This window comes from Cryptomeria japonica, chromosome 7, assembly GCF_030272615.1.
Source record: "Cryptomeria japonica chromosome 7, Sugi_1.0, whole genome shotgun sequence".
NCBI classification, from domain to species: domain Eukaryota; kingdom Viridiplantae; phylum Streptophyta; class Pinopsida; order Cupressales; family Cupressaceae; genus Cryptomeria; species Cryptomeria japonica.
The window spans coordinates 200,979,013-201,051,101 of record NC_081411.1 but is presented as its reverse complement, the minus strand read 5'-3'; the positions used below and the strand labels follow the sequence as shown (position 1 = coordinate 201,051,101).

The window sequence follows — 72,089 nt, the reverse complement described above, 5'->3', positions numbered from 1 at the left end:
TAAAAGCACACACAAAAACTAATTGGAGTTCGGAACCATTATGTCTTCTAACAAAAATAATATCAATCTCTACAGACTAACTGCCTTTTTAATAATATAAAAATATTAGCGGTTTAAAATGTAGTGATTTTAGAGATGCAGTGAACTCATTCTTTTAGTCCGCATGGTTCTAACTGGATTCACCAAGGTCATACTCTACTTGATCACTGAATAGACAGTTTGCACGATTGTCACCCCCAAAATAAGCAGCGCCAGCACGAAAGAGACAACATACCATGGCTTTGAGCAATTTTCATGCTTGAACTCAGTTATCCACACCTTCCATTGATTGTGATAATGTTTTTCAGCATCTTTCATTACCTTGTCGATTTCGGAGCTTTCAAATTCTAATTTGAGTAGAGTTGTGAGAATAAATAGAGGAATCTGGTTTTCCAATTTTATACAATCATTTAATATAGCAGAATACATTGAATTGACTTTAGGATGAAAAATAAGATTTAAGCAACCTGTATCAATCTTCTGTTTTCTTGGGGCACCGCTTCTTAAGAATTCAAGAATGAAGCGAGCATCCATTGTTAACATCCAAGATAATGTTTCTCCGTCCTACTCAATTGGTTCTGACTAGCACTCTCTTATTTGGCTTTCAAGATTTTGGATCTCTTTAATCAACTAGCTAACATCTATGTTCACTCTTGACAAAAATCTATGGACTGCTTCGAGTCTATATTGATCCGTCATGGAAAATTTATGGAAACTTTATGATTAATCTTTTGATGGCAAGGCCCCAGTGATATGACCAAAGGATCATAAGCTTCCGGATTAGAATCCTTAACACTTCTATCACCCAATAAATACAAACATTTTCTGACACTTGCTACCTTTTATATGAAGGACTGAACGTACTTCTTACTTGGCTAATCCATGATGCATTTGAAGCATTGCATTCTGTTTGCTCTCCGCAACTTACTTCCCGAGTATGAATTTTCTTATCTTTGTCTGGTTGAGCCATCGCTTCTGCACACCAAACACTGCAAGATGATGTAGAGAGAAACGAAAAGTCAGATCTCCAATTTTGAAATCAATGCAGAAAAACAGCAAACAAACCATATGACTTTGCTCGTATTGATTCCTTCGGCTATGTTTGAAAGTGTTATTTTACGAAATGTCTCTCTAGATTTAACATGTAACATTGAATATATTAGATTGGCCCTTAAAATATTTACTAGCATATATACTTTAAATTTTAATTTAATTTAATCTATATAAAATACGTGGAGAGAAATCTTCTCTAGAGGGCACGGCGCAACATGGAAAACATAAAATAAATCAATATATAATTATATAATCTTTTTATTAAAATAAATAATATTATAACATTTTTATATTATTATGTAAAGAAATATGAAATTTAATATATCTATTTAGACTACTTTCAATAATATGTGTTACAAGATCAAACCAAATACTAAAATCTAGATATATTGAACTTTATTTAATGGCAAGTATTATGGTTATGGTTAGTGTTAGGGTTAAGGAGTGTTATGGTAAGAGATAATGTTTACATCATAGTTCGGATTAGAGTTATGATTAGGTTTACTATTATGATAATGGTCAGGGTTTATATCATGATTAGGGTTAGCATCAATGTTAGGGTTTGGTTTTGGTGTAGGATTATGGTTAGTGTTAGGGTTATGATTATAGTTTAATATTAGGGTTATATTTATGATTAGGTTTAGGGTTTAATGTGAGGGTTACAATTATGTTTAGGGTTTACATCAAAGGTAGGGTTAGGATAAGCATAATTAATTGGGGGTATGGTTAGGATTAGGATTTGGTTTATGTTTTGGTTATTGTTAGTGTTTTTATTAATGTTAGGGTTATAATTAGGGTTACAGTTAGAGATTATAATTAGTGATTATAATTAAAATTAGGGATAGGGTTATAATAATAATTAGGGTTGGGGCTAGGGTTAATATTATTATTAGGGTTAGCATTAGGGATAATCAATATATTCAAATAAATATCCATAAAATATAAACATATTCATCTAAACCATCCATCATCTATAATAATTCATTAATAAATAAATAAAATACATTTTCAAATCCATATAATGTTTTATAATTGTTTAAACATTTCTAAAAAAGTAGAACTCGTGTATATTTATTAGACAGAATTATGTTATGAAAAATTCAAATCTATATTCTATACTGAAAAATGAATATGCTAATACATGAAATGCAATACATCAATATACAAAGAGAACATAACTTAAAAATATATATTAAAATAGAGAAAGATGTATTGAAATAGAAGTTCAAATAGTGAATGTAACAACATTTATTATGTCAAATGCTTTGTAGGGATTTTAGTCTATTCTCTTCAGCTTTTTTTCTCGCTACTTGTTTACACTTTTTCATTTTTTCATATCTATCATATGTGAACGGTGACATTATTTGTAGGCCTCCCAATGATTTGACGTGTGATATGGTAACAAATGTAAGACCACTTCTTTCTATGGGACCTAAATCAATAGTGGATTTTTCAAGTGTAAGATCTTGTGACTTGTGTATTGTTAAAGCCCAAGCCAATCTCAATGGTGCTTGCTTTGTTGTACCCCTTTAGATAGGTGGAATTGGAACTCTTTGTGGATGTCGATCATCAAATGAAAATCTTGTGTAGCTCTCAAAATCTAGAAGTACATATAATAGTAGTTGTGGTGGCATTGTTCCAGGTGTGTATACAATACTTCAAACCTAACTGATTGCTCCATTGACAAGACCTGCTTCTATCCATAGGTTTGAAGTTAACATTACCCTTTCATTGTTACTTGTTACTCAATAGCAATTCCATATCGAGCTCATTTTTATCATGTTATTCTATGGACCTAGCTATTGTTTTCACTGCAATGCTTCATGCAACAGAATTTGATAATGAATAAAGTTTTTTTTTCTGTTATGCTTGTGGACATTGTCATTTATTGAGAATAAGTGAACACTATTTTCAAAATCCTCATTTGTTGCAACACTCAATTTGGTGTTTATTCTTGACATGAGTAGCATCCAATCATCTATTGTTGGATTTGCATCCTTTATGTTTGATAATTTAAGACAAAATATTTCTTGTTCGATACTGTGTCCATCTTGTCTAAGAATATGATCTAATTTAACTACTGTTTTGAATTCTTCCCACAAAATCTTTGCACATCTTCCATTTACGTATGCTGGTGTATCTTTCATTGGAGGTAATTATGCCAAATCTCCAACCAATATCATAGAAATTCCTGAAATGAAATTTTAGTATGGTTTTTGAGGTATGTGTATTGTAAAATTTATATTATAATATAATAATAAGTGTATTAAAATGTAAAATTCAAATTTAAGTATTGGCATGTAAATATGAAAGTTACCTCCAAAGTTTTTATGATTTTTCTCACAAAATGCTTGCTGAAGTCGATAGTCTATATTTTCAAGTAACCTCTAGCCCAAGAAGCTCATTTCATCTATTAATATGTATTTAATGCAAGACATTTCTTCTTGGAAATTCGTAAGTCTTGTGCCTTGTAGCTCTGTGAAATCCTTTATTGGTAATCACGGCTTAGAATGAATTATTGATGTTGCAATATTTAATGTGGTAACACCAGTTGGTGCAAGTAGAAGCAGAGGTGATTGTTTTGGAAAGGATGCATTTTCCAAGGATTGTTTGATGGCACCAATTAAATATGACTTACCTGTTCCTGTTGTGCCTTGGATTATCATACGCAATGGCGATGCACTTTGAGATCTTTGATAGTGAGTCATTATGATGTTTACTGCCTTTCTTTGTTTGTCACTGAGGTTTTTATTACCAAAATTTTATTACACTTAAAAATTTTGGTGACCTACAATAGGTCTTATGTATTGCAGAGAAAAGGTACACAATTTTTTTTCCAATTTTACTATCTTTATTAAATAAACACGTATGCCATACAAATATCTCATTCCAATGTGCAGTTTTAGTTAAGAAAGATATACATGAAGAAAATATTTGCATGTAATATAGTTTTATTTATAAAGATCAAATTGTCTACAAGATCCCACACAAGTCATAGGAATAGTTGAGAAAATATCACACTGATCATAGAAATGCGAACACAAAAGGAACAAAAGAATGTAGGAAGAAGGGAAAGAAAGAACCCATCATATTCTAAATAGGTTGATGAGTTCTAAAGAAGGTCTTTTAGTCAACTTCGTTGATCCAAGCATCCCGCTGTCTTCTCCATGAGATGACTTGAAACAATCAAAAAAATGATTTGGTTAGAGCTCCAGGTTATTCCTTTCACTCCTACATACATAAACCTACTCCTACTGTGCATACATTGCTATATCAGATTCAAAACAGAGCAGATTAATGCAGATTGGATACCATGAGATATAAATGAGAACCATGTTTTTATCTAACATTTTTGTTCCATGTGTAGATACAGGTTTTTATTTCATAAATATCATGTATGTGGGTTAAAATGGGATCTCGAAGAGATTGATCTCAACATACATTCCACTACTCACATAGTGACACTAATCAGCTACTAAATAGGAACACAACCATATCCAAAGTCCCATGTAGTATCACTCAATGACAGTAAAAGTTTCCATTGAATGACAACACATACAACAGTGAATATAACTGCATCCCATGCTCAGTAGATGATTAGAGACATCATACGAGTAAAAAAATAATAGTATTAAGGTCTCAAAAAGATTAAGTTCTATGCGTTTATGTTCAGTAGATAGAAAGAATATCACAACAACACTATAAAATGTTTCAGGATAGTGAGATCAAGTGCATGAACATAATTATTCATGGTCTTAAACACATGTGCAAAGGACATTCTACAATCACCAAAATTGAATTCACAATAAGAACATAGAAAAGATAACTAAAAGATAGTCCTATATCAATAGGTATGAAAGTGCAAGATATGCCCAACAAGATCAAATATAGATAAAAATGACTAAGCCCTAAGCAGCAAAACACACATCTCATATCTCAGTGTCATGGTATGTTTTGGAGAAATCAATATAATGGTAGTAAAGAATAGGGTAGTGGTTGGAGAAAGTTCATATCAAGAGAAAATAACCTTTATAATTGCTAAACATTAGAAGATTCATGATAGAATAAAATGAATAATAGAAACATAGCCACAATATACACAGATCAACTATGCAAAGGCCAGTAACAATCTTAATATCCCTATAGGTTGCAAGCCCAAGGCAAAACAAATATGACTCATAATGTGCATTCAACCTTTCATTTAGTCTATCATAACAACCATTGTAATGATTAAGCATGTAAGAGCAGTCACATGTAAAGACTGATGAACAATGAGCTAAGTTTTCAAGGTTGTGATCAAGATTATTAGAGGAAAACATAAAAGTGCATCAATATGATCATGACAAAGGAAAATACTACCTGCTCCAACCTTGAGAACATAATAATCATGTACAGTCACAAGCATATTTTTATTAAAGTTTTTATCAAGGAAAGGACTAATGTGCAATGAATAGTAGACTTAAATGATCACCAAGCACCAAAGTTACAACAGAGAGTAAAATAATAAGTCTGCAGTTATTACAATATAACCATCTTAATGACAGTTACAATAAAGCTTCAAGGTAAATAAAAGTTGGTCACTGATAAATCATAACCAAAATAGATGATTATTGTTGGTATGCAAATCGAGAAAAAAACCACCATATAAAATAAGAGTTAAAATAAAGATTTAGCATTGTAAGGGCACATAGAGCTCCAAGAGGACAATATCACCTGTGCAAATCAAAAAAAAGTTATCTTCACTAAGAAAAGGCAAGAAGAACAAAACAAAAGAACCATTGGATAGCCTTAGACATCATTTAATCTCCTAGTTGACAGTGTGAAAAGAAAAATCCATTCATGAGGATCAAGCCTTAGCAAGCAAGGTGGAGATATTAAGAAAGTTTTGATAGGGGTAAGAGAAGCCATAAGTACAAACAAGAATATATATGATAGTCATAATATGCACAAAGCAGCCCAAGAATAATCTATAACAGTCCCAATATTAAAAGAGGAGGATATATCCCATGAAAGGTTATAAGACAAAGGTTCTGTAGTCTCAGATTTCATAGAGTGAAAGCCAAACTAGATGAAGACTGTTATATTGCTTCAAAATCAGAGAAATCACCAACCAAAGTTCAAGTTGTAGTCATTAATGGAGTAGGAAGCTATTGTGAAATATAGTCAAAAATATTTTAACAATGATCCTAAATTGCCCTTTTCATAGAACAACAAACACATTATGAAGGTATAAGCGCAGTCCAAAGACAATGATAAAAAGAGTATTATGTACTCATTGCCAAAAGCAAAGAGTCAGATAACAGCTTAGAGCATATAGATATGTCAAAGGTATTGATCATAGTCTGAGAGTAAGTATATGACAACAACTACTACAATGGCAAATGCAGTCAATACAACACAATCAAAATGATAGTCAAATTAGAACAATGACAAGTTACCAATAGCCCCAAGTCATTATTCTAGAATGAGATGGTTACCATTTTGTCAAAACAACAGTAGTTAGGCCTTCATTCATAAGATAACATTTGTAACCTTTTGGGTAAATAGTGGTATCTACCAGTCACAGAGACAAAATATAAGGAAAATAACTCCACATAGTGACCAAGGAGGGTAACTAGGAGTGATCAAAGACAAGGAGGCTTGTTGCGGACCAATAAAATAGTGCAAAGACCACCACAAAAGGGGTACTAACAATGAGCAGTGATCAACATGAAATAATAATACAAAAGGGTTTCATGAATCCATTGAGCGGTTCCAACATAATGATCTTTACCAATGTCATAGTTTAGTAATGAATATGGGATAGCACTGTCATAGGGGTATGAACAATACTTTGGCAAGGATATGATGTAGTTAAGAGATGTTTAGAAGCATCTATAGTTAAGGATCTCCAAAAATTGTCACTAAGCATCTCATAACTTCAACACAGTCAAATAATTTACCATAGCAACTATAGAGGATCCTCAATCAAAGGGCTATATAAAAAAATAGAAAGACCAAATAGCAGCTCACAGAGCCTAAAGACTATGAAAGAAGTCCCAATATTGTATATGCAATCATTTTAACAGTAAAAGTAGCATCCCCAATGAATCCATATTCATGATAGAGCTTAATACACACCATACAATGACCAGTCACAACTTTGGGATATACAAAGACAATGAGCCAATCATTCATATAATACTCACAATAGACATGATCATGACATGGAAAAAGGGAACCATAGGAGAAGAAGGATATAATAGTAAACCTAAGAACAATCCATGCCAGATGAGAAGTAGTAATAATAGTGATAAAGATCTCAGTAATCAAATGCATAATACAGTCACATTGATTTTGTTGTTTCTCAAAAACCCAAATGCCGATTTGGTTAATTTGTGCCTAAAAATTATAAAATCAAGAATCGCAAAAACCCATTAAATTTTATGAAAACCCAGTTTGTAGTTTTTCTTTGTCTTCATTAGTTCAAAGCATGACCAACACAGTGAAAGATACAGTGTGACTTAAGACAGTATCAGTGAATTAGAGGGAGTCCATATGAGATAAGGCACAATATCAAAATAGTGATGAGCTACAAAATAGAAATTATTGCTTACGAATAGTAGGTTTTATAACCTTCTCTTGAATAGAGTAAATATGGTTTACAGACTTAGGTTAAGTACATTGGGATCCAAGCACACTGAGAGGGGGGGTGAATCAGTGTTCTGCCGGTAAAATAAGATTTTATCCTTTTATACTATACACATATAAACTGGTAAACAAATAAACATATAACTTGAAGCAAATAAACCATCCACATAAATGAACACCATAACACACAAAATCTCAAAAAGGAAAAACCACGATGGGATTTGTGACCTACAATATCAGTTCACTAGCCATATGAAAGGATATTACAATAAAATGGGGCCCTACACATGTAGGAAGGCACACTGCCTAGAGCATACTTCTCATCACTAAAGAGTCTCACTAACTACAAGCTTCTGCTAAAGTAAAACAATGGAAATGAACTCAAAAATGCATCTGCTATGCCAAATAGAGTTCCGGTTCTAGCTCTACTCTGTACCGGTTCACAAACCCTGAACACTACTACCGGTATCTCTTCTCCTCCAACAATGCTTTCCAAAATATCTATAAATCATTGCATAATATAACATTCTCATACAAATGATCTATATATATATATACTTCACATTATATAGTTCTTCTATATTCTCCTATATCATTCCCTATCTCATCATCTATGTCATCATCTATATCATATTGAAAATGACCTAGCAGACTGACCTATATACCCATTACAAACAATATGCCTTATGTAGGCTTATAATACATTAGAAAAGATATTCAATGTCAGCCTCGACAATAATTACAAAATGATTTTCTAAATAAATCTTAATTGATGTCAGCTTCGTTGAAGTACTTGATGTCGGTGTTGGTGTCTGTGTAATCCTGGATACTCCAATGCTAGTGTCTATCAGTAAATACCTCTTGATGCCGGTATATAGCTTCCATCTAACCTTGTTGTCATCAATCAAAACAAAATGAATCCGATGAGTGTCAATTTCCAACAATCTCCCCTTTGGCATTGATGGCAACACTTATGTGAAAAATGGGTTCCTTGCCGGTTCAACTGAAATATGCTCCCCCTGAGAAATACACTCCTTTTGATATTCTGATCCTTCCTATGTGTTCCTTTCTAATATTTTTATGATATTTTTCACATATATACACTCCCCCTTTGGCATCAATGCCAAAGGCTGGTAAAAGAATTGAAAGATTTCAGAACAAAAGAATGAATAAATACTGTTTGTTTTACTGGAGCTTGACTAACTTCAAAATTTTTGGGTAAGCCTTATCCAACAATTGTAGGTATGTATCCCAGCTGGTTTTGAAAGTTTCAGATATGGATGCTAGTCCACTTAGTAAGTGTGCTAGTGTTTCCTTCTCTTTGATTTCTGTCGATGTGGGTTTAGCAATCAGGTCCATACACTCTCTTTTATGTACACCTAAAGAATCCAATCTGGGACTCACCAATCCTCTAAGACTCTTTGCTCTCCGAATGATTTTATCTCTCTCCTTCTCAAAAGCAAAAAATTGGTTTTCCAAGGACATAATTTGTTCATCAATAGATGTTGTCAGTGAGGTTAATCCATCAAATGAATTAGCAATGCTAGCTATCTTATCATATAATTCCTTTAATTTATTATCTACATTTGTTGTAAGAATTTCTATGTTACAACATACCCTATAGATATTTGTACATTATTTGAAACAATTCTCAATAAGAATGAGTTTAGCTTCAATTTTATTTTTCTTTGATTCAATGATCTGGTAAAAGGTGGCTTTCTTAGCCACAATGAATCTTTCTAATGCCTGCCAGTGTAATATCTGCTGTAGTGATTGAAAATTGTTAGATATGTACTTTATTAGTGTTTTAAGCTTGCCGAAAGGGCTTGCTTCATTCTCAATCTGAAAAATTAGGGATTAATCTATGCAACACTATAACTGATTGATCTACTATTCCCTTATCTTTAGATCCCTCCTTTAATAGTTTCTCAGTAGCCATCATCATTAACTCAGTTGGACTCATCTCAGTGACTGATTTCTTCTCAACTTGAGAAGTGTCAATTTCCAAACTCTTTGCCAGGGAATCAATATGAACTACTGGCATCGACTCAATTCCCTTTACCTTATCTTCTTTAGCACCGGTGGCTTCACCACTTGGTGCAGTGTCAATTACTGCCGGTGGTGTATTATCCATAATATTCATAGTATCTTGTACATTTCCTTGCTCAAAAATATTTTGTGTCGGTATAGACTGTACACTTTCCTTTATTGTCGGTTGTGTCTATATATCTATAGTTACTGTCGGTTTAGTCAAAATTGGAGTTGAACTTCCCAAAATACCTCCCCCTTTTAATTTATCTAGAATGGTGGAAGCTGTTACCTTAAAAAATTCTTCATGTGATGTAATTAAATCTGGATTCTTCTAGAAGAATTTTGTCCAACCCTCATTGGTCTCATTTATCACCTCATTAACACTGCCCATTGTTAGGCTTATTTGTCAAGGTTTACTACTGAAAACTATCCTATTAGAAACATCAATACATATCCTCATTTCATCATTACTAATAGCACCACATAAAGTCAAAAGTTCTACCTCTTTGATCTCCCTATCTCTCTTGACTGCGTCAAGTCTTCTAGCATCTAGTTTATTGTACAATGATAGAGGTGTTTCCTTCAAAATTTCTAGTAATGTTTTCATATAGATATCTATATGAAATAAAATTGCCTCTTCTATCTCATTTTTCTCACTTTCTTCTAAATCCTCATAATACTTAGATACATTTTTGAAAATTCTATCCTTTGTAATTTCATCAATTAATTCAACACGGGTCATTTTGGTCTTACCGGACTTAGTATCATCACTCTGTAGGTCCCAGGGACAACTGAGAGGGGGGGGGGGTGGGTGAATCAATTTTCTAATAAATTCAAACCAAAATCTTATTAACCAGCTTAATGCTTAGTACCGGTAAGATAGTTAAGTATGCTGGTAAACAGTGTTAACAGAAAATTGCTATACCGGTAAGAATTAATGCATGAAACATAAGCACAAAGTCATCCACAACACATGACACAAATATTTGTACGTGGAAACCCTGTAAGGGGAAAAACCATGGTGGGAAACCTTACCCACAATCAGATGATACTACTGCAGATAGTAAGTGTACAAGAGGGGTCTACACATGCAAAAAGGCCAACAGCCTAGAGCTCACTGCTCAAATACAAATGGGAGTCACACTAACTACAGTTGGATGGTTAAATCCAATGAGAATGTACTGCACAAAATAGCATCTTCATATGCTAGATTCAGCACCGGTGTAATGCTGATATGCTTCTACAAAAACCTAACTTCACCTTCAAATGATGTCTTTGTGTATATCTCTACTTGATCTCGCATATACTCTTAAATCTTTTTCGCATTCCACATTTGATCTTGCAAATAAGATCTTACATTTATACCATACCCTAAGACCAATTTTAGTAGGTCAGCTCTACAAGATATTACAATAAAAATATTTTGCAAATAATACAATATCCGATGCAATAATTGATTAAACATGCCGGTTTAATGCATTTACAACAATAATAAATCATCTCCATAGCGTGCCATGCTGATCTGGAAAAGATAAACCTACCGATGTAACCCTAGATAACCTAGACCTATTTGCCGATAAAAGCAAATATGCAAATAAGAATATACCAATGATATTACTTCAAGGAAAAGTGTCCACATGATGTCTTCGACATTACCAAGTGTCTTCTATGTCATTGCGGGTACCGGTGAACATTATATCTTGCCAGTTAACCATATACCGGTGATTGTTTGAATAGTTTACTGATTGCCGGTGAATGTTGCTGGATCTCCAAAGTAGGTGTATTTAGCAGGTGTTGACATCAATGACAAAACCATACCAAAATACCAACACACTCTTCTTCTTTTTTCTTGGGGATGTCGGAGTAGATGTAACTGGTTTTCTCTTTTGTATGGGCTTCCTTACCAGACGTGGTGGTGCAATAGGTTTAGTTGCCTTTCTAACAAGTCTCCTTCTAGGCTCCACCTTCTTTTTCTCTACTGGTGGCTGGTCTACTTTCTTCCTTTGTACCCTTCTAAAAGCTAGAGGTTTGTTGTCCTCAGGGTCAGAATCAAAAGTGATGGTAGAAATGTAAGCTTCAGGATTCTTTACTTCTATAGTACTAGCCACTATCGGTTCTACTGCCGGTTTGGATCCAGAACCCATTTCAGTATCTATTCTGTGATTGACATTCTACACAAATGTAGACATATTTTCTATTTTATTCTCCCTTCTCTTCCTGTTGAAGCTAATTTTGACTTCAGAGGCCTTCTCTTCCGCCATGCCAAAATGCTTTGTTTTGTCATCCAAGAATGTTATCATCCACCTCATATCCAAGTTCTATAACCCATATGGTCCTTGGTTCAACTTCTTCCATGAGGGTTTCATCGGTCTTCGCCATGAAACAGATATCAGTGGAATACTTCTCCACAATGTTATTTGATAACCTCTCCCTTTGCCTTGTGTTTACTTGGAATATTTTGAAATAACCCCAAAGTTTCTCATCTCTACTGGTACCAAGACTGGTGATTTCTTCCTTGATCTACATACCTACTGGTATGTCATGAGCCCAACACTTCCTCCCTAGACCTGGTAGCTTATTCGGGAAGTAAAGCATCAGACAGAAAATCAAATTTCCATATCTAAAAGTTCCTTTCTTAATTCCCTTTATCTTTCCAAGGTTCAACATCAATTCACTTCTCAACCATTCACATAAATCATATTTTCCACCATTCCTCAACATCTTATATGTAGCATGAATGAAAGAACTAGCAAAAAAAATTCAATCGATTAGATTGAGTTACCTTATAACCTATTATCATGCTTGCAAATTTCACATTAGTGTTGGTGATTGTGCTGATCCTCATTGATCTGTTATCAGGAGTTACATTGGTGAGTTTCTCAACCTCAGTGTTGGGAATTTTCTTGCCAGGTTCTTGTCTGACTTTCGGTAAGCCGATGACTACTTGAATAGCTCTTCCTTGGTGATCATGTATAGATGATCCAGTCAGATAAACTCATTGTGAACCCTTCTTAGAACGTATCTGATGACCTCATCTTTGAATTCCAGTATGTACAGAATACTTGCTAACCCTAGATCCTCAATTTCTTTTCATTCCGGAGTCTACCAGTCTCATGGATTGATAGATGCCTTTGATTTCCTATGTGCCTAGATCCTCCAGGGTGCAGCAAATGTATGCCCTCACATATTCAACATATTTCACGCTATCAAGAACCCTAGAAAATGCTCCCACAGAGTCTTCTTTCTTAGCAATCAGGGGAACCTCCTTGAATTCGGGCCTCAACCTATCCTTAACTTCGACAATGGTTGGATTTATAATAAAAGTAGGAGCTGAAGATCCAGATGCTACTTTTGAAGAATACATGAAAGTGAATGTCGGTGGAAGATTGAGTGCTCGAACTGCTCGAAATCCTTTCAGAAAGGCTTTGCTTGCTCTTATTTCACCTGAAATTTTCCTTTGCCTCGCTCTGGATTGCTTGAATACTGGGTGAGTGAAAATGAATTCACTTTCCCCTTTTATCAGTAAGTAAAACCTAATCCTTCTCTGTCATAAATGCTTCACGATCTACCCTATTGAATGTCAATTTCATAGTCCTATGCCAGGTGAGCCTTCAACAATGATGAACTCAACTTTGCAGATCTCTTCTGATCTTCTCCAAGGGAATAAGCAACATTTTCAATTAATTTGCCAACCCTAAGGCCTATGCCTCAGTCACTAGTGGAATTTCCTGTCGGTGTAGGAACACTCTATTCTACCAGTGGAGTTACCAGTGTAGATCCATCTCCACTTGGTTCTTCAGACTTTCTAACCCATCTCTTGGTGTGATGTTTTTTTATTTCATCTACCTTCTGCTTTCCTTTCTCATTATCTTTATCATTGCTAACCAGTTGAGTCTTACTTCTACAATACTTAGCAATATGACCTATTTTGTTGCATGCATAACATGTAACATTGTTCTTTTGAATTGCTTTAACATATTTCATGTCATTCCTTGACCTACAATGATTAGAAAAATGTCCAAACTTTCCACGTGCATGACATTAACCATTGATTCTACAATCTTCTGATCTATGATCATATTTCTTGCAATTTGTGCATTGACCGGGAACAAAATTGTAGCTTTGATTTGCTTTATTTCTACATTGTTTAGCCATATGCCCAAATTTATTGTAAACAAAACATCTACCATTGAATTTATAAGCATTATATTGTCTTACCGGTTTCCTCTATTCTGATGAGTTCTGCACATCGGTTGTCTAATCTTCATTTGCAGTACCGAAGCTTTCACCTGGTACAAATCCAAGTCCTCTAGAATCATCAATCTTCCTTTGTCTTTTCAATAAGTCATCCAACTGTGCAGTACTAATCCTGAATTTTTCTTTATACTCACTTGCATTAGTCAGATCATCTCTTAGAGTAGTTATTTGTCCTTCAAGTTCTTGTTCATTGTTCGGGGAGTGTGCCAAATTAGTTCTCAACAAATTATTCTCATGAGTTAATCTACCACATTCATCAAATTTGTTCTTCAAAGATATAAAAAGATTTTCTTCCTTCTTCTTTCTATCCTCAATATCTTTTGACAACCTCATAGTCAGATCTTGCATTTCATTTTTCATGAGCATGTTTTCTTGACTTAGTTTCTGACATTGTTCCTTAAGTGCATTTTTCTCCTTATCATTCGGGTTTTGCAAAAGTTCCTTTCTTTGGGCTTGAGCTAATGATAACCTTCCTTGCAGGATAAGATTGAATTCATTTGTAGAATTTAATTCATCTTTCAATTTCAAGTTCTTCATCCTTTCAGCATCATAATCCTCAAGAGCCATCTCAAGTTTATTTTCCATAACCATGTTCAAAGATTCCAGTTTCAGGATCTTCCTCAAGCTGTTAAACTTCTTCCAAGGTACCAAGATCTGATACCAATTGTTGGGATCCAAGAACACTAAGAGGGGGGGGGGGTGAATCAATGTTATGCCAGTAAAATAAGATTTTATCCTTTTATACCATACACATATAAACTGGTAAAGAAATAAACATATAACTTGAAGCAAATAAACCATCCACATAAATGAACACCATAACATACAAAATTTATATGTGGAAAACCTCAAAGAGGAAAAACCACAGTGAGATTTGTGACCCACAATATTAGTTCACTGGCCATATGAAAGGATATTACATAAAATGGGGGCCTGCACATGCAGGAAGGCACACCACCTAGAGCATACTGCTAATCACTAAAGAGTCTCATTGACTACAAGTTTTTGCTAAAGTAAAACAATGAAAATGAAGTAAAAAATGCATTTGCTATGCCAAATAGAGTTTCGATTCTAGCTCTGCTCTATACTGGTTCACAAACCCTGAACACTACTACCGGTATATCTTCTCCTCCAATAATGCTTTCCAAACTATCTACAGATCATTGCATAATATAAAATTTTCATACAAATGATCTATATATATATACTTCACATTATACAGTTCTGCTATATCCTCCTATATCATTCCCTATCTCATCATCTATGTCATCATCTATATCATATTCAAAATAACCTAGCAGACTGACCTATATACCCATTACAAACAATATGCATTATGTTGACTTACAATACATTACAAAAGATATTCAATTTCGGCCTTGACAATAATTGCAAAATGATTTTTTAAATAAAAATTCCTTGATGTCAGCTTCCTTGAAGCACTTGATGCTGATGCTAATGCTGGTGCCGGTGTCTGCTGGTAAACGCCTCCTGATGCTGATATATGACTTCCATTTGATCTTGTTGCCATCAATGACAATAAAATGAATCCGATGAGTGTCGATTCCCAGCAAAGTAATCATGATACAAATACTTGTTCTCAAGCACAGTGGGAGCCTTTCATGACAGAGAAACAATGAGGTTACACAATATATAAGAATGATCTTGAGCATAAGAAAAAGTCCTCATCAATAGTTGAGAGTTTTTGACAATCTGAAGAAAGAGTAATAAACGATTAAGTTATATCAGCAAAAACCCTTAAAGTTGTTCACAAACCGCAAGACAGATGGAGCTCTATCAATGTCAAAACATTTGAGATTTTTCCACTATCACTGGACTTTCTTCAAGAAAAGGTTGTTTCAATATTAAAGAAAAATTGAAAGATGTTCTTAACAAGCAGTGACAACCCTTATTCATATACCGTCAATGCATGTATAAATAATATATTCAAAACCCTAAAATGCATGTTTTAAAACAAGCTTTAGCAATGAATCTTTCACAAAAGATAATGGAATGAAGGAGAAAACATGCATACCACAAAGAGGTTCGAGTTAAAGCTACAAATTTCTTGTCAAACCCCAATTGAAGTTCCAAAAATGACTAATTGCATGATGGCAGAGTCTTCTTCAAGAAAAACGCAAAATGAGAAGGGTTTGTATAATTTTAGGGTTGAAGTGTTTTTTTAATTGCATGCCCTAATCTCTTTTGGGATTTTTGGTGGGCTCATTTAATTTAAAAAGATGTTATTTTATTGTCAATTGTGGTTGAGTTCCTAACTCACACTAGAACTAGATGTCCACGTCATGGCAAGTTGTAGGGGGCTTTAAACCCATATTTGAATACTTCTTTATATTTATTATATTCATTTATTAATAATGGTATTAATAAAATGAAGATGCCAAAAACCATTATTAATAAATGAATATAATAAATATTAATTAATTAATTTATATATATAGAAGCACATTTTAAATAAAATTATTTCAATAAAATGCTTCTATTTATCTAGATAAATTAATTAATGAATGCATTAAAAGATCTCTTTCTATTCCATGCATTTCAGCATAACTGAAGGATTTGTAAAATAAATATTTAAGTGATGATCTTATAAATCACTTTTATTACATATGCATAATGGAGGGTAGAATCATGAAGATATATTAAATATTATAAGCGAGTCATGATGAGTAAGCTCTAATATTTATTCTAAATTTTCTTTATTACACAAATCATGCATAGGATGGATTGAGTATTCGAACATCAATTTGAGTGGAGATGAGTTAGTTATCATGCAGTTTGAGCAGGGGAGTGCTTTTTCAGTTTAGAACTATTTTAAGCTTCCAAGTTCATACAATTTTCAGACAGAGAGTACTTTTTTGCTTTCATGAGCTATTTTTAGCAGTACTATCATGCAATTTCAGCTGAGGGGAATTTTTTCAATTTAGAGCTATTTTTGGTTAGAGCAGCAGTTGCAATTGGAGTCCTATTTTGAGCATATGAGGCTATTTTTAGCATGATTACGCATGAGGTTTTTAGGCTATTTTGGGGAAATTCGCCCAAGGCTTTTTCTCATGCAATTTTTTTCTATTAGGGGTTTAAAGGAGATGTACATGATGGGTTCTATATATTCTCTCTCTCCTTTTTTCCCTCAGGTTCTTTCTTTTTTGCATACACATTTTTGTAAAAAAACATTGTATCTCAGCACTTTACTTTTTTTAGTTTATATAGCAAATTTCTTTTGATATTATAGAGTTTCATGAGTTTTTCTTGGTAATTGTGCATGTTCATTTTGCAAATTTGACAGAGATTTATTGTTTTTTGATCTAGAAACCTTTGAATTTCAGTTTCTTTCAGGTGCATGTATCATTGCTTTTCATATAATCATAGGTTTTAGGTTGTGAAACTAGTTTTCCTTCCAAGTTTATGATTTCCTTAGCCTTCTTAGGAAATGTTTATGTGGTTGAAGAGTACAATTACTTTGTGTGGGTGATGTTCTATCATATTTTTGTGAGCTTTTAGGCTATTATCATTATAATTTCAGTGTATCACCTCCTAGTTTAGTTGTAGTTTTTCAATATTTTCAGATTATCTCTCACTCTTTTCCACATCAATATTTTAGTTTTTAGGAGGGATTCAAGGGAATCTGGCCCATAACCTAGAGATTCACCTTCACTTTGAGAAACCCACAGGCTTGAAGGTGTTTCCATGTTTCACAGGATTGCTTGGTTTTGCACTTAGCATCACAGGTGCAATCCTTTGTGACAACAATTTCCATAGTTGACACTTTCTAGTATGTCATCATAGATCGATCCACCACATTCTTTCATCATCTTAATGAAGTTTGATGTTATATTTATGTATTCTTCATCTCAAAATTCAGAAGACCAATTTTTTTGTCGATCAATATCTCTTCGAACCAACATATCTATTTCTGATACATGCAATATTTGTTGATGATGAAGTGCTGATATAATTTCCCATTCATGATCTATAGTATTGCCTTGGGCATTATTGGTATCATCATATTTTGAATCTATGTCTTCTTTGATATTTTCTAAATCAGGTCTTCTTTGTAAGTGTCATTGATTGTATTTTATATTATCCCATGTTGCTACTATTGTTTCATCATTGTGGCCAATGTCCATTTCAATTTCATAAAATGGTTTGTAGAGACAAAGTACTAAAAAGAAAAAATCTATCTATTTGTCTGAATCATGAGCTAGAACCATTGGAAATCTTGGGAATACTCAAACAATAGTTTCTTTTTTCCTTGGTGTCCATATGTTTTGACCTTTCTTTCTGTGGTTATAGTTCCATGATTTTGTAGCATTAATGAGCAATATAGATTCCATATACTGAGGCCTATTCTTTTACGCATCGATGAAATATATTTTTTGTTGTTCATTGTCATCATCAACATCTACATGTACACATTTTAATACCTATTTGGAAACATATAAATTGATGAACCTTCTACTACTTTCCACCAGTGAAAATTTTAGCATCATGTGGCAAGTTTCTCGGGTTCTAGAATCTCTTTCTATTATTGTTTCTGTCAGAAGTTTTCTATAAGCATTCACTGCAAGATCATCTGGACTTTGCACATTTCCCAACCTTAGTAACATTTGATAGTAAGTTTCAGAGCTTCTTTCATCTTTCACTGCATACTTGTGCAATGTATTTAATTATGACACGTTTTGACATAACAGGTTGCTAATCCATATTTGTTTGACAAAGTTGAAGTATCCAACGATTGTATGAGTTGACTCTATCATCATTTCTGAATGCCTCAAATTTCATTTCACTAGTTTCTAAATAGTTATATATTTTAGAGCCTTCTAAATTTAGTGGCCATGGTGCATTGTACCTATATGACATTGAAATTTAATTTTTTTCAAATTCATTCTTATATGGAAGCATTCAAATATTTTCATATGTATTCTAAGATATTGATTTTAAAGTTTGTACCTGCATATCAATTTTTCTTGTTTCTTTCAAAGACGTGCACCTTCTTATACATTGTGTGTCATTGAATAGTGTTCAAAATCTCATCATAGTCATCTTTCAAAGGAGTTTCCAATAGTTGCCTTGTGTTTTTTAGACATGGATGTAGAGAGAAGTTTCGACACACCTAAAATGGTAATTTTATTTTAGAAACTTTTATATTAATTTTGTGAGAGTAGTTTCTTCTTTAGTAGATAGAGCCATACCTATGTATTTCAATGATGTGGATCGACTTGAGGGTTTCATGCATGAACTAAATCATGCAGATATTCTTCAGCATCCATCACTTCATGGTGATAATTCCAATTTATGGTATCCATATTTGATGCTCATTTTAACCATAACAAACCATGCACGTGTTGATCCTCTATGTTGCCACTTGTACCTGCACCAATAGTCTTTGACATTCATGCCTTTCTACAAAATTTCTTTTCTGAAATTTGTGTATCATAAATGCATGCATTATGCAACAATGTGTGGATAGTCTATGATATTGTTCTTGCAACACAGTTGTGCTTCACAAGAGTTGTTTGGATTTGTTCCTGGCATCAATGCTTGTAAGTTTGGCCAATCCAAGTATGCTGCACTCAATGTAAAGAATATTGTTGGCATCACAATCTGATGAAGCATGTCTGTTAACTCTTCTCAGCACCTAGTCCAATATGATTGCATGACCCTTAAATTCATTCCAAATCACATCAATTTATGTGCTAGATGGGAATGTGGCATATCCTGCATATGCTCGCGTAACTCATGTATAGTGATCGACATCTCATTGAAAATTCTTTTCATACAAATAGTTGTGGACCTTTGTGCATGATGTTTCATTATCATATTCATCATGTAATAACAAAACCTTGGATTCTTACTGAATTTATTGTCTCTATACCATAGCAAGTGTTTGACAAATTCATAGAGATGTACTCTCCTCATTTGTGGCTCAAGAAAATCACATTGGCCATCGGGAAATAATGATGGAAAAACCATATCGAGCAAGCCAAGTGTAGTATATTCATTATTAGGAGACAAAGAAATTGTAGGCCAGTTGATTATGTCTAATGGATCTATGTTGGGGTTATTAACCTATGCATGAATCAACTCCATTTCCTTTTGTGCATTCGGTGGTCTAGAGGCGACCATCAATGTGGTATGTTGTATTATGCTTATATCATTTGTCTCTATTAGCGGCCCAACAAAAATAATTTCATTTCTATCAGAGTCAAATTCCATATTCATAGTTCTCAACTCATTAAAAATATTATGTTCAGAATGTATTTTTATGAAATTATAAATTATAATTCATTGTTATTATTAAAATTAATTTTACTTATAAATATTTGTCTTATTAAAATTTATAATTTTATTTATCTTTTAAATAAATTACTATCTTCTTTTGAGAAAATATATTTTAATGTTATCTTCTTTTATTAGGATATTCTATCTTATTTTATAATATATTCTAATTCTTCATCTTCTTTTGAAGATTAATTTTGATTAAGTTAAAATTTTATTTTGATTGTTTGTCTTCTTATGGAATTACAATTCACGATTAAAAGATATTAGAAATAATTAAATTTATAATTTTTTGTCTTATTAAAATTTAATTTATTGTACAATAATTGAATTTTAATTTTAATTTTATTTTTTATGATAAAATAATTTTTATTTTTATTTTTTTGATAAAAGTTGATTTACCACTAAATTTTATTAATATTTTAATTTTTACATGGAAAACAACTCTCCATTCCATCTATTAGCAATAAACTCATGAAAAGACATGAAACCACTGTAAGTGAGCAGGCCATAATCAAAACCGTTAACATATAGAGTAAAATCCATATCAAGAGAAGAGCAGGGTGCTGAGACCAAGAAGGAATCAGCCAGAGCCCGAGACATATGAGTAACCATAACAAAAACCATGCAAATAATAAGAAAAAAAGAAACCACTTTAGGTATCCTAAAACTTGCATTTTCAACAAGCCAAAATTTATCCACCACCTTCCAAGCCGCATAAAAAGCATCCGAATAAAACATATTAAAAACCTACCCAAGTTCCTCATCTTCAAATGCATGAAAATCATGAACCTCAGAAGGAAAGAAATGACATAAGGATGAAGTGATGAGAACACTAATATGACAAGCTCATATATCTCAAACATATATATCACAAACCACATGACAGGCTACATCATAGCAAATATTATGTGAAAGAGATTCTCGATATCTCACACAGACCAAGATAATCAACTCGCTTAGAAATACTAGCATCCAAAATCACAATTAAAACACATTGATCCCAAGATACGACCAACCTTAATGAAGTAATAAACAAGGCAACCCCACACCAAACCATTGTCCAAAATGATTGCAGTGGTACAACTTGGAGAAAGAAAAAACCATGCATTATGACAATCATTCACTTATGAATGAACAATCCAATATAGCCAATATGCATTCTCATAAACCCGACCCAAATGAAGCAATTAAAATCAGCACAAAGTAATCATGAAAGAATCAGGCCAAACAAAAGTAATTCCATAAAAGGAAGACCATAGAAGGCACCACCCCCCAATGAAAAGACACTTTGAATGTATAGCATCAGTGAAAGTAGAACCACATAAACAATATGTGGAAAACACCACCCCTAATGCAACAAATACAAGTATATCAACTTCAAAAAGGGTGCCAAGAAGATATTCAGAGATAAAGCAAGACATAAGTATTCATGTAAATATATTGATTTCTAACAATAGGCATTCAAGCCATAAACTATCATGATCATAGAGGATATGAAGGACCCAAGTATTAATGAGAACCAAAATACAATTGTCCTCAAAGGAATTTTCCAATACATCATATGAAATCCTATCCCACAAACCAAAATAGCATGGAAATAATTAAACATTACTCTGTCAGCATAATCATACACAAAAGGATCAAGCCATTATTACTTCCAATCATGAAGACATACCTTTCCCAAAGAAGAACACAAATCATACAAGATGAACATCAAACAATAATAAAAATACCACACAGCCTAATCTCTGAATGCCACAACCCCAGAATTACACACTCAACAAAACTAGCCTCAAGAGAAATGCCAACACATAGCCATGTCATGCCAAGTCATAAATGAAAAAAACCCCACCAATACTAGCCATTGGAGTGGCTAACCTCAGAATATGTCAGCCAAACCACACTAATATAAAATACTTATACAAGAGGAGGGAATATTTGAAGGGGAAATCTCCAAGTAGTCCATATACTCAACTATTGCCTTATTAGCAAGAAAATCAGCAATGCAATTAATTTGCCTATAGCAATGAGAGATAGAAAAGGAACTAAAATACTTTAATTGACCAAGGATTCAGTCTAAAAGATATTGTAACTACCAAGAGGCACATTTCTTATTGGAAATCACATGAAAAGCCACCCTACAATCACCTTCAATTACAATGTCCAGCGAAATAGCTATATCCAAGCCAAACGATAAAGCATGGAACTTTGCAGAATTGTTAGTTCCACTACCAATATATTTACAAGTAGAATTGATAATTTTCAAGTTATGATAAAAAATGACGGCTCCAATCCCTGATTTTCCTGGGTTGCCCTTTGCAGCCCCATCAAAGTTTAATTTAAAAGCAAATGGCGGAGGAGGGGACCTTTTAGCATGTCTATGCTTGACAATAGAAGATAACCCTAAGGATACAGACCCATGTGAGGAAATGAATCGAAGAGCCTCCCAATTCCACATCCCCCAATTATCCCAATGAGAAAAGGAACGCAAATGATCCAGATTCTTATAAATAAAGGAGAGAACCACTTGTGAAATGGAAGATTTAATCTTGTCTAGCACATCAACCAAGGAAACTAATTTCTATTTGAAAATTCTATAATTTGTCTGAAGCCACATATTCCAAATAATAATAGAAGGGGCAACAATCTAGAGGCAGGAATAGAATGAAGAAGAATACAACAAAGGCCAAGCCATGTATTGGGACAAGAGATTAGGGAAAATAGTAGATGTCCATCCAAGCTTGCCAAATAGCCAATACCAACAATCTAAGGCAAAAGAACAATGCCAAAAATACATGATCCAAAGATTCCATGAAGTAACCACAAAATACACAAGGAAACACATCTGTAATCCCAATTTTATCTAATCTCATCCTAGTGAGGACTCTATCTTGTATTGCTAACCAAGAAAAAGATCTAGCTTTGGGAAGCTAAGCCAGGTGCCAAAAAGGATGAGAAGGACATGAGGAAAAAGAAGAGGGATCAAAAAAAGACATATAGCCATCCTTTACTGTATAAGAACCTAACACATTCTTAGTCCATACCAATTCATCATCCATATCCTGAAATACAAGCATTCTCTTCTTAAGTTCCTATACATAAATGTCCTTAATTTCTTGATCTACCAACAAAGAATCTATGGATTTCCAATGAAACATAGGATAGGGTCTTGAAACATCTACATAACAATAATCAGTAATGAACAAACCCCAATGACCTTTAAGAATGTCTAATAAAGGAGACCAATCTCGAATGCTAGTCATAGCAGCATGCCCATTCCAAACTTCATCCCAGAATCTAGCCTTTTTCCCATTATGGATTACCTAAGAAAGGTGGGGAAGAATAACCAATCTATAACTATTAATAAAATTCTAAAAAATAGACCCTTTTGGAAGAGATGAAGTTGTGAATAAGCGCTCTCTAGGAGACCCTCCCAAATATTTGGCAAACATGAGAGAGGCCCATTTACTTGAGGGATCCTTATAGAGCTTCCAAACTAACTTCACACCCAGAGCTCTATTCTGATTTACTAAATCTCCAATACCCAATCCCCCTAAAGTCTTAGGAAGACAAACCTTATCCCAGGCCTAGAGAGGGATCTTCTCCTTACCTCCTATATTATCATTCCAAAGGAAATATCTCAAAGATGACCTAAGCTCATTAACAACCTTCTCGAGTATTTTCAAAACTAACATCAAATAAATGGGGATATAACATTAAGCACTGATTTGATTAGAAGAATCTTCCCAACTAAAGTAAGACATTTATGATTCCATGAAGAAATTTTGGAAGACATTGCATGACCCACTTTATCCCAAAAAATTGTCTTATCTAAACCAATAAAAAAGGGAATTCCTAGATACTTACAAGGAAAGGATCCCACCACAAACCCCCAAAATTGAGTCAACCTATTCTGAACTAAAGAGGAAACATTCAGAAAGAAAATTTTAAATTTCAAGTTATTAATTTTTTGACCATAAAAGGTAGAATAATTTGGAATAATTTCTTGATGACTTTATCCTCTGCCAATGATGCAAAACCAAATAGGAGAGTGTCATATGCAAATAGACAATGAGATTGGGATACCAGATAACTATCAATCTTAATTCCCTTCCAAATACTCGACGATCTAGTAGCATGAATAGCCTGACTAAAATCCTTAGCTAAAAAATAAATTAAAAATGGGACAAGGGATCCCCTTGCCTAATACCTCAAGAAGAAGTAAAAAAACCAAAAGGGGATCCATTTAGTAAAACTCAAAATCTGGCAGAAGAGATGCAAGAGAAAACCCACTTAATCCAACTATGTCCAAAACCAAATTGTCTCAGTTTAAGACTAAGGAATGCCAGTCCAACCGATCATAAGCTTTGAACATGTCAAGTTTAAGAATCATAGCTAGTCTTCTGTGAAGAGATAGAGTGTAGGACCTCATGTGCCACAATAGCACCCTATGAACTTTCTCTCTCAGGTACAAAACTACCCTACTCAATAGAAATAATCCTAGGAATGAGTTTAGCTAGCTTGACTGAAATTTCTTTCGTGATGATCTTGTACAAGGTATTGCATAGTGTAATTGGTCGGAAATCAGAAAAAGATTTAGGATTATCCACCTTAGGGATAATTGCAATAAGAGTTGTATTAAGCTCTTTTAAAATGGTTCTATTATGCCTAGATTCCTCAAGAGATAGAAGTACATCATTCCCCACAAAATCCTAATATTTTTGGAAAAACAAAGCAGTGAACCTATTAGGTCCCGAAGCCTTCTCTGGGGATATGAAAAGGACCACCTCTTTTAACTCAAGACTGATAAAAGGAGCTGTAAGCATCTTATTATCTTCTTCCTTAATGATAGGAGGAATCGAATCCACACAATTATTATACAAATCCATTATGTCAATAGTAAGCAAAGACTTAAAAAATCTAATAGCCTTAGAGGCAATTTCACCCTCATCAATCAAGCAGTTCCCTTTAGAATCACGAATACAAGAGATGCTATTATGCTACCTCCTCAATTTGGTAGAGGAATGAAAAACTTATTATTCCTAGCTCCTTCTGCCAACCACAAATCCCTAGACTTTTGTCTCCAATAAGAATCCTCATGGTCTAAAACCTCCTCAAGCTGAGCTTTCAAATATTTAAGATAAGCTCATTCACCTCTTCAATTTCACCTTGTATCCTAGCCTTCTCTCCAAAAATATTCTTAAAATGAAGAGAATTCCATTCTCTAATACTTCCTTTGAGATAACCAAGCTTTTTAACAATCTAATACATCCTAGACCCCTTCACATAAGGGGTAGACATCCACCAATCTTTTAACAGCAGCAAAAAAGATTGATCCCTGAACCACATTAGTTAAAACTTAAAAGGGAGCTTCCATGGAGCCCTGTCTTCAAGAATAGAGAACATAATGGGAAAATGTTTTGAACCAGTATAAGGGAGAACTAAAGAAAATAATTCCAAATCAGTGCTAAACCAATTTTCAGATACCAAGAAATGATCTAATCTCTCCACAATTCAAAAAAATTCTTTCTCATGTTTGTCCAAGTAAAAGGACGATTCTGAGTTTTACAATCAATCAGATTCAAACCCTTAATGAAATGACAAAAATAAAAAATAATGTGCTTATTTGGGATAATACCCCCCCGATTTCTCTTCAAGACTTGAAATAGTATTGAAATCCCCCCAAATATCAAAAAGGCACCCTTAAGTGGAGATGCAATCACAAATAATCTCTCCCAGAGTTTCCTCTTTTCAACAATACTTATGGGTCCATAAACATTAAAAAGCTAGAATTTAGCATTGGAAAATTTACTTTTAACCAAACCTAGCATCCAATTTGAAGAAGAAGCAACCAAGGAGAGGTCCACAGTATAATCATTCCAAAGTAAAGCAAGTCCTCCTGAAGCCCCCTCAGAAGGAGAGATACAAAATTTCATAGCTTCCAAGAAGAGAACAAGGACTCAACAAAAGACAAGTTTAATTTAGTTTCTTGCAGCATCAAAATATCACACTTCATTAAGACCAACTAGGACTTAATCAATCATCTTTTGTTAGGGGCATTTAAGCCCCTAACATTCTAGGAAATGATCCTCAATGGCCTCGAGAAGAGATCTAGGCTCCCCTCGTCACACAGTCATTATTCTGAGAGATCTTTCCCTCATTTAAATCACTATGAAGACTCCTCTTAGAAGCCAAATACCTTATAATAGGTGGACTGAATGGCTTCTTTTTTCTGTTCCTCTTAGAAGAATCCAATGAAGAAAGAAGTGTTTTTTGGATTCCAAAATCAATTTCCTGTTGGGTTTTGACATGTTTTGGTTTTTGCCCCCTCTTCAAAGCAGTAGTGAATGGAGATATGAGAGAGAGATGATATTGAATCAAAGACAACCTACCTCCACTACCCAAAGGAATTTCAGAGACACTAGGAATCTTATTCACCTTATCAACCTCCTTATCTGGATCAAGCACCTCAAAAGGGTTAGCTATAGGAAATGTAAAGAAATCCTTATGCATCTTATCCAAATCATTATCAATAGAAGTAATCACTCTATCTGGTGTATCAGAATCAAGAGAAATATTATTCTTGTTAACAAGATTTTGAACCTGAGCAATGAGATGATCATCTGGAGAAATGAAAGGATTCTCCAAAAAATTATGATTATTGCAGTTAGGAAGAGAACCAAATATGTCCATCTCATAGTTAGGTTTACCCAAACATTGGCTTGTGGGGGACAAACTTTAACATATTGAGCAGTCAAAGGATTTTCTGGATCAGAAGAGTTGACTCGATCTCGACCAATACCACCCCCAGATGGGCCATTCACACACATAGGATGTGAGGGGGGAGAACAAAAGTGGGGATATTAGATCCCTTTAATATATATTTTATTTTATCCCATGAGAGAGATTCCAAATTAGTGAAACCCTTCTCCGTGAAACCAGGAGAAGATTCCCAATCATTAGAAATCAACTTGTCTGAAACCCTTTTCATATTAAAAAAACAATGCATAATCCATAATAACAGAAGATCTGCCAAACCAATTAGAATCCTTAACAATATTTTGATGTCAAATACCAACAACAGATCTAATATTTCAATCTCGAGGAAGTATAGTGTTCGAATTAACCAAAACCAAAATTTTAACAAAGAAGATATCATCCTCAAACACCGAATGGAATACTAAAAATTTATGAAAAGAGTCCCTTATTTGCTATAAAATATCTGGATCAACAAATTTAAAAGGCAATTGAGGTAGCTTAAACCAAGTTAGAGTCTGTTTGGAAGAGACCCAAGAGGGCTCGAAGAGGGGTATCCATAAATGAACAAAAATTAAATTCCTACCTAGCCAAAAGAATGGAACCTCCAAAGCCTTATTCCTATCTTCCTTTGAATCAAATACAACAATAAAAGAACTAGCAGACAAGACCTGGAAGTATAAAGTGCCATACTAGTACATATGAATCTTATATTGCAATTTTCAAAGGGTAATACCATCACCACAAACCTGAATAATAAGCGCAAGAGATTGAAGATCACAAGCATTCTTATCCAAAGGGTTAGAAAAAACATCAATTAAGGGCACCAGAAGCCATACCTTCTGTGACCTATCAACCCCCATGCTAGGGTTACCAATCAAAGAGTTATGGATGTCACCTAAAATATCCAAAAAAATATCCCTTGACAGTAGCCCTGAATGAGGGTTCACTGAGGGCTGCTTCCCAATAGATGTTCATAGATTGGGGGAAACCCTAAAACCATTCTGGTCTACCTGTAATCCCACTCACGACATCCTTCCAAGACCTATTTTTATCAATCCCAATCCCTCCATGCCGACACACTGCAGTAACCGACTTTCCATTCCTTTGTTGATTGCCTGAAAGAAAATTTCCCTTGGGCTTAAAAAAACCCGAAAAGTATTTAGAAGCAGGGTAACGAAATTCATTCCCTTGAAAACCCCTCTTATTAGTTTGGCCATTATGTTGTATTGCTGCCATATCCACCCATTTACCTCCATTAAATATCCACTGAGGTATGTGATCCGCATGTGTTCCAAAGGGATCCACAGGTGGAGGAGGATCCTCATATGCCTTATCCCCCCAATTGAACCTCTGAAAATTATCCCTCATAGCAAAAAATTGTAGATCCTAGGTCTATCCCTCCTTTTTCATGATAAAATAAATTTTAAATTAATACCTAAATTAAAATTTTAGAGCGAGATAGAAATAGAGAGAAGTTGACTTTTGATTACTTGTTTCATGTGAATTATTTAATGATAACATGTGTCCTTAGGGAGATATTCTTAGGGTATCATGTCTCTCTCCCTTATCTATATCTCCTTACCTCTCCCTTTGTATGTCTCTCTTCCTTCTATATCATTCCCAATAGATCTCTCTCTCCCTATTTTTATTATTCTCTCTCCATTTCTCACTAATGTTCTCATTTTTATATCTCTCTCTAGTTCTCTATCCTCCCTCTATTTATCCCCTTCACTCCCCTTCTCTGTCTCTTTTTATAGATCTTTCTCCCTCTCCCTCTCTATCTCTTTTTCTATCTCCATGTCTCTATATATCTCTCTCTATCTCACATATACACTCCTCATCCTTTATCTCTCCTACACTCTCTATATATCCCTCTTTCTATATGTATATATAACCTTCTATATCTTTATCTTTAACTTTATAACTCTCTATATCTCCCTCTTTCTACTTTTAATTATCTCCCTCCCTCTTTCTCTAACCTTTCATGTCTCCCTCTATCCCACCCATTTATTAGTTTCAAGTTATATCTACTTTACGTCTACCTTTTTCTATCCTTATCTCTCCCTCTTTCTATCCCTATCTATCCACCTCTTACTCTCTCCCAATCAATCCCTCTTTCTATCCCTATCTATCCACCTCTTACTCTCTCCCGATCAATATCTCTAACACACATAGACACACACTCAATTTCTCCCTCCTTATCTCTATCTCTCTTTCTCTCTCCCTCTCTATTTCTCTGTCACCTTTATCTCTATCTCTTTTTCTCTCTCCCTCTTTATTTCTCTATCACCCTTATCTCTATTATTTTTGTATATTTCTCTGTAACCTTTCTCCATTACTTTTTTTTGTCACCTTCCTTCACTCTAATTCTCACCCCCTATATCTCTATCTCCCTCTTTCTATCTATGTCTCTCTTTGTGTGTGTGTGTGTGTGTGTGTGTGTATTTCTCTCTCTCTCCCTATCCTTGTTTGTTTATCTATATTTTCCTTTATTTATATCACTCCCTCTACCTCCTTCTCTTTGTTGATCTCACTCTACTCTATATTTCTTTATGTCCATATCTTTTTCTACCTCTATTTCTATCTCTTTATCTTTCTATTCCTCTCCCTATATCTCTATCTATTTCCATTTCCCTGTCCATCCTCTCCATATTTACCTATATATCTCCCTCTTGCTTTTTATATATTGGACTCTCTCTCTATCTCTCCCCCTTCTCTCTAATTCTCCCCATCTCTACCTCCATCATTCCTTCCCCATCCCCTTATCTATCTCTTTATTTTTACCTCTATCTCCTCCTTGATCTTCCCATATATATATATATATATATATATATTTGTCTGTCTCTCTCTTCCAATATATGTATGTATCTCACTCCATCTCCCCTATTTTTCACACCCTCTCTCCATATTTATTTTTTTATATTTAGTTCTCAAATTTTTTGATCTCTTTATTCCTATCCCTCTCCCCATCTCTCTATGTCTCCATATCCCTATATCTCTCTATCACTCCATCTCACCTTCTATATGTATCTATATCTCTCCTTCTTCCAATATAATCAAGCTACCTCTTCCTCTCTATCTTCCTATCTTTCTATCTTTATTTCTCCCTCTTCTTATCTTGATCTCTTTGTCTATTTTTTCCCTCTTTCCTCTCTCACTCTATCTTCATCCTTACCTCTATCCTACTCTCTCTCTCTCTCTCTCTCTCTCTCTCTCTCTCTCTCTCTCTCTCTCTCTAACTCATGTCAGACATGTATATCTATATCTCTTTTTCTCTTTACATCTATCCCTCCATATTTCTTCTTTCATCTATCTCTCTATCACTATATCTCCCCTTATCTATATATTACTTCATATCCCTATATTTATATTTTTATCTCTCACTCTCCCCCTCTATTTATTTTACTCTTCCATCTTTATATATTCATCTCTCTTCTCTCCTTTTTGTTGAGTTTTGGAACACAAAAACTTGCAAGATCAAATAGAAAATAAAAATACCTTCCACAAATGAGAGTTGTGTAAATGAATGTTATATTACTAAAAAAAAAAAAGTATACAATAAATTATAATTTAATAATGAGGTGCTTATAAATAAAGCACAAATATTCCCTAAGCTAAATTTAGGAGAACAAAAGTGCAAGCATGAGGAGCTAAATAAATCTCAACTCCTTCTAAACTATATGTATAAATTCTGAACTAGATGCACAACTAAAACAACTAGAAGCAAGAACTTTGAAGTCAACTTAAGAAAAAAAAGGAAAAATGCATAACTAGTTGTAAAAAAAAAATTTAATAGATAAAAATTCTCTAACACACCCCTTAAGTGAAACATAGGGTGAGTAAAAAACTCTAAAAACCATGAATATAGAAATGGGTCCCGACAACAAAAGACTTGATTAGGTAACCATGTATAAACTAATGAAGCCTCTATAAACATTGAAAAAGAAAAAATCATGTTGCAAAAAACCCCTCTCCAAAATGGAGAGATACAATGCATAAAAAAAAAAACTTTGAAAGGAAGGAAGGACTAAGAAGCCTCCAAAAAAATGATGTCCCAAAAAAATATGAACATGAAGAACATTCATTGAAGCATGAAGAAGTTGCAGACAACTATCAAACAAAGACTATTATAATGCTAAATGAAGAACCCCATCTAAAACTAAGATGATGATCAAGATCAATAAGACAATGAATTTGCATGAGTGTCACCAATGACACTACTTGATCAAACATATGGAAAACAAAGGTAAAACAATTGTCAGTCAAAGATATAGATGGCACATGAATCTACATGACTAACAATAAGATACTACTCAACCACGAAAGAGTAAACTAATAGTCAAAAATATATGAGCCAAAATCATGAAGAACACTAATCAACCAAGGATAATTTTCCTCCACAAAACTAGAATGCAAGAGTATCTATATGGTAAAATATCCATCTGACTAGTACATTCAGTTAGTACATAGGAAAAAATATTAAATATGTAGCTCTTACTGGAATCAAGGAACACTGAGAGGAGAACACTGAGAGGGGGGCGATGAATCAATTATCTAAAAATTTTAACTTTATTAACCTGTTCTCTCTACTACTTAATGCAAATGAAGAAAAGTAAAGTGCGGAAACACAAAGGAAAGATAAGCAACACCATAAAACCAAGATTTTTGCATGGAAACCTGGATAAGGGAAAAACCACAATGGGATTCAAACCCACAATATTAGAATACTCCATTAGAAGTATAAAACTAATACATAAAGGGAATGCATAGGCATTCAAGAAAACAAAGGTAAAACAACTGTCAGTCAAAGATATAGATGGCACATGAATCTACATGACTGATAGAAAGATACTACTCAAGCACGAAAGAGTAAACTAATAGTAAAAAATATAGGAGCCAAAAGTATGAAGAACACTAATTAACCAAGGATAATTTTCCTCCACAAAACTAGAATGCAAGAGTATCTATATGGTAAAATATCCATTTGACTAGTACATTCAGTTAGTACAGAGGAAAAAATATTGAATATGTAGCTCTTCCTAGAATCAAGGAACACTGAGAGGGGGACGATGAATCAGTTTTCTAAAAATTTTAACTTTATTAACCTGTTCTTTCAACTACTTAATGCAAATGAAGAAAAGTAAAGTGCAGGAACACAAAGGAAAGATAAACAACACCATAACACCAAGATTTTTGCATGGAAACCTAGATAAGGGAAGAACCATGGTGGGATTCAAACCCACAATATGAGAATACTCCATTAGAAGTATAAAAATATTACATAAAGGGAATTCATATGCATTCAGGCACACTACCTAGAGCTCATTGCTGAAATTACATTAAGGGCTACAACCTAGAAAGACTCATTGCCTTACAAAATGATTATTGAGGATCACAATGAGGTTTGAAATATGAGACAACATCAAAAAATGCCTCAGCATAGTTTTGAGTAAGCACAAAACATATATTCTTACACTAGTCTACAACACTGCTTCGATATGATATTCTGCATCATATCGGAGCTCAAATATTCATCATGGACATGTGAAACTATGCATAATTGCTCATAAAAAATGCACACATAATCATCGATATCCAAAATGATCAAATAAACATGTCTTATATATCCACATCACCAATTTAGGTCACCGCCATGTCAGCTTCAAGAACACATCACAAAAGATGAAACATGTACACAAGTTGGCTTAATCAGATCCAAAATAACCATGCAGAACAAAATAAAATGTCTACATGCTTTCCACATGTCGTCTCATCAACCTCGAATACATAAACACTCACCAAAATTGATCTGCAAGATCCACATAATGCATTTCCATACATTACCACTGATAACCACTGTCTTTACCAAAAACAGATTTACCGAATCTTACCAACCAACACAAAACTTTACAAGCCCGGAATAAGGTAAATTTCATATCCACAATACATCTTCCAAATCGGCAAAGAAAAATACTCAACCAAAATAATCTGCCAACCAGACACTGTACAATCTATTGGATACACTATTCTACTCACTGGACCTCACCAAAACTTGATCAATCTTCAATCAATCTTCTGGAATGATGAAAACATGAATTGCGGATGCCAAATTTGATATGAGCTGCCATCAATGACAACATCTCAACATACCTGCAATGTCTCTTGCCAACAATCTCCCCCTTTGGCATTGATGGCAACACTTAGTGAAAAATGACTAAGTGTCAGACGAAAAACAAAATACAATATATTGCAACAAAAAATCTAATCATTGTTCCTTTGTCGGATTTATTTCATATTGATTTTATATTAAAAATTTTATCAAAATTTTCACTATTTTCTTTACTACCTCATTAGCCTTTTCGAACATGATTTTGTTTACTCTTATCTTGCTTCGAAACTTATCCTTGGTTAACTTAAGGATTCTATCAGTTTCTTCCTTTTTTTATCACTGAACATAAATTAACCAATACATACTCTCTTAGCTTCTCCTCATCTACTTTGGTTGTCTCTCTTCTCATATCCAAAATTTTATACAAACTCACAAGAATCAAAGACATCAACTCAATCAAAGATTTACTATATACATTCATTTATTCTATTGTTACTTCCTCTAGATTCCTCTTTCCATTTTCATCAAAATTTTCATACCACTCAAATAGTGGTTTCAAATTACCATCCTTAATAGCTTCTTTCACAATTTAATCTATTGAGATAGGAGGTATAATAGTATAACTACCTTGTTTCAATGCCTCATCAATTTCAGATTTTGGTTTCTTGCTGGATCGTATTCTATCAGAAGGCTTCTCCCTTGTGATCTTAGTGGCTTTTGGACCTTTATCCTTCACCTCTTTAACTTCCTCATCTGATTCAGTTTCCTCATTACCAACCACCACAAATATGAATGATTTCCTCTTTTACACACCGCCAAATGACTTAACTGAGGATTTGGGCTTGCTTGTTGGCTTAGTAGTATCAGAGGAAGGAGCACCATTTCACGTTTGCCTTTCCTTTGGTTTAGGTGCTTTCGAATTGGCTTCTTTCTTTATAGTTTTCTCCTTAGAGAGAATGTTCTTCTCTCTAGTTTTCTAGATAGCTTTCTTTGTTATCCCCATGCTCTGAGCAAGAGCTTCAACCTCTTTTCAGACATCTGTTTGGAACTATATGTTGAGCATATAGTTCCCAAATCTGTTCATCAACCTCATAGCCCATTGGTAGACTCCATGAGGTTTGGGGCTCCACCACTTCCATCAGGTACTAGCTGATGTCAACCATGAAAAATATGGCGTCAGCATACTTCTCCATAATGGCCTTAGGTATTCTCCACTTCTCAAGCATCTCCTCCTAAAATTTATTGAAATAACCCCATAGATTCTTGTTTTGGACTTTGGAGTCACCAGAATTGTATAGGTGTTCCCAAATTTCAACTCCTACAGGTCTACCAAATGCCCACTATACCGGACCAACTCAAGAATCTAATTCTTGAAATAAATGAATATACATAGAAGTAGAGTGCCATATTTGAAGAAATGCTTCTTTTTCTCTTTTATATTCTTCAAGTTCTTTTTGAGCTCACTCCAGACCAACTCACAAAGATCATACTTCTTATTCTCCCTTAACATCTCATATGTAGCATATACTGTTGTACTAGAGACAAAGTTGACTTGACCAAAGTATTAGATCTTATATCCCATCACCATGGATGCAAACCAAATGTCATCCTCCAGGATATCATCAATAGTCATCTCTCATTTATCAAACTTTGACCTAGTTGCATTGGTTACAATGTCATTTTTAATTATTTTCAGAGATGGCAATTGACCCGGGGATGCACACAAACTTGTTACTACCTAAATCACACCTTTAGTGATCTTATGCGGCTTATCCAACCACATGAATTAATCATGAACATGACTCAGGATGTACTAGATCCACTCTTGTTTGTATGCCATCGCAAACTTCACCAATTGAGCAAAACACTTGCTTTCCAATCCTTGAAATTCAGGATTCAACATAGAACTTTGATCAGATAATAGGTTATTGTATATATTTAGCATCTAAGAGCTTCCTAGTTCTTTAATCAGAAAATGTGTTTAAACCCTTATGTCTTCATTATGTAGGACTCTATAGGGCACAGATGAAAATGAACTCTTAGAATCATCTTCCATTGAAATGAATGGATAATTTTTAGAGTTGGGACAAGAACGCTTAGTGGTATTTACAACTAGAGGGGTGGCAATGCCATATGCTTCCATTTTGCAAATTTAGATTTCAAACTTCAACCAAAGGAGGGATTTCACTGATAAACACCTTTGATAATGGATCGAGGCCTTCTCACCAAATCGCTTTGAAAATCGGGAGCAAGTTAATTTTGCTTGATAACCTTCTTCATGGAGCTCTCTAATCTTCTTCTCTTCAATTAGAAAGTGAGAAATGAAGAGGAAAACTCACCTTTTATTCATCACAGACCTAACTTTTCACTCCAATAAATGCACTCTACCCTAATTCTTCCCAATGAACTGCATCTATAAAGAATTCTTCTCCTGACCTTCAAATCGGCTCAATTCTTTCGAAGATCCACCACAAACATCTGCAATCTTCATACATACCTCTGCAACTTATTGGAAACAAGAACAAATTTTAAAAAGGGGGTTTGAAGGATTTGTAATATAACTCCCCCAAGGCCAAATGCCTAGGTTCAGTTACCAAATGTAGTTCCAGCATTAGAATTAGGTGCGGACTCACTTTCTGCCTCTAAATCAGTCTTCTTAACCCATGTATTCTTCATTTGATTTCTCATTTCTTCAAATTTTTCATTACACTTCGCATCGGGTTTCACATTCTTATTCTTGTCTTTTGAAGCTTTCCTATTCACATTTATGCTTCTATAATACTTAGCAATGTGACTAGATTTGTTGCAAGTATAGAAAACAACATTTACTTGCATAGGCCTGAAATTCATATGATATCTTCTTGCTCTGCATTGATTAGCAACATGTTCAAACATACCACATGCATAACATCTGACATTTCTCCTATTCTAAGAGTTATTCATCACACTTCTACATACATTTGCGTTATGAGCATTTTTATTGCATTTGAAACATTGACTGGTAAAATATGGACCATTATTGACCATCCTATTTCTTCAACATAAAGACCATATCTAATAAGAATGATCCCCCTTTAAATATCTTCCTCATGTTGTCTGGCATCTTGTAGGTCAACCTTCACTTGTCCATTCTCACTCTCAAGTCTGCAACATTCTTTAGATTTATCTTTCAGGGACTTAGCAAGCTTTTCTTCATTTTTCTTCCTTTCTTCAATATCTTTTGTCAACTTCATCACAATATCTTCCATCTCATTCTTCTGGACTATATTAGCTCTGGTGATTCTGTCAAATTCTTCAGTCTTTAGCTTCAGGGCTTCTTCATGAATGCTTTGAGTTTCTTTCTCCTTCATCTTATCAACAAGATCCTTTATCATCTCCTTTGACTTTTTCAACTAGTCTTTCAATTATTCAATGTATTCCTCGGCATATTTAAGATTTTCTTTCACTTGTCGGTTCTCATCTTGTGCATGATCCAGATCCTCAAGAGAAACAACCAACTATTATCAAAGACTACCAGAGTCCATTGATTCACTTTCTTAGATCCACCTCAAGTTGTTATGCTTCTTCCAAGGAACTAGGATCCGATACCAATTATTGGAATCAGGGGACACTGAGAGGGGGGTGAATCAATGTTCTGTAATTTTTAACTTTATTAACTTTTTCTTTCAACCACTTAATGTAAATGAAGAAAAGTAAAGTGTAGGAAGACAAAGAAAAGATCAACAACACCATAACACCAAGATTTTTACGTGGAAACCCGATTAAGGGAAAAACCACAGTGGGATTCAAACCCACAATATTAGTATACTCTATTAGAAATATAAAAATTATATAAAGGGAATGCACAAGCATTCAGGCATACTGCCTAGAGCTCATTGCTCAAATTACATTAAGGACTACAACCCTGAAAGGCTCACTGCCTTACCAAATGATTATTGAAGATCAAAATGATGTTTAAACTAGGAGATAAAATCAACAAATGCCTTAGTATATAGTTCTGATTAAGCACAAAACACGTAATCTTACCCTACTTTGCAACACTGCCCTAATCTGATATTCTACATCATATCGAAGCTCAAATCTTCACCATGCGCATGTGAAACTACACATAATAATTCATACATGATTTGACATAGCCATAGATATCCAGAATGATGAAATAAACCCATCTTATATATCCACATGACCAATTTAGGTCACCACCATGTCAGCTTCAAGAACAAATCACAAAAGATGAAATGTGTACACAAGTCACCTCAATCTGATCCAAAACAACCATGTGGACCAAAACAAAATGTCTACATGATTTCCACATATTGGATCATCAACCTCAAACACATAAACACTCACCAAATTTTATCTGCGAGATCTGCATATTGCATTTCCACATGTTACCACTAATAACCACTGTCTTTACCAAAAACTAATCTATCGGATCTTACCAACCAACACAAAACTTAACACTAGATGCCACAAACCTAGAATAAGGTAAATTGCATATCCACAATACATCTCCAAGATCCACATAGAAAAATACTTAACCAAAATAATCCACCAATGAAAACACTGTACACTCTGTCAGATACACTATTCTACTCATCGAACCTCACCAAAACTTGATCAATCTTCAATCAATCTTCTAGAATGATAAAAAACATGAACCGTTGATGCCAAATTTGATATTTGTTGCCATCAATGACAACATCTCAACATACATTCAATGTCTCTTGCCAACAACTCCATTTAAAGAAAAACCGGGGAAGCATTAGCACCAACAATAGAAATGCTCTATATTGCTAATAATGAAGAGAGATGACAAGTCCACTAAAATTTTACAATGGAGTCCATGAAGGAGAATAAACATTTGAACATGCCCAAGAAATTACCTACAACTAAAAAAGGGTATGCAACCAATACACACATGCATTGGACAAGAATTTCTAGGATTCGATGTCATTGTAGAGGCACACTCAATAGAGAAAAGTGTAGTAGAAAAATAAAAGACACTACAAAATTCCCCATGCTGCTATGTAATGCAATGCATTTACAAAACCCCCAAAAATCATACACAAAGGTGACATGTCATCTTAGTGCATCTACAAGCAAAAAATTTAAGAAAAGGATGCTCAAAATGCCCAAATAGGGTAAAGTGTTGGAAATACATATAGAACAGCCTAAGTGACATTACCCAATGCAAAATAAAAAGTTTCAAAAAGCCAGAAAGACCAAGTAATTGTCTATAAGGTAAAAAATGCAAAAGAATAAATAAAATTTATTTATAAAAAAATATAAAAACAATAATAGCATATCTAAATATAAGAATACAAGACAATTTCAATGATACACATAAGTCAAAAAAGGAGTTTGTTTGCCCAATTTATGGCCCCAAAAGTATAAAAAATAAGGATGAATTTAGAGTCCTATAGCAATGACCAATGTTAGAATAAGGCAAAACCACTAGCAAATTTGATATAGCCCTATGAACTAGCTTTCCAACAATATATAGTTTGCACAATTTGAATCTATATGATGAAGTTATGGCCAAAAGATTGGCTTCATGTCAAAATGGGATATGGATGCTTACAAAGATTTTTTAAAATAGAAACTTTCTGTAAATAGAATCTTTCCAAATCTAATCAGCTTTTAAAATTAGAAGGTTACCAAAAATATAATGTTGCTAAAAATAGAAAGTTTCCAAAATAAAAAGTTTTTAAAAATAGAAACTTTTGAAGAATATAAACTTTTTGAAAATGGAAAATTTCTAAAAAAGTCAAATTCTTGTCTTGCTCGAAAAGTTGATAAAAAATCACCCACTTCCAAACCCACACAGGCAGGCAAACTTGGAGACCCTGCAACACTTATGAAAAAAGAAACTCTCAAAGCTTGAAGAAGGGTTTGTAAATCCTTTCTCTGATACCATATTGAATTTTCAAAGCTTTGATGCATGTTAAATTTTGCAACACAAGCTCCTAGAAGATCAAACCAAAAAAAAGGAAACCTTCCACAAATGAGAGCTACACAAATGAACATGCTATATTACTTAGTAGAAAAGAATACAAAATGAATTATAATTATCCAATGAAATGCTTATAAAGAAAGCACAAAGATTGCCTAAGCTAAATTTAAGAGAACTAAATTACAAGCACGATGAGTTAAATAGAGCTCAACTCTAGCTAAACTAGATGCGCCAAAGCTAAGCTAGGTTCACAACTAAGGCAACTAGAAGCAAACAGTTCCTAACTGAACTTAAGAAAAAAAGGAAAAACAACATAACTAGTTGTAAAAAAAGCATCTAATATTTATCTCTCCATATTTATTATTTCATCTATCTCTCTATCGCTCTATCGCTTTATCTCCCCCTCTCTCTATATATCACTTCTTATCACTATCTTTATATTTTTATCTTCCCCTCTCTCCCCCACTATTTATATTTATCTTCCATCTCTATCTATTCATCTCACCTCTCTCCATATCTCTCTCCTCTTTCTCCATCTTCATTTCCATCTCCATCTCCATCTCTATCTCCATCTCTCTATATATCTATATCTCTATCTTTTTATCTATTTATATCTTTTTACTCCTCTCTCTCTCACTCTTCCCCACTCTATCTCTCCTTCTTTCTATTCCTATCTCTAGCTCTCTCTCCTTCTCACCCTATTGCAAACATAACATGAGCTTGTTTGTAATGAAGCTTTATTATCTTCCCAATTCAAAGCTTTTATTTTAGTTATGATTGGATCCTTCTAAGTGGTTGCGTAGTTGATTTGAATCTATCCCTTCTCCATTTTGACCTCTATTGCACAAACATCATTTTCTAATGGCCTAGAAATTGATCTCATGTGAGCACATAAATTTATACAAAAATTCCACCAATTTTTTTCCTAATTGGCCCTCCAAACATCTTTGGTATACCTATTGCACACCAAGGTGCAATTTCTAGTATATATAATTTATATTAATAATTATTGTATTATATCAATATTATAAAGGCAAGTACTCACCACTGTGTGACATTTGTTATTTTAACAATTTTTGAATTATATATTTTTTTTCAAAAGAGTAGTAAATAAAATTGAAATACATATATTTTTAAAATAATTACTGATTTTTTAATTTATTTGAAATTATTTTACATTATTTTCTTTATGTTTATTTGAAAAAATATTTTATTTACATTTAAAATGTTAAGAGATATGACTAGAATTATATGAAGCCTGCGTGAAGTATAATGCAATGAGTATGTTGATATAAATCTTACCTTTTACCTTAAATTTGATAGTCATTTACATATCAAAGAATTACTATTTAACAATAAACATAAGATTTAATGCAAAATGAAAATATAAAAATAAAATTAAAAAAATCTTTGACATTATCATTAAATTTTTAATTATTAACATAGTTTTAAAAATAAAATTAAAAACAAGAAATATTTCTTTGTGTTTGACATTTTAAAGATAAATGTACACTAATTATTGTTGAATAATTTACTTCATATCAAGATTATTATAGTTTACATATTATTCTATAATTTTGAGAAAAATAAAACAAAAAATAAATTATTTGTTTCCTATTTTTAGTGTATTCATTTTTAAATACAAGATTTATTGATTTAGACTACTAAAATAAACAAATGGATAAGTAAATAGATACAAAAATATTAAATTATTTTATTTTATTTATCAATTATTTATTGAAGACCTATTTTCCATGAAACTTATAAAATGATTATAAATCACCTTACTCTATATTCTTTTCATTATTCTATTTATTTATTTATTGACATTTCTTGACATTCTATAAATAACTATATTTAAAATATAACAAATATATTCAAAAATTAATATTTTTCTAAATATATATCAATTTATTTTTTATTAAAACTCACCATTACAATTTATTATTTGTTGACATGTCCCTCAAAATAATGGCATAAATACAATGCAGTGAAAATAATTTTTTTGTTTTTGTATTGTAGAAAAATTTGAACTCAGCATCATATAGATCCTCACAACATAGATTTTGTCATTAAACTAAATGCTCAATACAATAAACATTAAATATTATTGAATAATTATAATAAATAAATTTAATGTTTATATAGTAACTCTTAAGAAAAATAATATAAAATCCAATACCAGGAAAATATTACTAAAGATTCACGTGGTTCAACCAAGTAAAAGGGCTTAGCAGCTTTAATTAATGATTTCAAGTCAAATGCATTAAGTGGACACGCTAATATCAAATAAGATCGAAAGTTTAAAACATTCTACTCTATTTCTTCTCTGAATACACAGTTGATGGAAGAGGTGACAATGGTAATAACTGATATATCGTAAAGTTGATGGTGTAAACCAAAACAGGTAACGAAAGAACACATAAAAATCATATGGAGTTCGGAAGCATCATATCTTCTAACGAAAATAATATCAAACTATACAGAATAACTGCCTAAAAAATAACATAAAAATATTAGCGGCTTGAAATGTATATATTTTAGAGATGCAGTGAACTCATCCTTGTAGTCCGCATGGTTCTAAGATGGATGCAAACTAATCATGTTTATGAGCTTAACAACATACAATTCATGATTCGGAGTCAATGTATTTAGCACAAATACTCATAACAAGTAAGATGGAAAACAGTCTACTCTACTTCATCACTGAATAGACAGTTTTCATGGCCGTCATACCCAAAATAAGTATCGCCAGCACAAAAGAGACAACATACCATGGCTTTGAACAATTTTCTTGCTTGAACTCGGTTATCCACACCTTCCATTGACTGTGATAATGTTCTTCAGCCTTTTTCATTACCATATCAATTTCGGGAATCGAACTATATGTAATTCCATCACAAATACGGTTTAACATGAAAGCTATGTCTTGGTCGCTGCCCGTCCAGCTTCTAATTACAATAGCTTTTCGAAGTAAAGCAACGTCTTTCTCCGAATCAATTAAATTACCTAAAAGACGCAGGAAATCTGTAACTACTGTCTTTTCGGAAGACCACAAGCACTTTTTCCATTATTCATAAGCCATCAAGTTCCGCAACCTTATTTCTGTGTTGATCGAGGTTTTGATTTGAGGGAGGTAAAAGGTACCTCTTCCAAACCTTTTCTTTTCAAATCTTAAAGGGCCTGGCTGAAATTCGATGCCTGCATTGTGTAATAATTCGGCCCTAGGAGTAGACCTGGTATAATCAAATGGTATCCGCCGCCTAGACTGTCCATTATTGATATTACCAGTACCATCATAGGAGTCGTCACGATCAACAGGAACATTCGATTCTGCAGTTGGATTTATTAACAGATCTCTAACCACCATTCGATACAGATCCAACAGATGACGTGGAGCTGCTTTCTTGTCTAAATAATTCTTCAATTTTAGTTTAGCACCATCTGAGAGTCCCCAACAGAAAGGAGACCCGTTAAAAGGTCTGGTGGTACTCAACATTGCAGCTAGCTCCGTCGTGGCACGTTCAGAGTTTTCAAATTCTAATTCGAGCAGAGTTATGACAATAAATAGAGGAATCTGGTTTTCTAATTTTATAAAATCGTTTAATATAGCAGAAGACATTGAATTGGTTGGTCTTTTACTTTGAAAAATAAGATTTAAGCAATCTGTATCAATCTTATTTTTTCTTAGGGCAGCGCTTCTAAAGAATTCAAGAATGAAGCAAGCATCCAATGTTAACATCCAAGATAATGTTTCTTCGTCCCACTCAATTGGCTCTGAGTAGCACTCTCTTATTTGACTTTCAAGATTTTGGATCTTTGTAATCAACATGCCAACATCTATATTCACTCTTGACAAAAATCTATGGACTGCTTCGACTTTATATTGATCCATCATGGAAAATTTACGATTAATCTTGTGATGGTAAGGCCCCAATGATATGACTAAAGGAGCATAAAATTCCGGTTTAGAAATCCTCAAGACTTCAATCACCCTATAAATACAAACATTTTCTGACACTTGCCACCTTTTATATGAAGGACTGAACGTACTTTTCACTTGGCTAATCCAGGGTTCAGTTGAAGCATTGTATTGTGTTTTCTCTCCGCCACTTACTTCCCCAGTATGAATTTCCTTACCTTTGTATGGTTGAGCCATCGCCTCTGCACAACGAACATTAAAACATGATGTAGAGAGAAATTAAGAATGTCAGATCTCCAAATTTGAAGTCAACTCAAAAAACAGTAAACAAGCAATATGACTTTGCTCGTATTGATTGATTCGGTTATGTTCGAAAGTGTTATTTAAAAAAGGCTTCCAATTAAGTTTAAATACTTAACGAAAATGTCTTTCTAAATTTATCATGTACAAGAATCACATATAACATTTAATGTTTAAGATTGAGCCCTTAAAAATCTTTATTAGCAGAGAATATAAATCAGTCCTCATGATACTAGATTTTCTTCTAATAAAATGTATTATTTATTTATATAATATTATTATGTTTGTTCCATTATATTAATTATTAAGATAATTTTATTATGCTTCCAGTAATATATTGAGGGATCAAACATTGTCCTTTTTAGAAATAATTATTTTGAATACAATTCGAGTTGATCTTGAAATTTGGGGAAAAACTGAAGATAAATAAATAAAATTTATATTCAAACTATTAAGGTATACAAAATGCTTTTGTAATAGAAAATGTTTTTACTGTGCATGAAGATGATTAACTTAGATGTTTAGTAATTCAAGCTAAAATAATTATTAGGAAATATAGAAAGGAGCAACAATTTAAACCAAAATTTCCAAAACTTAGACTAGCTCACACATAAAAGCTGATCTTTGCGTTAACCTCACAACTCTAGGAAATATTCTATTTATAGAATAGAAAATATTCTCTTGTTGAACATTCAACATGAGTTGTACTTAAGCAACTTCCACAACCACACCTTCCAAACTACTGATGTAGAGGACTTAGAGGTGATTCTACAATCAGAATATGGACTTACAATTGGTCAAGAAGATAGAGCACATTGTGGAACTCAAACACATGTCTTTAAGGTGACAGGAGGGTCTTGTCTTCAACGTTAGAAGGGAAAAACAAAGAGACCAACCTCCATTTCATGGGGAAATTGATCTCAGGGTTCTTTTGATATTAGGGGACTCCAAATACATCCAAAAATCCAACTTGCAAGGTCCAAAAGTCGTTTACAAAGGCTCATCCCTTAGACTGTCCTATTAGGCCTACTAGCCCTATTTTTTTTGTTTTTGGACTGCAACTTTTGAACCCTTGGCTTTAGACATAAACTGAGACCCAATTTAGTTACCCATTATGGATTTACAAAACATACTTTAGAATGGTCCTAGGTTGTTTTGTAACATTCAAGTCTATAATTGACTGGTAAATGGTTCATAGGGCTAATAAGGCTACTTTTACAAAGGAGATACCCATAAGACTTACACAAATGACAAACCAATGGTTCCAACACTTGTATTATTTCTCCAAACCACCAATTCCACCAAATTTAGGTGCTTAAGAATTCAAATTTGTCTCAGGCCTTCTCCAACCCTCACTCCCATGCTTACTCAACCTAACACATGAGGATGTTAGGTGACCAGTGCTTCATTGCTGCTCCAAAACTTATTTCCTCCAAAAGTGGTTGAAAACCCACTTGAAGAACCTCCACACCTACCATCCCACAAAATTTGGGCTTCAAGCCTTAGTGGGATGGCGAGATCTTTTCATTTATTTGTAAAAACCTTTAAAACTAGGGTTCTAGACCAACTTTTAAAAAAATACTCACACCAGGCTCAAAACACAATGAAATTAAAGAAAATTGGTGCCAAATGAAAGATGGTTCACATGGATAAAGAATTCCTTTGGTCTCAAGCCTTCATCCATTTTTACAAGAGCGTTCTAATCAAAATAACAACACTGTTACAAAAAATTGTAGAAAAAATGCTTCTAGATTTATTGATTTTCCCCTCCAAATCTTACACATATCAACAACAACCTTTGACTCTTGTTCTTGAGGGTTATTTAGCATGCCTAAAAATCAACCCAATGGTCTCCAACTATATTTTGAATTAGGAGACCATGGGTAACAACTTTTTGCTAATTAACTCAAGCAACTTTGCAAAATTGAAAAGTTGCTCAACAACTTTTGCATTTTTGCAAGTTTGGCATTTTGTTTAGAAATTCTTGTGCCAAACCACAATACATGTCAAAATAGATCATATTAGACTAATTACATTATTTCCACGGACTTTGGACACATTTGGAGTGGTTTGACTATTTTTTGACCCAACTAAGACCTTATAGGTCTCTATGACAACAATTGGCATCAAAAGCCTTACAATTTGATTTGAAATGATTGAAAAAGACTAAAAATGGATTTAAATGGCATAAAATGATCCATAGGACCATATTACAACTTGACACAACACCAAAATAAGATATCATGACAAAAACCTTCATACGACATCAAGATGGTCAAGGTGCTCCTGCACCAACTACATAAGACTTAACACTCTGCCTTAGTGAGGAAGGTGTTTTGTACAACACTTGGCTTATCTGTGAAGAATAGAAACTTAATCTTCATCAAGACCTTCAATGAGATGTTTGATTTTTTCTCATCCATAAGAATGTATTTTAACTTCAATATCCCCTTATCCACACAATCTCTGATACAAATTTGATTATCACAATAAATGACTATCAGATCTAGTTATTGATCAAAGAGACCAACTAGAATTTTTTGAAGCTAGATAATCTAACATGTAGCCATACTATCTGCCATATACTCGACCTCCATAGAACTCAGTGCAACTGATTTTTGTTTCCTATTGTACCAAGAGATTGCTCCTGATCTCAAGCTAAAACAACACCCTGAAATGCTCTTTCTATTTCAGATTGTTACCGAAAGCAATTCCAGATGTGCAAATTGTGTTTCAGTGGTGGATTAACTTTATCTTTCTTTCTTCTTCAGTAGTGAGTCCTCTGACAAAGAGCCTTTTTGGGTAGTGAGCCTTCTTGCAGTGATCATCTCGGTAGTGAACCACCCTTTGTAAAAATCACCTTAAATGGTGTCACCTTAACCATTGTTTATACATTAAGAATTAGCATTCTCCATATTTTTTCCCTTCTTGGGATTTCCACGTAAATTATGGTGTATCTTGTGTTTGATCTGATATCTGCATGTGCTTTGGAATTTATCTATTTTATTAATACTACTAATAATTTTGGATTTAAAAATTAAGTTAAAAAGTGATTATTGTTGTCAACTGATTCACCCCCCCTCTCAATTGCTCGGATATTCAACAATTGGCATCAGAGTTGTGGTTCCTTAATAGAGAGCTTAACTGCTTGAGGTAGATCTTGATTTGATGGCACACAAATTATCTATTCATATCTTTGAAGGATCTGATTACAATTTTTGGAAAGTGAAGATGAGAGGTTGTCTGGTTTCTCTCAGTTACAACACTTCAAAGGCTTTGGAGACTAAGTATGTTCTATTGGTGAATGGTCTTAACACTCCAGAAGAGAATCAAGCCTATGAAGAAAATGAAAAGGCAAGGTATGCTATCTTTAGTGCATTATCAAAAATTGAATTGAAAAAAGTTATCTCTTTGAATGCTTCTTATGAGATTTGGCAAAAGCTAAAAGACATTTATGAAGCAAATGAGAGAGTTAATTTGACAAAGAAGTTAACAGCTAAGTGAAGGTATGAAAACCAGAAAATGGAAGAATGCGAGGACATTGTAAGCTATGTTGGGAAGGTTGACAATGTTGTGAATGAAATCAGAGAACAATGTTGTGAATGAAATCAAAGGATATTGTAACCTATTTTGGGAAGGTTGTAAATATTTTTGACAAAATCTTGATGGCTTTACCAGTGAGTTACAGTCATAAGATCTCAGCTATTGAAGAAACCTATGATCCAAAGACTTTCACTCGAGAACAACTATTTAGTACCTTGACTACATTTGATGTAAGAAAGTTTGAAAAAGACAAGGACAAGTCAAGATATCATTCAAAGCATCTGAGGATGGTTTGGATGGTGATAAGAGATTGGATGAGATGGAAGCAAACTTTGTGAGGAAACTCAAGAAAGGCACTGGAAAGTACTAAAGTATTTTACCCTTAAAATGTTTTAGATGTGGTAAGATTGATCATATTGCAACTATATGTCCAAAAAGGGGAACTAGACAAAAATTTAATAAAAACAAAGGAAAATTCAATAAGAAGGCCTATTATGTTAAGGATGATGCTCGTCTCTTAGATGATGAATCAGACTATGAGGATGGTGATTGCTTGTTTCTAGTAGAGAATGATGTTCCTAGGTTTAATATCTCTAAGACTATTGCAAATGCATTTCATTATAGATGAGATCAGAATGGATAGTTGATTAACAATGGATGTTCAATCATATGATTGGTGACAAAAGTAAAATCATAAAACTGGAAAGATATGATGGAGGTTTAGTTAGGTTTGGAGATTAATCAAAGAGCATAGATTGTTGGTATTGGTTCAATTTATTTTGATAGAAAGCATAGAACTGATAATTTTTATTATGTGAAAGGTTTACATCATAATCTCTTGAGTGTTGGATAGATGTGCAAAAAAATATATAATGTTGTTTTTTAGGACAATGGATGTGCGATCTAGAAGGAGTCTGAAATGATCATTGTAGCTGGAAGAAGGATATATGGAAACATATACCACTTGGAAGGAGCTACAAAACATTGTCTATAATCACAATTTGATGATAGTTGCCTATGGCACCCGAGGATGTGTCATATCAATTTTGACAACTTGGTACAAATCAGTTCAAGGAGTGCAGTAAGAGACCTGCCTAGATTGACCAAACCAGAGAATAAAATTTGTAGGGATTGTCAAATAGGAATGTAGAATAGAAGCACCTTTAGAGGAAAGGAGTACTCATCCTCCTGATTGCTAGATTTGGTTCACATAGATCTTTGTGCTTCGACTTGGACAAGGTGCTTGTAGGGTGACAGGTATTTCATTTTACTGATTGATGATTATCATAGAATGACTTGGGTTGCCTTTTTGAGAGAGAAATCTGAAGCACTAGAAAAATTCAAGATATTCAAAGTAAAAGTTAAAAATAAGGTCGACAGGAAGATCTGAAGGGGGAGGAGAATTCATCTCGGATGAGTTCAATGACTTTTGCTAGAAGCATGACATCATAAGACAACTATTAGCTCCCTGGACACCTCATCAGAATGGTGTGGTTGAAATAATGAATAGAACTATACAGGAAGAAGCTAGAACCATGATAAAAGGATTAGAGCTACCAAAAGTTTATTGGAAAGAAGAAATTCAAACAATAACATTGAAGAACTTCAAAGTCTATCAGATGGATGTGAAATTAGCATTTCTAAATGAGGAACTAAAAGAAGATGTTTACATTGAACAACCAGAAGGATTAAAATTGAAAGATGATCCGAACATTGTTTGTAGGTTGAAAAAGGTCTTATATGGATTAAAACAGGCTCTTAGCGCTTAGTATGGGAGATTAGACAAGTATCTAATTGATCAAGGACCTTAGAAGGGTTCAACGAACAAGATGTACTACAAGACATATTCAAGTAAAATTCTAATTGTGGTAGTATATGTTGATGATATAATCTTTGGAGGAAATGTAGACATGTGCAGAGGATTTGATGAAGAGACGCATAAATAATTTGAAATGTCCATGATTAGTGAGTTGAACTTCTTCCTTGGTTTGCAAGTCAATCATAATGATAAAAGAATTTTCATTTCTGAGTCTAAGTATGTCAAGAAATCATTAAGAGAGTTTGGATTGGAGAATTCCAAACCGATATGTATACCTATGACTATTATATGTAGGTTAACTAAGGATGACAAATCTCCTAAAGTAGACGCAAATCGGTACAAGTCAATGATTGGAGGACTATTATAACTGACTACTACTAGATCGGATATCATGTATGCAGTTTGCTTGGCAACAAGGTTTTAGCAAGAACTGAAAGAGTCTCATGTTGTGGCAGTAAAAATAATTTTTAGATATCTTAAAGGCATAGAAGAATTTGGTTTGTTCTATCCCCAAAGCTCAGATTTTACCCTCATAACTTATACAGATGCAGACTAGGATTGAAATGTGGTTGACAAAAAAAGAACAAGTGGAGGAGCATTCTTCCTTGGCTCCTGTCTAGTTTCTTAGTCGAGTAAGAAGCAAAACTCAGTATATCTGTCTATGGTAGAAGCATAATACATTGTAGAATCTTCTTGTTGCACTAAAATTCTATGGATGAAGCAGACCCTGAAGGAAATTGGTGTAACATTTGATGACCCTATTTTAATCATGTGTGACAAGAACAATACGATAAATATTTCAAAGAATCTGGTACAAAATTCCAAAACAAAGCATATATCTATCAGGTATCACTTCTTGAGGGAAAATATCCTAGATAATGAAGTTAGACTTGAGTATGTACCTACAAAGGAACAAATTGCAGACATATTCACTAAGGTATTGTGCAAAGATACTTTTGAGTATCTTTGGGAGAATTTAGGGGTATTACCCCTTCCCAGTTTGAACTAATGTGCATTATAGATGTGCATTAGAGGTATTGTTTGTATAGGGTCAACACCCTTGTTTTGTTGATTTTCTATGGTTTTTAATGATATCTATGTAATGGATTTAGGGCCTTTCCCTACATTATTAGTCAAAACAATTTATTTCAATTTATGCACATGTATTGTGTTTCGACTTGTTCAATCATTAGTTTTTCACCCAATAGTGAAGAATTCATTTTCATTTCAAGTTTAAAACAACTTCCACTAACCATCTAATCAAATAGCCAATGAGCTTGAAAGGATTTCAATTGTGTCATTATTCAACAACAATCAAATAAAAAATTAAAAAAGAAATAATCTATGGTTTATGTACATTCCCAAATAAATAAAGATTTTTGTTAACACAATACTTTATCTATCAAATTTTGTGTTGAAGGGATTAGTGGTATTGGATAAAATATTGTTAATTCAGTTCCATTTTCTTTTCTTAAAATATCTACTGTGTTTCACAATAATAATAAGATGGCGACTCAATCCATATTATTAGGTCTAGAAATATCTTATGAATAGAATTGAAAGAAGATAATATGTGAGATGGAATCGAATATTTTTGTTTCCCTTTCAAATAATAGAAGGTCTCATGAATCTTTTTGGAGGTTAGCATCTTTTGGAGATTAGATTCTTTACCTTTTGTAATACTTTGACTCCATCTCTTTTATTCATATTCTAAAGAATAGAATGTTGTTGTGAACTATTAGGTCAAATGGGCCTTTGATGTTAATCACATTTGGAATGTGACATATTGAAACTTCTTCTGTTACTTAATCTTTGTAGTTTCTTCGACTCTTTCACAAAACCTCCTTAAGCCTTTCATGACAACTATTACTCTTTGGAAGTCTTTCTATTCAAAATTTTTAATGAATATATATTTTTATCTTTTTTACACCAGAAGAAATAAATGAAAAAAAAAATGCATTACCACCATCAAAACCTTGTCTCTTGAATTTCCTTGGTAGTGAAATTCTTTATCATAAGAACATGCAAGGGATGGGATCTCATAGGCATGGGATCCTAAAACATATTCAATGGATGCCTTTGAGACTTTTTATGAATATATACTGATTTTATGGAGGGACCTTCCTCCACAAAATCAGTTTTAGCTATTTGATTTGCGAGCACAAGTTTTAGGCTGAAAATTCTTCAGTTAAGAGTCGAATATTGAGAGATATCAACTGCACCAATTTGTAGAACCTCATCTCTTATAATATTGAAGCCTTGTACTCAAAAAGACTTGATCTCTGATAGACTTTCTAAAATTCATTTATATTCATAAGCAGACCAAAAGCCTGAATATTTTAAAGTGGTGCTGTTGAGACATATGTGGGAATCGCTTCCGGAACCATCTCCGTCCCGTGCTTTCCCGTGGACTAGACGATGGCTATCGCCAACGTTATTGACACGGATGGAAAGCAGGCTGACTCCGTCCGCACGGCATTCTGATCTGATCGAGCTTTTCTTTACTATTCTTTGCTGCTGGAACAAACAACGAGTTGAACACCTTTGCAGGGAACGAATGTAATGGAACTAAGATTAAAGGTTGCAAGAGGGCAAGATTTGGTCTAAAAAAATTACACAGGAACTGCTGGATATATATCAAATTTCTACATGATCGTTTGAGTTGGATTGAAATTTTTTTTACGAAAGGAGGTTGGATTGCCATCGCATTTGTTGTACTACTTCCGCTTTCCGTTTCTTTCTTAATTGTTGTTGAGAGATCGGTTAAACAAAAATTTAAGAAATGAACGACCCAAAAAATTAATTTTTGGATGGCCAAAATACGAAAGTTGACAGTTTTCAAGAAAGTTTACACAATAAGACAAAACATAAATCCTTCAACATTTCAAAGGATTTATCCGAATCAGAAGAGCTCAGTATTCACATAAACTGACAATTCTAAGATAGAAGGTGGGCAGGTTGATGAGATTAGAAAACGCAGAAATTCCAAGAGCAAACAGAAACTTTCTTTTACACAAACAGCAATCTTTTTGATTCAAACTGAATACATCTTGCATCTCAAAATCAGAACTCAAATTAGAATTTTAAGACTCCTAAATTAAGAATCCTAAAAATATCATTAGTCATGCATTATGTATGCGATGCACCAACACAGGTTACATAAATTAGTACCAATTCAAAAGATGGTTAAGAGGTAAAACTGTTTGATTCTTTGTATTTCAAGAAATAACTTACAAGTTCACAACCTTTCGAAATATTTCAGTTCCAATAAGCATGAATGCAAATATATGGAACAATAAGTTTGAGCTTTTTAAATTCAAAATAAACCAGTTACGTACTTTAATTCAAGGGAGAGAGATCAGAGAACAGATGTACCTGATGGAAAACAGGCTCCAATTCGATTTCCAATTCGAGATCCTATGATATCTTGCACCGCTTTTGAATTTCGGCCCTCACTCAGAACTTTTTATCAGACGGAAACTTTTGCTGTCTAGTTCTAGTTTTAGTCTTGTCAAGAAAAGAATATTAAACAAATGTAGAAGACTCCTGGCCAGAAACTTCTGGCTTGATCAGTCATCTAAAACAATACAGAACTAAACGAATCTTGTAACACTTTTTTATATTATTCTTAAAACGAGTGCAAGAATTACTTGTGACTGAAACGTGACAGGAGAGTTGACTTCAATTTTACAATTTTTCTACGATTGGTTCCCTGCATTACGTTCTCAGTTTAACTAATATTAATTTTATACGACAATATAATGTTGGTTTAGTTTTGGGAAGAGTTTATTGATATGAATTTTTGTGTAAAATCTGGTCTCTTACCCTATTTTGTCTATTACAATCATTCTTTTACACTTATCCCTTATCTCATCCATATGCACTCTTAATCTTATATTTCTAGACAATCCGTACATGTTTTTCTTTTTACACAAAGGGGTAAAAATTTATTAATCGGAAAGAAGAATACAAAGTAATAAAGGCCTATAGCCCAATATAAAATAAAGAATTAACCATTCCTACCCTCCTTAACCAAATTCTCTAACAAATGAGATAAATCTACCCACAAATGTCCCCATTCTACAATATTCAAACCTTCCAATCCGTCAAATACCCATTTCGCTAAGGAATCTGGTACTCTATTCCATTCTCTAGGAATATGACAAAAAGTAATAGATTCTATAGACCCATTTAACCATATAATATATAGAATAACCACAACTAAATGCCAATTAACACCATACAAATGTTGCTCATTGAGCATATGCACTACCACTTGTGAATCAAATTCATAAATAATCTGTTTCCAACCAAGAGCACAACCTCTCTGTAGTGCATACAAGATGACAAGAGCTTGCATGAAATTATTAGTATAAAACCCTCTATAAATGGAAAAGAGAAACTAAATAGCTCACCAAAGTTATCTTTGCCAAAACCACCTATACCCGCATGACTATAATTCCCCCTAGAGGATCCATCAATGTTTATCTTTAGAACTCCTTGAGGAGGAGGGAACCATCAGCCCACCTAGTCAATCCTCCTCTGAGATCGGTGACCCCTAGTTTTCCTAGCCTTCTTGTTTCCTACATCACTAGAAAAATGCAACCTTTCAAGAACGCCTACATCTCCAACATCCACTACACCAAAATGATCACACCTAGTGAAGATTCTCTCCTAAAGAGTATTAATAATTTTCCTCCATAAGTGTTGAACAACCAATTTTGCATTCTGAAAAATCCTATGCTTTTATTCTAACCAAAGATGCCATATAATCAAAGAAGGCCCCATAAGCTAAGCAACCTAAAGTCTTAACAGGAGGCTGACCCAAGTGGTTCCATAATTCCACCAAAGAGGAGGCATACACACAAGCCTAATTCCAAACTACCCAGCAAAGATGCCAAATCTTCTTAGAGAAAGAACACTAAAAGAAAAGATGAGAAGAACATTCTTTGCTATGAAGACAAAGCACACAAATAGAAGGTTCTTGGAAATCATGCTTGCAAAAATTATCCCAAGTAAGACATCTATTTTGAGCAACCAACCATAGGGAAAAAATTGCACTTGGGCCAACAAAATTTGTACCACACTTATTTCCACCATGGAATTCCTTCCCCCACAAACACTTGTCTATCTAGCTCCAAGTGCCCCAAAGGCCACAAGTAATTACCAATCAAATTTTTAGCCTATGCTAGGAGATCCATCCCAATCAGAGAGTTACACTCCCTACTAGGAAGAATGTGAGCTAACTCTCACCGATCTCCCTTAGTTCTATTAGGTGGCTAGACTTGGGGGTCTTTCCATATGCAAACATCCACTAAACCTAAATGCAGAGCAGTCTTATAATCTAAAAAGTCTTTATAAGATTTCATAACATAATTTTCCATCTCTCTTTAAAATTTGTATAACATTCTAGTTGTTGTGAAAGACGATTGTTATCTTTTTCAATGGAATGTCAAATTTAGTGAGAATGTTCTAAGGATAATAGCCTTACTGATGACATTAGTTTCTCCTTGATACTATTTTTTAAGGGTAAAGTGCTAGCGCATACAAATTATATTAATTATAATACAAATATACAAAGAGTTCACAAAGACTAGGAAAAACCAAAAAAACAAAGAGAGCCTAGCTCTATCTATTAGGCCTAAACTTAAAATTGAGCTAATGGACTAGAAACTTGACTGCAACAAAGATTAAGAGAGCATGGCTCTTACATTTCCTAGACCAACTAAAGAACTGAAATATATGTAAACTAATTGGAATGTTATAGAAATTATAAAGGCAGAAAGGCAAGCTCAATCGACACCAACTACCTTGCTTGAGATAACAAAAGCCGACCAAAATTTTGAAGGTAGAGAGCTAAGCTCAATCTATGATGATTACCCTACCTTAACAATAACTAGTTAGCATTAACCCTTTACCAAGAAAATGTAATCATCAAACATGGAGGATAATACCGAATACCAAAATGAAGTGTGATACAAAAAAATAAATTTCAAACGAAATACAACATACCCATCAACTTTGGGGATTATTTCCCTCCACACCTTCATCAACATTCAGACCCCTCTAAGCTTGAGAGATACCAAAGTAGGGACCCCCATCTCTCTATACTTGAGATTCATCAACTTGGAGATCCACAAAAGAGTCTTTCGAGCCCCTACAAGGACATTATTTAGTGTGAATTTCCCTTTGTGCTTGAGAACTACCATGGATGAGTCCTACATCCTGCAGAGCGTGAGATTCACCAACTTTAAACCCCACAAAAAATTCTTTCAATCCCCTACAAAGATAGTCTTTAGAATGAATTATTACTAGTTTCAAAGCTAATGGGTGAGGGTGCATGAGGTGATCTAGGACATAGAGAAGGTCTAAAAACAAGGAGGCTTCTGATGAGGAGAACAATTTTGAAAAGACACTCATTTCCCCCTCAAAGAACTTATAATTATTGGAATCCAAACTAATTTGCATGGCATTGTAGAGTTTAATGGGGTTACCTTTTTAAGAATTCCCCAAGGAAAATGCCCCTGACCTGGCCTTTCCCATTGAATAGGTCATATTTCTTCATTGCATTTTCAATATTCTTAGGGGGAAAAAAACCATGCTTGATAAATTGAGACACCAAGAGCAACAAGGACTCATAATTTTTTAGAACATCAAAATAATTGGACAAGAAAATGAAATTCACTTGGGATGGGTAGATGTTTCAAGGAGCCTTAGGGTATATTACCTCTTCCGCAATCACACTTATGATGGTGCTAAGAATCTTGTTGTTATGTGAGGAGAAAATGATCTTCATATGGTTAGGGGTGAACATGCTTAAAGTTGGAAACTCCCATCTAGAGAACGAGACATAAATTCTCTAATTAAGTATCTTGTACTCCATATCTCTTTGAAGCCAAGGCTAAAATAAAAGAGAAAATAGTAGATATCAACAAGCGAAAGAGCTTGAGGAACCCTAACCTTAGAGAGGGAAATAGGAAAAAGATTTTTCTATTCCAAGGAGAAAATGAAATAAAATAATGCTTTTTACAAACCCATCTACTCTACACTCGCACAAGCTTCGACATTTGATGACGACATAAGGAAATTAATTCACATAAAGGGAAGATATTACATGGTAAGGATAATAACTGGCATGCTTAGGAAAACCTTACCATGTACCTTGCTAAGCACAGTTCACATGAAAATTTTTACTACCCAAAGCTTTATGCTTCTTGGAGTTGTACCATGTGATATTAAAAGTTTCCAAATGAAATAATTAATTCCAAAAATGACACATCCAAAAATGGGCATTGCCAAAAGAATTTAAAATCATTAAATGGACAAAGAAAGAAGATGAGTTGTCCTTAGATGCATGACCATATGCAAGTGGAGAATGCCAATTGTGAGGATGACTCAACTTTCTACTATTACGACCAGAAAACAACCAAAGAAGTTAGAAAAAATGAAGATGTTTACTCCTAAGCTATTGATGTCAGAATGACATCATTTTGAGTATATGTCCTTTCCATCTGAATATACCCTTGCATGAGACCATACCCTTTATTTTCTAGAGAATCTATCATTCTATTTGATTCCCTAAAATACTGATAAATAGATTATACTTAAATTTTTTTAACAAGGAGCCATGCCTCTTAAAGGACATAATTAACATTCCAACTAGGAGCTTCAAAATTTTTGAGAGCCAAAATGATGTTCAAGGCATCTCCTTCTTGTTAGGCCCAATATGGAAAGCTAATGTACTAAGAGGGGAGGGGTGAATCAGTACTTCAAATCTTTTCTTCAACAATAACTTTACTATTAAGCATAAATTGAATATTGTTGAAGCATAATATAATGCTAAAACAAATAAATAACAATCATACATGATTCACTCCATAACACATATATTTTGGTTACCCAGAAACTCCTTGTTCGAGAGAAAAACTGCGGTGGCGATGACACCCACAACTTCACTACTGCAATAATAAAGGTTGCTCAGTTAGAGCTACATGTTTAGCTATTTCTGATAGCTTACCCTGTTAGGAGTATCAAGATCTTTAGATCTACCTTGCTAAACGATTTTACAACACTTATTCTAAATGTTGCACCTGGTTAAAGGCTTTACAATTTATAGACTTTGTTAAAGTCTTTTACCCTATTAAAGGTTTCTCTTACAACTCAAAATATTACAATCAAAATCTTACAAAATATCTACAACTTCACATTTGAAATGCTACAGCAGATTCTATGTGCTCAAAATGAAATTACCTTGCTTATAGCATACCTCAGTAAATCATAAATCAACTCGGTAAACCTTTCTATTTACTCTGTTCCTTGACTGTTCTCTGAAATCCTTCTTGGTGACCTCTGTGTATCTCTGTCAATCGTAATAGTCATAACACTCAGTGCTTTCCCATGATTTTGCTTTTCACATATGTCTTGCTTCACACTCTCATTCTTGATCCTCAATTCATGTTGTATAAATAGATCTCTTATGACGGTGATCTTGTTCATGCTTCGATCTTACAAACATGATTCATCAAATGAATAAGCATACAAATTATTTCATTGGATAGATGTCCTCAAAATCATACAAAATCTTAAGGTGAAATTTCCAATGTTTTAACGATTTCTTGTTCCTCAATCTTTGTAACACGTTTCCACATATGTGTCCAAGTTCAATGAATCTGGTAACACGTTTCACTCGGTGTGCATCAACTCGGTATACCATCTTTGCTACTCGGTAGTCATAGAATGTTACTTGGTAGACAACACGGTGTATACTAAACTCTGTGACTTGTAACTTCTGTAACCGATTGCTCTGTGCTTACCAACTGAATATTTCGGTAGTAATAACTGACTAGAGTATATAGAATGACTTTGGACATAAAAATAATGACAACTTAGTAAATAGTAACAATCTCCCCTTTTGACATTAGTTTTGAAATTTTTGACCAAACTTCTTTCAAAGTCATAACTCAAAAAATCTATATACTTACAAAATTTGACTAAACTGTCAATATATTCAAATGTCAATAAAATAGTATACTCAGATATACTCCCCTTATCAATATACTGTACATAAATCTGATTTTAAATGCGTTGTGATCAATATTCTATATTCACTGCTCGGTTCACTGCTCGGTGATCACTGCTCCCCTTGTCAAAATTATCTGTATACTCATATATGCTGATCTGCTTGGTATACTCCTCTTGTATACACTATACTCCCCCTTTTTGACAAACATCAAAACTAGTTACCATTCGGTGGAGGCAACTAGTCAAAAATGGATTTATACTTTGTTCTTGCATCAGTGAGAGCGGCAGAGAGTGCATCCTTGATAGTATCCATGAGTGAATTATGAGTTGTAATATCAGCTAACAGTGAAATTAGACCATCTAAAGTGCTTCCCTCTGGCTGAGTGGATAAGGAGGTAGCCTTGTTGATCTGTTCTTGGACGGAGGACAAGTGTGGAATGAATAAGGTTTGAAGAGTCATAATGTCAATCCTTATTTTGTGCTCTTCATTCCTAAGTTCCAATTTTTGAGCCATGAGCATTTGTAACTTGGTATAGAAATTCTGAATAGAATTTGGCTCAGTGGTCAATTTATTGGAGAGATCAGTGATCTCTTTTTCAATCACTTATATTTTATTCTTGATATCTTTAATGAATAAAGAAAATGTACAGAGTTTCTGAAATAAATAAAGAATGTGCTTGAGTTGAGGGGACAACTCAGCAATAAATTTGACAAGTTTTACTTTACCAATAGCAATAGATTTGTGTACCTCTTCAATCATTTTTACAGTGAGCTCTTTGTCCTTCAATTTGCTCAAGTATTCAGATGCATCTACTCCAGATGTCTCGATCTGATTGAGGAGTTTATCCAGTTGAATATGGATGGTTGTATCTTTTGTCACTATAGCTTCAAGTAGCATATCTATTAATAGTGCTTTGACCTTCTGAAGTACTCTGTTTTTCTTTTGTATAGCCATTTGTCTCTCTTGTTCTGCTTTGGCTTTGCATAGTTCACCGAATTCAATAAGTGTTTGCCCTTTTAATTTGGGTATATCTACATTTGACAACACAATTGGTTTTGACAAATTTAACTTGAAACTATGCTTTTTCATTTTCTTTTCTTTAGAGGAGGAGGCTTTCATCGGTTGAACTAATACAATGGCTTGGGAGGCTTGTTTACTCTCGGTAGGTTTCTTGGTAGAGGCAACACTTTTGTCAATTTCTTTAGCCTCAGATGTAGCCTTCGGTGAATCCTTGCTTGGGGTCTCAGTTGTAGCATTTTTAGTACTTGAAGGGGCTTGAGAAGTCTATTCCTCAGTGGTCTAAGAAGTAGCTTCTCCTTTGGTAGATTGTTGACCCTCTTAGCCTTGTTCAGTATCCTGAGGTGTCTCGGTTGAAACATGTTGACTTACTGGAGGATAGGACTTGTCTTGTTCCAAAATTGACTCACTTGATACTTGTTTGGCATAAGCATTCCATTCTATAATTTCCTGTTCCTATACCTCGGTATCCATGACATCCTCATCAGGTTGTATAGTTTCAGCAGGATCTTGCTCGGTGATATCCATTATTTCAACTTGACCTTTCTCATCAGATCAGTACTCTTGATTTGAAATATTTCTTGACATTTTTCTTTTGTCTCCTTCTCTACATCAAGATAAAGGACATTCATCAGTTTCAAGGCTCTTTGCTTGACTAGGAAGTTTGTGTGGTAGTTTTTCAGATGTTCACTTATCTCATCTATTGACATGTCTGGAAAGAGATGTACCAGACTTCTTTCTCTCATCTTCTTTTTCGAGTCCATAGCATATTTCCACCTGTTATCAATATGTAAGTACAATGCTTTTGGAAGAGAATTAATTACTTCCAATGGGACTAATTGGAATTTCAGAAGAGTGCAGATTACAACTTCTTCTATTTGTCTCTTTTCTGCATCAGATCTGGAGTCATATTTTACATATCTAAATGCTCCAAATCCATCATATTGTTTCAGATTTGCACAAAAATTATCAAAACTATGTACATATTCCTTTTTACTCTTAACAATCTAAAATTTACTTACATCTTCAGATTCGGTGTCACTGGACTCTTTGTTCAAAATGAGTCTCCGAGTAGATTTCTTATAAGTTTTTGTTACCTTTGGAACTGCAACATTTTTTTGTTTCTTGCTTGGTGACACTGCAAATGATCTAGTGTTTGGGCACTTTACTGGAGGAGTCGGTGATACCTGTGATGTATCCTGTTTCTTCCTTTTTAAAATTTCCCATTTTGGCAATTCAGTGCTTAATGTAATAGCTACTTCTTGGGCTTCAGATTCCTCCTTGGTGATGACTTGAACGCTCTTGACAGGAGTGGAGGAAGAGCCTTCTCCAAATTTCTCTGTTAATACTTTAATCATTTTTGTTGCTTTCCTTGTAGCCTTTGGTACTACAATGCTCATTTTGACTTTTTCTTTAACTTCTTCATATGTACTGTATCTGATCTTGGTAGCATGCCTTGGCAGTGCAAGAAAAGCATCGATCTCCTACTGTGTAATGTCAAAATCAATCTCATAACCCATAGGTGGCAAAGATTGAGTTCTCAGTTCTACCGCATTGTCATATTAGTAGTCGGTGTCCACTTCAAAACATATATTGTCCTTATATTTTTCCACTAACTGGGGTGGAATCCTCTACTTGTTATGCATCTTTTCCTGAAACTTGCTAAAATAATCATCCATAATCTCATTGAAGTTATCACCTAGTTGTTTGATGAAGTCATTGATTTGATGGGTGATTGGTCGGTGTAGCTCCCAAACTACATTACCAACTAATGGAAAGAATTTCTCAAAATAGAAAAACATGCATACCAAAAGTGATCCAAACTTCAGTGTGTTTGCCGAGTTGTTCTTCTTCGGATTCCTTATGGTGTTGAGATTTTCAAATAGATTTTTCAACAACACTTCACATAGATCAATCTTAATACCTTTCTTCACAATTTTATAAGCTAAATCAACAACAGCATAGGGTACACTGTTTTCCCTTGCCGATTGAAAGAAACAATAACCTATGACTCTAATTGCAAACTTCAGCTCTGCATCTGTGAGACTGTTCAATTTCAGACCTCTGCAATCATATTCAACTCCGATTAAAGTGATCAATTCTTTCTGTGAAATCATTTTCTGAGCTTGGGCATGGTCAAAAATAGGGTAACCGGTGATCAAGTGGATGATTTCCTTGGTGATCTTGAATGGTTGCTCCTCTAACCACATAAAGTCATCATGAACTCTGCTCAAAACAAATTTAACCCATTGGGGTTTGAAGACTCGCAAGTAGGTTAGGGCTTCGGTCAATCCCTTGATTTTAATATGTTCAAACTTGCTATCTAGTATTCCATCGGTACACAATTCATCATATGTGTCCTTGATCTCAGTGTGACCTAGTTCCTCAACACAACACTTAGTGAAGAATCTGACATCCTCAACTAATAAAACCCTATCCGGAATGAGTGAAAATGCAGTTTTATCATCCGGTTCAGATGCTACTTTGGGAGGTAGTGAGTATTTCAGTGAGGGCTTCTCAATATTCTCAACAACAATGGGTTTCTGAATCTTAGGAGCCATTTCAAACTTTGGATAATCACTAACGAATGAGCCTTAGGGTTTGAAAACTTTTAACTAGCAAACGCTTTCCACTTAGTAAATATAAAATAGATATTCACAACTGATATGATCGGTTAACTTGCTTGACAATGCATTGTGATTGATATAAATACCTTGAATTTCGCTTTGGAAGAGATTTGATCACCTTTAAATCACTTCGCTCTACTTTCTGAAAACTTGGTAAGTGTAAAATGACCACGCAAAAGATTTAAGTACACATTTTACCTTATTGAGCTCCGTGCAGTTAGGTCAGAAAACATTAAATGCACTTGGTTCCACTAAACCGATTTACCTTCCTTTTTATGCTTTTGCCGAGTAGCCAGACTTCCTACATTTATCGACTTGACTAGTGCTCTAAAGGACTTGATAAAATTTCAATCTTGCTAATGCATCTTAGCTATGCAGATTTTGAATTAAGTACATGATAAAATAGGAACTGTTAAGATTTAACCTTTGGAGAATGCAGTCCCTTCATACCTTTATCGATTAATTTAGAATAGATGCACCTAACTCGGTAGGTAAGGTGCTTTCTTCATTTGACACAATTTCCTTCTTTTTCCAAATCATCTGGAATTCGCTTTTTATTTCTTCAATATCTCCTCTAGGTTGATCTCTACAATCTCTAGCCAAGTGTCCAACTTTGTGACAATGAAAACATGCCATACCAGGATTTCTCCATGATCTTCGGTTGTTCATTCCAAACCTTATAAAGAAGTTGGCACTTATATGTCCATATCTTCCACAAGATTCACACCATATCCTTGTATTATAATCCCATGGTACTATAGTATACTTTTGGTTAAGATCTGTGTGAGTTTAGTAGCCTCTAGTATTTTCTCGGTGTACAGACCACATATAGTTCTTCTACTTAAACCAACACTTCTCGGTACTGTGTCCATATCTATTGCAATTTTTATAAAACCCTTTGAATTTTGCCTTCTGATAATTGCTAGTAGACTTTGTCCTACATTGATTAGATGTGTGACCATACTTATTGCAATTGTTACAATAACCATTAGACCTAGTGACATTCAGTTGCTTACATTTTCTAATTTGGCACATGTTGGCAGTATGTCCTTGTTTTCCACAGTAGTTGCAAATAGGCTTCTTTCCTTTGATGTTCTTCTTGTTTCCAGCTTGCTTTGATGATTCTCCTCTCTCGGTAGTGTGGATTCCATTCTCGGTAGAGTCTTTTCCTTTGTAACCGAATCCTGCATCTTTGTTGGGTCTTCTTGTAGTTAGTTGCTCATCCAACATCCTTGATGCTTCATAACTTTTCTTTAGTGTTTCTTTGGATTTATTCTCTGTTTCAAGTTCATCGGTCAACATTGATACTTCAAGTTTCAATGCTTGATTCTCATCATCTTTTAGATTTGCTTCATGATGTGCACAACCCAATTGATCTGACAGATTACTTTGAATTCCAATCATCCTTATGATTTCATCATTCTTTTCAAACACTAATGCTTCAAGCTGTTATTTTTCTCTTTCTAGATCTCTTAATTTATCCTCGGCTATCCTCAATGCATCAAGATTTTTGGTCATCTGTGTGCTGAAATGTTCATGTTCTCTTTTCATTGCTTTTAGCTGACCAGTCGGTGCTTTGTTCATTTCTTTCAATGCTCCAATCATTTCTTCAGTCTCTTTAGATATACTATTCTCAGATGATGTCTCAATTTTTTCCACCAGCTCTTGAGAGTCCTACAAATCATTAGACAATCTTCTTCTAACTTTAAGAGATTTTGCATTTGTTTCTGCATGTCAGCAATCACTTGATTAGCATGATCCAATTCATTTTGAAGATTTACAATTCTCTGAGATTGTTTGTAGCCTTCCATTGATAAGATCTTTCTTCAACAATAACTTTACTGTTAAGCATAAACTGAATATTACTGAAACATAATATAATGCTAAAACAAATAAATAACAATCATACATGATTCACTCCATAACACATATATTTTGGTTACGCAAAAACTCCTTGTTAGAGAGAAAAACTACGGTGGGGATGACACCCACAACTTCACTACTACAATAATAAAGGTTGCTCGATTGGAGCTACATGTTTAGCTATTTCTGATAGCTTACCCTGTTAGGAGTATCAAGATCTTTAGATCTACCTTGCTAAAGGATTTTACAACACTTATTCTAAATGTTGCACTTGGTTAAAGGCTTTACAATTTATAGACTTTGTTAAAGTCTTTTACCCTATTAAAGGTTTCTCTTACAACTCAAAATATTACAATCAAAATCTTACAAAATATCTGCAACTTCACATCTGAAATGCTATAGCAGATTCTATGTGCTCAAAATGAAATTACCTTGCTTATAGCATACCTCGGTAAATCATAAATCAACTCGGTAAACCTTTCTGTTTACTCTGTTCCTTGACTATTCTCTGAAATCCTTCTCAGTGACCTTTGTGTATCTCTGTCAATCGTAACAGTCATAACACTCAGTGCTTTCTGATGATTTTACTTTTCACATATGTCTTGCTTCACACTCTCATTCTTGATCCTCAATTCATGTTGTATAAATAAATCTCTTATGATGGTGATCTTGTTCATGCTTCAATCTTACAAACATGATTCATCAAATGAATAACCATACAAATTATTTCATTGGATAGATGTCCTCAAAATCATACAAAATCTTAAGGTGCAATTTCCAATGTGTTAACGGTTTCTTGTTCCTCGATCTTTGTAACATGTTTCCACATATGTGTCCAGGTTCAATGAATCTGGTAACACGTTTCACTTGGGGTGTATCAACTCGGTATACCATCTTTGCTACTCAGTAGTCATAGAACGTTACTCGATAGACAGCTCGATGTATTCTAAACTCTGTGACTTGTAACTTCTATAACCGACTGCTCTGTGCTTACCGACTGAATATTTCGGTAGTAATAACCGATTAGAGTATATAGAATGACTTTGGACATAAAACTAATGAAAACTTAGTAAATAGTAACACTTCTATCACTAGATTGTTAATCCTATATTTACACACCACCTGCAAGCCAAATATAAAGGCAGTTGCTTCTACCACATTGTTGGTGACATTCGTGATTCTACCCGCTCTTGCAACTAAAATTCTACCTTTGGAATTATGAATGACAAAACCCAACCCCGATATGCCAGGGTTGCCTTCATTTGCAGCATCAAAATTCAATTTCCAAGAGGGATAATCTGGAGGTTTCCACTTAACATCTCTTCTCTTATCTCTCCCCTTAGAATTCTTTAATAGACTGGCTTTGAAGGGGAGAGAATTTTCCTTCGATTTCTTGAGGATTGCACCATCCCATGAGGTAAAAGGGGATTCTAAGTTTTTGGATTAGAAGTTTGAGCTTTAACAACCTCTGAGATAGAGTTTTCTATAGTGACGGTGACATGAGAGACTTCATTTTATTGCCCCCTAAAAATCCTCCTATTCCTTTGTGACCAAATGTTCCAAATGAGAATCATTGGTGCAAACTTTTATAAAGAGATAAAAATAAGGCATTGAATAACCTTAGTTGATCTTCAAAAAGATGATCAGTTTGGAGTGTAATGGACTAAGCTAGTGTATTTTGGAGCATAGTCATGACTAGCATTGATAAACAAAGAGATAGTTTAAAATTAGGTGATCAACTATTTCCATCTATATATTAAAAATAACACAATTAAAGGGAGGGGAGATACCTAAGTGGGAAAGCCTTGCACTTGTGAGGATCTGATCCTTCAGAGAAAGCCAAAAAAAAGCACCCGCTTTTGGCAAACCTACATCTTTCCAATTGAAAGAAAAGAAACTCCTTTGAAGGAGAGATTGGGAATAACTACTAAGATTTTCATATCCCTCTTTTACTGAGTATGATCCTGATTTAACCTTTGTCCAATTTAGTTTATCTTGCTGATTTGACAGATAGATTTGATGTTGGGAAAGGGCTTCTAGAAATGAAGATTTTTGACAATGAGGTGAATCAAACTAAGAGAAATATTTTCATTTAATTAAAGGAGATCCATGTTGATTACTAATAGTGAAGTAGGTTGAAATCTTATAGCCCCAATTATATTTGAGAAGCTCTTTAATTCCTAGAACATCAATGCTACAATGATGAAATCAAGAGGAGGGTGTACATTCCATGAATCCTCCAATAATAAGGCCTTATTTCCATCTCCAATGGCCTAGGATAGATAAGGTAGAATAAGTTTTATGCAATTCACATAGAAATTCCACATCTGAGATCCATGCGGAAGGTTTGAAGCAATAAATATTCTTTCAGGTTTAGGGGAATCCAAATATTTTGCAAAAATGATACAAGCCCATTTTGACTTGTTGTTTGAAAATATTTTCTATACCAATTTTCTCCCCCATGCCATATTTCTTAACAGTAATTATGAATACGTGCACCACCTTTTGATTTTGGTGGACAATATTTATCCCAATCTAGGAGGTGATTTTTCTCCTTTTTTCCCTAGTTCTTTTCCAAAGGAAATGTTTAAGGTTGGATTCGATAGATGATAACATTCCTTTTTGGATCAGTAGCATTGACATGATATAGTTCGAGATTGATGCCAACTCTAATCTAATCATGAGAATTTGACCCGCAAGAGAGAGCCAAAAATTCTTCCATGAAGAATTTTTTTAAGGACGGAGGAGGTTACTGAGGAACAAAAACTTCTCTTATTCCTCCCTACAAAAAGAGGGATACCTAGATATTTTCAAGGAAGAGACTCCAACTTAAAGCCAAGAAAGTTGGATAATTTGATTGAGAATAAGGGGGAGCAATTTAAACAAAAAATCTTGGATTTAGAAGCATTGACTCTCTATCCCAAAATTGTGCAATATTTATCAATAGCTTGTTTAATGATCTTCTCCTCCCTCATAGACACCTCTCCAAAAAGTAAAGTATCATATTCAAAGAGAATGTGAGTTGTAAAAATCTACTTGTGATGTAACTTGATACCTTTCCATAGACCTTTGAGATGGAGAGATGAAATAGATCTACTCAAATCCTTGACCATAATTGTGAATAAAAGGGGATAGGGGTCTCATGGTCTTACTCCCTAGGAGGAAGAGAAGAAACTGCAAGAATACCATTCAATTTTTTTGAAAACTTGGCACTTGAGATACATGAGATAATCCATTCTACCCAAAGATTTGATAAGACAAATCTCAACAATACTTTTGCTAATAATTCCTAATTGATCCTATCATACGCTTTCATCATGTCTAATTTGAGGATCATCACTTGTGACTTGACTTGGTTAACATAGTGGAGGAGTTCATGTGCAATCAAAACTCCCTCCAATGTATCTTTTCCTAGAACAAAATCTCCTTGTTCTTTTCAGATAAAATTAGGAATTAGTCTAGCTAGCCTCAACAAGATTGCCTTTTCAAATATCTTATACATAGTGTTGCAGAGACATATAGGCCTTAAATTTGCAAAGGAAGCTAGAGAAGAATATTTTAGAATGAGGGCGATGAGAGTGATGTTAACTTGTTTAAGAATATTTCTATTTTATCTCGATTCTTCCATGGCCAACCAAATATCCCTTCCCACAAAATGCCAACATTTTTGAAAGAACAATGTAGTGAATCCATTCAAACTTGGAGCTTTATTAGGTTTCATAGAGAAAACTACCTTTTTCACTTCTTCCAAGGAGAAGGATTTGAGAAACTCAAGATTGTCTTGCTAGGATATAACATTAAGGATACAATCTAGAATTTATTGAGAATACATAGGGGGATTAACAAAAGGTGCCAGGAAGAGTTAAGAAAAGAAAGTGACTTCTCCCAGCTAAATTTTATCCATATCATGTAAAACCTGACCTGTAGAACCCTTAATCTAGAAAATGGAGTTGTTAACCTTTATCACGGAGGCTGAAGAATGGAAAAAATTGTGTTCCTATAACATTATTTAAAATAGAGTTCCCTTGATTTTTGTCTCTAATAGATTTCCTCCCTTTTTAAGATTTCTTCAAGCTTCAGCTAAAGAGATTTCTATTTCGTGTAGGAACCCTCATCAATTAATCAAATCATTAATTTTTTTTAGTTATTCTTGGAAAACTTATTTTGATGCAAAGATATTTTTGAAATCCCTAGCATTCCATTTTCTGATTTGTCCCTTGATGTGCTGAAGGTTTTTGGAAAGTTGGAACATTCTTGAACCTTGAGCAATAGGTGCACTTTGCCACCACTCCTAAAGAAGTGAAATGCAATATGGGTCCCTGAACCACATATCTCTACTCAATACACCACACCGAAAGATGAATTCACTTATTCTCACTTACAACACTTTCGAATAATGTAGACACAAGACCCATACCCAAATTACATGAATAGAACACCTATTTATACAAATAATCAACCTTGACTACAAGGTCGACCAAACCCTCAACACCTAATTACAAAAATATATCACACAATACATAAACCAACCACTAGACCAATACAATGCCATAGGTAACATAGCATGGACCCAAATCAACTCCTCAAACATGTTGGCCTTGGAAAAATCCTCATCAATTAATGCAATATGGGTCCCTAAACCACATATCTCTACTTAATACACCACATTGAAAGATGAATTCACTTATTCACACATAAACCATCTTCTGATAATGCAGACACAAGACACATACCCAAATTACATGAATAGAACACCTATTTATACAAATAATCAACCTTGACTACAAGGTCGGCCAAACCCTCAACACCTAATTACAAAAATATATCACACGATACATAAACCAACCACTGGACCAATACAATGCCATAGGTAACATAGCATGGACCCAAATCAACTCCTCATCAATTAAAGAAGGGTCCCAACTTTCCAAAAACCTTCACCACATCAAGGGACAAATCAGAAAATGGAATGCTATGGATTTCAAAAAATATCCATGATCATACCATTGTCATCCTCATCCATCTCCATATAAGAAACCAACTACACATCAGGGTTAGAAGAGGAAATGTGGGCTTTATCCTTGGGGGAGGGTTTCAGTTGATGGGCCTGGGCATATTCCATAATCAACAAGATAAGCCCTTCATGAATCATAGGGTTATCCTAGTTTTCAGAATGTTTAACTAAACTATTCTCCAAGGACGAAACCAAATAAAAGGGGATGAAAATCAATCTACCATGCCTAAAATGGTTTAAGATAGTAAAATTATGAGAGAAAATACTAGCATATCTACCATCCAGGGTGATGTACTGCATGATGAATTCTTCCATATCAGCCTGGAGAGGGAAATAAGCTCTTTCCTATTATAGCCATCGTCCTCCATTTTCATAATCCTCAATCTTTCCTTCTCCTTATCATAAAAGGCAGCAATAACCTCCTCACCCGACTTCCTATCTCTATAGAATTTTCTGCCTTTCATATCCAAACCACTAACAGTGGCAACCAGATTTTCATTGACTTGAAAATCCACACCAAAGGAACTCAACACATCCTTATTCCAACCTTTAACAAAGCTTTCTGTAATAATGGCAGAATGACAATGCAATCTCTCCAAAAAAGGGACCATCCGCCATTAGAAATTTCCTCCCACACCTCCTTGTTCTTATATCACTAATCATAGGTTGTGGGTTCAAACCTATTCTTCTCATGTCCCATTTTGCAACTTGAGAAAATCAGAGAAACCAGAAGAACCAAGAGGAAAGAAAACTAGAAACAGAGCAAACTAAAAGTTCTAATACTTCTCAAAGTGGTAATAATTCAAAATACCACCCCAATGGCTCCCATCCCATCATAATATTTCATTATAAATTTCATTGGAAAGGTCAAAGATATTGGCATCATTTCTTGCCAGGTTACCCAGGGTTTTCAGGAAAGTTTCCTCTCCTCTCCACCATTTAACAACCACGTTACCCGCTGCCAAGCTAGCCAAATGATCCATCAGTTTGTTTCCTTCTCATAAAATGTGTGAGATATTGAAATCCTCTAGGTCGGCTATCATTTCAAGACAATCCTTGATTAAGTTTGAAATAGTCCAAGTAGGCACCGTACATCCCTTAATGCATTTGACGATGTTAATTGAATCACTCTCCAGCCAAACCCGTTTGAACCCCTCCTTGCTCGCCATGTGTAGCCCTATGTAGGCTGTGCTGGCCTCCATGAAATAAAGTATCTCTAGTTGATTCAACATGGCAAATAGATAAACCAAATAGATCAACTCACTGAAATCACTGGATCACCAAAACACAGGAATATGTTGACATCAATGACAACAACATATCCTAGCAGCAACAATATCCACCAATCTCCCCCTTTGGCACTAATGGCAACATATGAATGTGAAAAGAAATCAATGCAAAGGAATAAATCATCACTAGCAAAGTCCCCCTAAAATCATGCACACAAAACTCCAAAGATAAGGCAATTTTTCATATTCTTCTCAAATAATGAAGTATCTCTAGTTGATTCAGCATTGCAAAGAGATAAACCAACCAAATCAACTCACTGCAATCATTTGATCACCAAAATACAGGAATATGTTGACATCAATGACAATAACATATCCTAGCAGTAGTAATATCCAACAATCTCCCCCTTTGGCATTGATGACAACATATGAATGTGAAAAATAGTTAATGCAAAGGAATAAATCATCACCAACAAAGTCCCCCTAAAATAATGCACACAAAGCTCCAAAGATAAGGCAATTTTTCATATGCTTCTCTCCCCCTTTGATAGAAATACCAAAGACAAAATGCAAATCATGCTTCTCTCTCTCTAAGAAGGACAATCTCTCCTCCTTTAGATAAACTCACAACAAAACATCTAAACCACTCACTAACTACTCTGGTTGAGTAGAAACACCAACTCATCAATCCAAATAAGAAGATAAGACTGTGAAGTCCACTGGATTGATGCATCTCAATGCATCTAGTTCTCATCAGGAGGGCAAGAGAGCCCTAACTTGTCTCTCCAATAGACAAATGTATCTGTAGGAAAAGAATTAGTGAAAATATCTGCAATTTGATCCTTTGTAGACACATAATCCAATTTAACTTCTTCACCACTAACTTTTTCCCTCAAGAAATGATACTTAATTGATATATGCTTTGTTTTATATTTTAATGCTAAATTCTTTGAAATATTGATAGCACTTGAATTGTCATAGTATATAACAATTGGCTCATCATAAACAACTCTAATATCCTTCAACATTTGCTTCATCCAAACTGCTTGAGTATAGTTGCTAGCAACAACAATGTATCCAGCTTTAGCAGTAGATAGAGATATAGCATCTTGATTCTTACTCGCCCATGAAACCAAATTATTCCCTACAAAGAAAGCTCCATTGGTAATCCTCTTTCGATCATCAACATCACCTACCCAATCAACATCAGTATATGCACACAACATAAAATCATCATTCTTCAGATACCATAGACCATAGTCAACTATCCCATTCAAGTATCTAAAAAATCCTCTTCATAGTAATAACATGATTCTCTTTAGGATCAGCTTGAAATCTAGCACAAAGGCAAACAACATGCATAATGTTCAGTCTAGTCTGAGTTAAGTACAACAATCCACCAACCATAGATCTCTACAAATTTTGATTAACTTTATGAGATTCATCATTCTTAGACCACTTGTATCCAGTCACCATAGGAGTTCCAACAGGTTTAGAATTATCTAACCCAAATTTATTCAACAATTCTTTCACATTCTTAGATTGAGAAATAAAAATACCTTTACTAGTCTGTGTAATCTGCAATCATAAGAAGAATTTCATCTCACCGATCATAGACATCTCAAATTCTTGTTGTATATTGTCAACAAACTTCATACTTAAATCATCATCACCTCCAAAAATAATATCATCCACAAGCACTTCAATAATCAAAATGTTATCTTTATCAACCTTAAATTATATATTACTATCAATAGTACCTTTACAAAATCTCAGCTTCATCAAGTACTTGTCCAATCTAGCATACAAGGCTCTAAGGGCTTCCTTTAGTCCATACAATGCTTTCTTCAATCTACATACCATATCTCCTTCATCTAATAACAAAAATCTATTCGGTTTCTTAATGTAGACTTCCTCTTCCAAATCACCAATCAAAAAGGATGACTTCACATCCATTTGATATACCTTTAAATTCTTGTAAGAACTAATCTAACAGCTTCAATTCTAGCTACTGGAGCAATTTTCTCCTCACAATCAATTCCTTCCATATGTGAGCATCCTTTACATACCAATCTTGCTTGTTTCTTACCACTTCACCAACCTCATTTAATTTATTCCAAAACACCCATTTAGTGCTAATCACATTCTTGTCTTTAGGTCTCAGAACAATCTCCCATGTGTTATTCTTCTCAATCTAATACAACTCTTCTTTCATTGCTTTTATCCAATTCTCATCTTTACAAGATTCTGCAACATCTTTAGGTTCATTCTTGGAAATCAAGAATATCTCTTCAATAGAAAGTCTTCTTCTAGTCATTACACCCTTGTTTTTACCACCAATAATTTTATTTTATAAATGATTCAATCTCACATATCTCAGATTCTTTAGATTGTTTCTGATTCTCAAGTTCTTGAACTTCTTCACCGACAACAGAAATATCTGGATTAACTATCTCTATCGGATCATTCTGCTTTAAGATCTTAGTCTGCACAAGCTTTGAAACAACATCTTGATCATCAAGCTCATATTCACATCCTCTGATTTGCCTTCCATGACATTCATCAACCTTCAAATTTTCACTTTCCACTACCTTCTTCA

At 34.1% G+C, this 72,089-nt stretch overlaps 1 protein-coding gene across 1 annotated transcript; it reads right to left on the bottom strand.

Annotated features, from left to right (window-relative positions):
* Positions 1-41,829: 41,829 nt before the first annotated feature.
* LOC131078291 (putative UPF0481 protein At3g02645) lies at positions 41,830-43,293 on the bottom strand. Its single transcript, XM_058015953.1, has 2 exons — positions 42,282-43,293; positions 41,830-42,143 (listed from the first exon to the last, which is right to left on the bottom strand). The coding sequence occupies exons 1-2, from the start codon at positions 43,291-43,293 to the stop codon at positions 41,830-41,832; spliced, it is 1,326 nt and encodes a 441-aa protein (XP_057871936.1).
* Between the last annotated feature and the right edge of the window lie 28,796 nt (positions 43,294-72,089).

What these genes read in the sequence shown, in the direction of transcription:
- LOC131078291 (XM_058015953.1), bottom strand. Translation starts at nt 43,293, where the DNA reads ATGGCTCAACCATACAAAGGTAAGGAAATTCATACTGGGGAAGTAAGT. An exon ending in AAAGAAAAGGTTTGGAAGAG is followed by an intron (nt 42,144 to 42,281) that starts GTACCTTTTACC and finishes TGCGTCTTTTAG; the next exon opens with GTAATTTAATTGATTCGGAG.